This window comes from Pinus tabuliformis, chromosome 7 (genome assembly GCF_031772625.1).
Source record: "Pinus tabuliformis cultivar Carrire ecotype Pingquan chromosome 7, CPIR1, whole genome shotgun sequence".
NCBI classification, from domain to species: domain Eukaryota; kingdom Viridiplantae; phylum Streptophyta; class Pinopsida; order Pinales; family Pinaceae; genus Pinus; species Pinus tabuliformis.
Window position 1 is genome coordinate 979,820,817 of NC_142293.1, and position 72,089 is coordinate 979,892,905.

General features: G+C 38.3%; 1 protein-coding gene across 1 annotated transcript; it reads left to right on the forward strand.

Annotated features, from left to right (window-relative positions):
- The first annotated feature begins 2,003 nt into the window (after window positions 1-2,003).
- LOC149250889 (RNA-binding (RRM/RBD/RNP motifs) family protein) lies at window positions 2,004-56,038 on the forward strand. The gene is made up of 9 exons (XM_089459264.1): window positions 2,004-2,256; window positions 2,590-2,658; window positions 2,834-2,984; window positions 3,252-3,307; window positions 45,007-45,054; window positions 45,162-45,259; window positions 55,035-55,104; window positions 55,310-55,420; window positions 55,523-56,038. Exons 2-9 carry the CDS (start codon window positions 2,602-2,604, stop codon window positions 55,577-55,579), a joined length of 648 nt encoding a protein of 215 aa, XP_089315390.1. The 5' UTR covers window positions 2,004-2,256; window positions 2,590-2,601; the 3' UTR covers window positions 55,580-56,038.
- The last annotated feature ends 16,051 nt before the right edge of the window (window positions 56,039-72,089 follow it).

A 72,089-nucleotide genomic window follows, 5' to 3' on the forward strand; every position in this document is an offset into this window, starting at 1 on the left:
GTTCCACATCCCGAAGTGCCAAAATGTTGACAACTGTGAAGTGTACTCATCATGAAACACATACTAAAACATCCTTAAAGAATGGAAGAAAAATTGCCCCAAGTCAATTTTGGAGAAGGTTGACTAAAACCCTAAATTTCAGGACCAATGCTTTTTGCTCCATTGCTTGCCTATGTTGATAACATGTTGTAGTTCTTTGATCTAGCACTGCCAGCGCAAGTTTTGATATGAAATCCTGCGCTGAACCTTTTCTGACAGGTTTTCCAAAAAGGAGGAGAAGCTTCACATGCTATATACTTCGAGAACAATGAGTTGGATGTTTTTGGGTAGAGATATGGTCGAGCTCTCCCATTTGGAGCTCTTGATCCTACCTTTAAGGGCCTTCCCCTTGAGATGTGGACCTTCCTCCCTCTTTTGTGGATCCTTAACTCCCTCTCCCTTCCTATAAATCAAATCCCCTCCATCCCCAAATGGTTGGTCATTGATTGCCTGCATTCCTATGCTGAGATTATGCCCAAATGCTGCCCATCTAACTTGGAGAAGGAGTGCTTGAAGAGTCTTGGCTTGGACTTGGAATTCCACCAAAAGGAGGTCTCCAACATCAAGGCAATGGTTGTATGCTTCCCCTTTTGATTTAGTAATATATAGATTAAGGTCATCATCAAAGGATTGAGCGCTTAACATCAAAGCGAGATAGGTTTCTATTTCTCTGTATTTTTCAACATAAGCTAGGAAACTCTGCATTAGTTTGTTCAGTTTGTTGCTAGACCCACTCATTGGGCTAGAGAGATCGCTTTTGTCCGCAAAAGGGATTTATCTTCACAACACATTTGGATAATACATTAGCTTTCAAGCATCAAGATATGAGTTACTTTGCACCCAACAAACAATTGTATAAGTAACATGAGTAATTAATTGTTCTCAGATGTAGTATTAGGTTTTTTTCTTCTTATGCAAACAAGCATGCTTATCTTATTGAGCATTGAAGCGTTTTATGTTTTTTCGCTTGAACATATTGAACAATTTGACATTTCTTTCTTGAAGGTGTCGATATTAGTAAAATAACTCCCATATGCATTGAAAATTTAAACATTGAGATAACAATTACTTTCCATCCAACAAACAATTATATAAGTAACATGAATAATTAATTGTTTTCAGATGTAGTATTATGTTATTTTCTTATGCATGCTTATTTTATTGAGTATTGAAACATTTTATGTTTTTCGCTTCAACATATTGAACAATTTTATATTTATTTTTTGAAGGTGTTGATATTAGTAAAAGAGCTCCCATATGCATCAATAGTTCAACATTGAATTATATTATTTAAGAACGTCATAGCATTTTCTAACTAGTATGTATTTTGGTCTCTAGACAAGTAAAAAAATTGGTTTGTGATTCCAACATATTTTTTTTGGGAAGAACATTACAGAAAACCTCTTTTTTGTACAAGAAAAACTATAGATAATAGTAACAACGATCTTGAGACTCTAGAGAAACAAGTTAACATAGAATTAACTTTAAAGATAATGGAATATAAAAATCTAAAGTCTTTATTGTTTTTTACTTTAATTTTGGAATATAAAAAACTAATGCCTTTATTGTTTTTTACTTTAATTTATCTATATTTAAACTAAATTGTACCAACCAATTACAATGTAATATTATTTAAACACATCTTTATTATAATATTTTATTTTATTTACTACCATCAACTAAACATAAAAGAACAAAAATAAATACACCAAAAAATAAAGATAATAAATAATAATTACACCAAAAATTATTACATTATTTTACTTAAATACAATGGTCTAACTATTTCATTATTTTTTACTTCTATCTACCTCTGCCATCTCTAATTCTAAAATTGTATTAAAAGAGGTAATTTCATTATTCCAATTTAAAATTTTTTAATGCACAAAGTACCATCACAATCACATCATAGCTATGATTTCACTACGACCATATTGATGATCAATATAATACAGGTATTATATAAAAATGCTTTCCATCTAAAAGCTCGTTACCCTAGTGATCCCAGGGTTTAAGCTTAAGCGCCAGTGTGGGAAGGTATTGCATACCCCAGAAGGCAAAAGCTGGGGATTTCAGAGTCGTGTGTACCCTGTTAGGCGTAGTTGAAGCAGGAGCTAAAATCCTAAATTGGAAGGGACGAGATTTACCGAGGGAATAAGGTTCCTTCCTTTCTGGTTCGCCCTTCGCCCTTGGCGTATTTTCTGACTTATCGCACACGTAAGTTTTAACATTCTCTGGATGCATCTCCTTCTCAAAACACAAACATGTTCTTTCTTATTTTAGCGCTCTGCTTTTTACATTTTTACTACGAGAGCTTTCTTCTTTTAGAGGTAGCTTATCCTTGGCCCTTGTCTTCACATATCCTCTCAAATAATTGATATTATGTTTCCATTATTGTTTTGTCATTGCTATGATTCATGGGATTGTGATATGTTGGGTAGGTCAAAATCTTTTTATTCAGTCGTTCTTATCTGTTGGACATTTCATGGTATTTTACTATGAAATTAATCTGTTCGATATCTCATTGTCTTTTACATCGCCATGTTTCAGTTAGAGCGCAAAATGGGTAATAGGGCAAAGAAGAAGGCCGAGGAGACAGTTGGTATGGATGATTTTTGGGTATACTCAATTGCCTTGAACCTATTTATAAAAAGTTGCAATGTTGACGTTAATGGAAATCTTTGCTAATTGACTCCAACTTTATTTTTGGGGAAGTGATCCAGTTTGATTTAATATGCGTAACAAAAGTTTGTTTTTTGCTCTCTTAATGTTCTTTTGTACTTTATTTCTCCAGCCTCTGGAGGGAAACAATGTAAACCAAGTTCAGACTGTTCCTATAAAGAAACAAGCGCAGGAAAAATATCCAATAGCCAGTGAGAAAAAGAAACCTACTGTTCTGTATATTGGGCACATACCACACGGATTTTTCGAGGACCAAATGAGAGGTAAGCATTGTTTTATTTTAAGTTTTTTTTTTGGTAATTGTAAATGTTAATATTAATTTGGAAAACAAATCGCATATATATTATATAATCTGAGGTGGAATTTCAAATGGCAAATATTTCATACAGTACCATGCAACTTATTGCTTATCGTGTAGTTTTCCAAATTTATTTCTCTCAGTTTTTCTTTGGGACAACACTAGTTGTTTTCATTTTCTTAACTAAAGGATTCTTTATTCATTGACACATTGTCATCATTTTGTTCATAAGGTTTTTTTAGCCAGTTTGGGGCAATCAAACGACTTCGAATCGCCCGGAACAGAAAGGTTAGACATGAAATTTTTATTTCAAGGATTTCAATTTAAACATATTTTTTATGCATTAACATATTATGCAAGACTTCTGAAGATAATCTTTTAAAGGCTTAATTTATGCAACTGTCTAAATTGTAAATCATAATCTGTCGGATTTATCATTGTTCATTATGATTAATTTAATCTGTTATGTGTTGTAGTATACTTCACAATGAATGAAAGGCTAATTTATTATGTTTAAGATGTCTATAGGTTATCATCGTTGTTGCCCAGGTCTCTAATTACGTATTTCTTATGAAAAATCTGCTGGGTCATCACAGTTGTGCAGTGTGCCTTGCTTGAATACTACAGAGGAGTTTGTTTGTTGCACGTAGCATGATTTTAGGTTTTGCCAGTAGCAGAGAAGGGGGAAATTGAAAGTTTGGGGCATAGATTACTAGGATTAGATTTTATTCAAATATATCTTTAGACATATCCCTAGGTATTTTGACCTTTTAAATAAGTTTATATTTTATAGGAACAAGTGGCAAGTTTTGCCACTTTCCTTAAAAATTTTGTGTTATGTTCTTCAATTTTTTTCCTGGTAAAAAGTCATAACCTTTCATTAGATATAATACCGTACATTCTGCAGATGCATTTCTCATAATTTTCACAAAAATAAAACTTATATTCCCTTGGGTATGGCAAGCATCCCTTCCTTTACCTTCAAGTCTTTATCCTCTTTCTAGTCTATAACAGTTCCAATGACAAAAAAGCCAGTGGTGTAACATTCCAGCACAGTATAAACCATGCAAAGGCTGATAAGTGATAACCAATACATGTAAAAGTTATTCCTGCAAAACTGGGTATGAACCAACAGTATCATTGAAAAAGAGATCCCTCTGAATTGTCTTCAGGTCTGAAAGGGCTGTGGTATGATCTGAATAACATTGACAAGCCTGGCAAGCGCGTACCTTCCTTGAAGACAAAGGACTTTTCCAGCCAAACTGTGTGTGAGTGCTGAAAACTTGGAATATTCCTTTAAGAGCCTTGGCAAGCTGGTGCCTTACTGTTTCCTGAAAAACATTCCTTCAGGTTTCAACTATGAAGCCCTTATACACTATCTAGCATATAACACACTAATGACAAAAAACTGGCAGCCATTGGCCTAATGTGCAATCTCAGTACTAATCTGTCCGAAGGCTGAAATCCAATATATAAAAGACTATTTATTTATTTATATATATTTCTTTTTTCAATGATTTTAATTTAACTAACAAATCTTTGGATTATAATAAATTATAATTTAATTTCAATTTTAAATCAATTATTTCTCTCTCTATAGTTTTAGTCAAAATTATCATTTATGCAACGTTCCTTTAATCTCACTATCTCTAACGGCTAATTCTTCCCCCATTCTCTATATATTCTGGTCAAGTACTCTTCCTATCATTAGTTAAGCTTCCTGCCCTGAAGATGGGTGAAGTGTTCACCCGAAACATTGGGCTCTTCAAACAATACACACAGGATTCTAGAAGTTCTCAACAACAAAACTGAATCTTCTCAATTGTTTTCATGTTAATTTTTTTGAAACTCTGAAAACAAGGCAACTGAAAACTGAAACCAAATTTACTTTCACCAAGATACAGAGTTTCTTAACAATCTATAAGCAGCAGAAAAACACCAGAGATAAAAACACATGCACACAAAATTGACACGCTTGTTTTACCCAGGAAACCCAAAAGGGAAAACCTGCTTTCTTTGTTGTGGTATTTTATTGATTGTTCTTGAGCAATTGGATCTATTACAATTCATGCTGCTACTGCAGCCAGCAATCTGTCTTTGAGAACACAATTATTCTCCTGCTGAATAGCCTTGACTTTCCCTGAGAATCCCTGATCCCTGCTCCACAATCATTGTGCAATGGAGCTCCTATTTCTTCGCACACTTGCTCCTATTTCCTAGTGCACAATTGGGCTCCTATTTTCTAGCACAAATCTCCTATTTCCTTGTGCATTTGTGGCCTCCTTTTTTTTAGCGCACAAGCTCCTCAATTTTGTGCACTCCACACACAAAGAATTGATCTCTGAAGGTTGTTTAATCTTGTGCCTTCGTCCTTCTCTTTATAGATAGAATTCAAGCATGCAAGAAGGCCTAGTTCAGTTTAGAAGTTCGAGTTGTGATTGCGAGTTATTTGAGAGTTCATCTCGTTGTTAAATTTCCATGAAACTTTGCAACTACTTAGCTGAATAACTGAATACTGAAACCTAGTTAACTTTCACCAAGATATTGAGTTTCTTAACAATTCATAAGCAATGGAATAAAAACACAAAGATAAAAACACATCACACAAATTGACACACTATTTTTTCTTAGGAAACCCAACAGAGAAAATCTGCTTGCTTGATGTGGTATTTTATTAATTGCATTGGAGCAATTGAATCTATTACAAAGCAATTTGTCTCTCTTGAGGAAGCATTCTGCTTCTCTCACAAATTCAACTGAATAGTTGATCTTGGCCTGCCTTGATCACTACTTGATCTTGACCCTCTAGCTCACAACCAATCCTCTGCTGCCTCCTTGACTTGCTTTGCAAATTCACTGATTTCTTGCCCGATCTTGCTCCTCCTTCCTTGCGCACTTGGCAGCCCTATTCCTTGCACAGATTCCCTATTTTCTAGCGCATTTCAGGTCCTATTTTTTAGCGCACTTGTGCTCTATTTCTTTGCGCACTTTCTGCCTCCTATTCTTGAGGACCCAACTCCTATTCTCCACGCACAACCAACCTCCTAGATTCTAGCGCACGTGTGCTCCCTGTTTCTTAGGACACAATCTCTATGCTCTCCACAATCAAGGCTCCTCTCACAAACTCATGAGCTATCTTGTCACACAAATTCCCTATTTTCTAGCGCATTTCAGGTCCTATTTTTTAGCGCCCTTGTGCTCTATTTCTTTGCGCACTTTCTGCCTCCTATTCTTGAGGACCCAACTCCTATTCTCCACGCACAACCAACCTCCTAGATTCTAGCGCACATGTGCTCCCTGTTCTTAGGACACAATCTCTATGCTCTCCACAATCAAGGCTCCTCTCACAAACTCATGAGCTATCTTGTCACACAAATCTTTGTGCACAAAACTTATGATTTCCTGTGCCTTCATCCTCCTCTTTATAGGTCCAATTCGAGCATGCAAGGAGACCTAGTTCAAATTTAGAGATTGACGAGTTAACTGAGAGTTCGTCTTGTCCTTTCTCCAATCAACATTGATGCTCTTAACTTGTTCTCTCTCTCCAATCAACACTGGAGACTAACTCGCTCTAACTGATTCTGTAATTGCCACCTCGTTCTGTAGTCAAACTGATGAAGACTCCACTTAACTGAAACTCCAATTCTATGCATGCTATCTTGATGATCATTCCAGTAAAATGGAAATAAACTCATCCTAACTGTAGTCTATCTCATGAGCTTGCACTCATACTAAGAGAAAGATAAATCGAGGTATTCACTGGCTAAGGCACAAGCCAGAAGACCTTTACTCGCTGCATTTTCAACACTCGTTTTCTCTCCAATCAACATTGGAGTCTTAACTCGTTCTCTCTTCAATTAACACTAAAGACTTAACTCATTCTAATTGAATTGGTAACTGCCACCTCGTCCTATAGTGTTAATTTTAGATAACAATGGTATGTTCTATGCTTATGAGCAATTTATTTCAATTTTCCTTATTAGCTCAATATCAATTTCCAGATTAGCAATAACATTAACATGATAGTAAATGCAGATAGAACATAAATAAAAAGTAGAAGACAATCCAAGCGAAGAGGACACAATATTTGGCAGATGCCAGGGAAAAACCCCAATGTGGGGAAACCCTTTGATCAAGTCTTCTTATTATTCTTCAAAAGTTCAGCGGAGAGAGAGAGTACAATATACAAAGTTTAGTACAGTCAAATCTGTCCAGTCAAACTGCAATCAACAAGATGCCCTAACTAGAAAGTCAATGCTGGTCAACTTAGCAGAAATCTTCCTCCAAATCAACTCAGTCAAACCTAGTCAACTCGGCCTCTAAAGATAGACCAAATCAGCGCAAAATAATCCCGAAAAATCTTGTCAAACTTGGTCATTGCACAATCAACTTCTGCGGTCAACAACTCTGCAGTCAATGTTGGTCAAATAGCTGCAAACAACTCGATTTGTGTGCCAAGAGCTGCGGCCTAAGAAAAACGAATTTCCTACTTGAAAAACGCAATCAAAAGATGAAGTTTGACCCTTGGTCAACACTGGTCAATGTCTCTGTAGTAGCCCAAAAACAGATCTGAAATTTCGGCCTGCAATTTTAGTCAAACCAAGTCAACGCATAGAGAAGAAGGTTGCTCTTGCTTGTTGTACGAACCAATGAGGAGAGTAGAGAGAAAGATGAGTGATTGATGTGTGTCCAAATGAGGAAAATGAATCCTCTATATATACACAACGTTGAGGGTAAAGAGATGTGACTTTTGGGCTTCTGAGCCTACATTAGTTTGCTGGTTGACCTTGACAATTTGTCCATAAACGAAATAAATACATAATTCCATTTGTACGTGTCAGAATGAGAGGATCTTTAGATCAATCCCACACCTCTCGAAAAGAGGAATCCAATAAAAATATTAGCTGCATCATATGAGCTGTCCAAGGTGGAGTTTGGTCCTATTTGTCAAATTTAACACTCCCTCTCAACTAGGAAGAACTCCACCTGCCAAATCCTCTATCAATTTGTACCATCTCTGACATCCATGTTATACTCTGCTTTGCTGAACCATGAAGAAATAATGATCGAGAATGTGTCATACCATTCTCAACTGACCTGAAGTCAGTCTCCAATAATCAAGAGTGTATCATACCACTCCCCACTGACCCAAAGTCAGTCTCCATTGATCCTAGATCAATATCAAACATCCTAGCATAGGGAGTATGGTAGTACACGATGCGTCCATTGGTAGGACTATGGTCCCTATCCTTATTTCCCAACTCATTGGCCAAATGAGAGGTACTTCCCATGAGTCCCAGATTGCATGGGTAGGATGTATCGACAGGTGAACGCGAACCACTCATCCTGCTCATATGCCATAGGAGAAGGTGAACCACTCATCCTATGCATATCTCAACCATGATGGGGTATCACAGGGGAAGGTGAACCACTGACCTGTACACAACGCACCATTAGGTGAAGGTGAACCACTCACCTTATGGCCGCTCATCGCTCTAAGAAGTACCCCAAGCCCCTCGGAGCTCCCAGAGCTCACTCTCCAAATCAAACGAGACCCTCATAAGAGGGCCTCTCCACGAATCCAAGTCGTTCACGATGGTTAAGAATTTGACCTTCCCAGGGGCTTCGTAAGAATATTTGCGACCTGTTCATCAATCCCAATGTGACGAAGCCTTATTGTTCCCCGTTGTAACATATCCCGGATAAAGTGGTAACTGATATCAATATGCTTGAAGCGGTCATGAAACACGAGATTCTTAGAAAGACGAATCCCACTTTGGTTGTCGCAATAGATCACGGTGGTATATAACACATGTCCAAACAACTCACTAAAGAGCTTCCTCAACCAAACAACGTCACAGGAGGCCATACTAGCAGTAATATATTTAACCTTGGCGGTGCTCAAAGCAACCGACTTCTGCTTCCTGCTCATCTAGGATATTGAAGCAAAACCTAGAGAGAAGCAACATCCCGATGTGATTTTACGATCCACCACACTGCCAGCCCAGTCAACATCAGAATAACCATGGAGCCTCACATTCCCGATAGTGTATCTCAATCCATAGGTGATTATGCCCCAAAGATATCTCAAGAGATTCTTGGCAGCAATCCAATGTATGTGATGAGGCTCGACCATAAATTGACTCAATGTATTCACTGCAAAGCATATGTCTGGACGAGAGTTCACTAAGAACATCAGGGCCCCCATGAGTTGACGATACTCAGAAGGATTTCCCAAATCTGGCCCAGTAGCACTTCCGCATAACTTTTTGAAGTGGAGTTCCATCGGAGTAGTCACGGACTTGCAGTCCACCATCCCAAATCTTTCAAGTAGCTTCACAATGTATTTTCCTTAAGAAAGGAAAATCTCACCTGGATTTTTCCAGACCTCCAACCCTAGGAAATAACGCATTAGTCCTAGGTCCTTCATTTCAAACTCAGAAGCCAACTCCCTCTTACATTGATGAATAAGAGGGTCTGCACCTGTCAGAAAGAGATCGTCCACATAAAGTACCAAGATGAGAGGTCTGTCATTCTCAACCTTAAAGTAAATGTTCAGATCAACTTCACTTCTTGTAAAACCTAGATTCATCAGATAGCTGTCGATCCTTTCATACCAAGCTCGGGTAGCTTGCTTCAACCCATAGAGGGCTTTCTTCAACCTACATATATGTGTCTGATGATCTTGAACTTTGAACTCCTTAGGTTGTTCTACATAGACTTCCTCTTTAATTGAACCATGCAAGAAGGCAGTTTTGACATCCATCTAGTGTAGGTTCCATCCTTGCGAGGCAACAAGGGCTATAATCAAACGAATGGTGGTATATTGGGCAATTGGTGCAAATATCTCATCGTAGTCCACACCTTCCTTTTGAGAGAAGCCTTGAGCAACAAACTTGGCCTTGAACTTTTCAACACTTCCATCAACTCCATGCTTGATCTTGTAGAGCCATTTCGAGGTGACAACGTGTTAGCACTCAACAATTTTTTGAGGGTGCAGATGAAAATCACCAAGGTAACCACAAACCTACTTTGGAAGCTGGGATCTCGCCTGCCAGCTTCAGAGAGGGCTCTTTTTGTCAAATTTAACTTTGTTTGGTTGAATATTAGGCTAGTTATTAAGTTTAGGGTTTGTTTGTATTTGAATGGTTGGTTGTTAACTTAGACTTCCATTGGGCTATGGAGTCTATTACATAAAATACAGATTGACTATAGTATTTACAAATAGATCTCACAAGGCAAGGTAGCCAAACTGACTGGATTCTTTAAAGTCTGTGAAATGGAGAAGAAGAACAGATTAAGGTTCACTTTAAAATATAGAGCATTGTTACCTGAATTCTATATTCAAAGATCAGAAGAAAACATAGAAATTATTCGTAGCTGGGTGCAGAGTGTAGATTTAAACAAATTCTGCCCTTTATTTATCTATTGAATAATTCAGATTTAGAAAACAAATATGTGCTTTAGACATAGAAGTATAAACACATAAGATAGATAGATGTACTTCACCACCAATTTGACACATGAGTCCTGTGAAAGAGCTTCTGTATTACTTGGAAAATCTGCTGATGCTTTAGAGAGAAATACAATAGAGTTTCTTCGTACAAAAACCAACCTCTATTACTTCAACAATTGAAGTATTTATAACTAATTTACAAAAAGTATCTTATCAGGATGACGAGGATGTATCTACAAAATAATAGGACTTAATTAAGCTAACTTATTACAATGAAATTAGGGAAATTGAACTTTCTGAAGTGGTGGTACTGAAATGAGGGAACAACTAGCTGTTTGGTGCTGAAATACTGTATGTGCTGTAACGCTGAGTCGTGCCACGAAAATTACCTTTTACTCAAGTAATTCACAGAGTTTATCCCAACGCTGTTCGCTTGGGATATTCATCTTCATTAACTTCTTGTACACTTCGTCAACTTCAGTATACCTAGCAAATGTCGGCCGGGTGATGAACAAGTTCGGAATTGCATACTGAATATCAAGATCATATGATAATGCTTCCAGGAACACCTTTCCTGTCATGCTGAGTCTTCCGGCTGTAACTTTTGAGCTATCTCTTGCCTTGTTCATAATCTGCTCACTATAATTTGGCCACGTGTTGAGCTTGTCGTTAATCACTAACAAGTTTGGAAGTCCTTTCTTGTAGAGAGGCTCTAGCTTGGCAAAGAATCTCTGTATACCTGTGTTCATGTTTTGACCCTTCTCTTCAAGCCATCTCATTAGATTCGTTTTAGTCAGCACCTTTCTAACTTCCAAAATTGTTTCAGTCTTGTCTTCAATTTCTAACTCTTCGAATTCTTGACTGTTCTTGGAATTTAGAAATTTTATAAGCTTAATGGCTTCATTTGGTTTATCTCCTAGTTGCTTTTTGTCTTGCTCAATGCCTTCATTTGGCCGTTCAATAAGCTCCATTTGGCCGTTCAATAAGCTCCCGTTGTTCAAATATGATTTGGATTGAAGGCCAAATTTCCCCCATGTCTGCATTAATCCTTTTCCAGATATTTTCCTTCACCTATGCCAATGTACAATCTTTTTCCATTTTATGCAATCTTTGAGACAATGTCTGGGACTTTTGTGTTTCTGTCAAGTAAGCATTTTCAAACCTTGTACTATGCTCCTGTAACGCCTTTATCTCCAACTTTAGTTTCTTTAGCTCTTCTTCCTGTATTGACATATTTTCCATAGATTGAGCTAACTTCACTGAGTCATCCACAACTGATGTGGGAAGCACTGTTGAAGATGATGTTCCTGCTGTAGTGGTTGCTGTAGGGACACTTGTTTGCAGTAGAGATGCAATAGGAACAGCATCGAGAGGAACAACTGTAAGTTGTGAATTCTGTTCCTTTTCCTTTATTAGCTTGTCCATTTCTTCTTCCATTGCTTTGATCTGGGCACCTTGTTCCACTAAAAGCCTCAACATTTCTTTCTTTTGTAGTTTTGTCTCTCCAAGTTCCTTGGCGTGGGGGTCTTCTGTTGCTAGCAGCTTCAATTGTTTCTTTAATGTTGCTATGTCAACATTCTTCTTTCTGATTGTTTCCTCCGTAGATTTTGAATTGATTGGATCGAGGCCTGCTTTGACCACCATTTCCTCCAAGTATTTGATTTTGGTATCTTTGGCAAGTAAGGAAATTTTCTACAATTTGAGTTGAGACCGCACATTATTTAAAGTAACCCCTAGCTTAGAGGCAATAATGGCAGTCTGTGTAAAAGTGGAATACACCATCTCTCCTGCCTGCCTGTGCATATCTATTTGTTAAATTATGGTATGTTCTATGCTTATAGCAATTTACTTCTTTTCTTCTTATTAACCACAAATTAGCAATCACATATACGTTAAGTAAAGTGCAGATAGAACATTAAACGATCAATAGAAAACAAGCTAAGACAAGAGACACAAGATGCGGCGGCTAGCCAGGGACAAACCCCAATGCGGGGAACCCTTTGATCAAATCTTTTGTTATCTTCAATAGTTTAGCAGAGAGAAATAGTACAAAATCAGAATTCTGTAATTTTATATTAGTAGCAACAAACCCTAGATCAACAAAGTCAAACTTGGTCAAACGAGTTGAAGTTGACTTCCAATATGCTTGGTCAATTTCCAATTAACTAGCCCTCGAATAGCCTGAAGAAATAGCCCTTGAACAGCCCCAAAAACACAATTAAACTGCTGTTGACTGAAGTCAACTTGCTGCCTAAAACTAGGGCAGTCAACGCTGGTCAAACCAGAGGCTAGATTGCCTCGATTTCCGCGCCAAAATCTGCAGCCTGCCTAGGAGAGGCAGCGACACCAAAAATGCACCCTCCATGAGTCAACGCTTGGTCAACGCAGGTCAAAGGTGCCTTGTGCTGCCTCAATTAAACTCGGTCAATGCAGTCAACAATTTCTGCGTCCTCTTTCTTGCGTCCTCTTTCAACTTGCGTCTTCTTGCTTCCCACGTGTCAGAGATCCTCTTCCTTGTGTATACCCAATCATGCAAGGAGAGAGAGAAGAATGTGAGAGATGAGATGAGTGGAAATGAATCAACCTCACTTGTATTTATATGATTTGTGACACACATTTAGTTGCTGGCCGACCTTGACAATTTGTCAATTAATTACAAATAAATTCATATCTCCATAAATACTTGTCGGAATCAGATGATCTTTGGATCAATCCTACACCTCTCAACAAGAGGAATCTAGGAAAAATATTAGCTGCCATAAATGAGGTGACCCACATGGAGTTTGGCCCTAGTTGCCAATTTTAACACTCCCTCTCAACTAGGGAGAACTCCATTTGCAATCCGTCTGACCATCGCTACTATCCCAGCCATCAATTGCACTGCCCTGCACTACTTGGTCCTGTTCTGCTTTGCTCGAACTATGAAGAAGAAGAAATGATCGAGGATGTATCATACCATCCTCCATTGACCCGAAGTCAGTGTTAGAGTGTGTCATACCACTCTCACTGATCCCAGATCAGAATCATTGATCCCAAGTCAATGGAGGTCATCCTAACATAGGGAGTACGGTAGATACAACGATGCATCCATCGATAGTACTACTAATGGTCCCTAACCCATTTCCCTACTCATTGATCAGATGAGAGGTATTTCCCATGAGTCCTAGTCTGCATGGGTAGGATGCCTCAACATGAGAACTAATCTTCCTGTCCACAGGAGAACGAATCATCCTATCCAACAGTCTCCACAGGAGAACTAATCATCCTGGCCCACAGGAGAACTAATAATCTTGTTCCACAGTCGCCACGGAGAACTAATCATTCTGTTCCACAGTCGCCACGGAGAACTAATCATCCTGTTCCACAGTCGCCACGGAGAACTAATCATTCTGGCCCACAGGAGAACTATTCATCCTGTCCTACAGTCACCACGGGGTGTCACATGGGAAGATTGAACCTTTCACCCTGTACATAGTGCACCACCAGGGGATGGTGAGTCGCCCTGTGGTTGCATGTCGCTCCAACAAGTACCCTAGGCCCCCTGGAGCTCCTTGAGCTCAATACATCATACTCGACCCTCATAAGAGGGTCTCTAAACAACACCAAGTCGTTCTCGGAAAGTCAAGAATTTGACCTTTCCTAGGGGCTTTGTCAAAATGTCGGCGACTTGTTCATTTGTACCGATATGTTGGAGCCTTATTGCTCCTCGCTGCACCATATCCCGAATATAGTGGTACCTGATATCGATATGCTTGGAGCGATCATGAAATACAGGATTCTCTGATAAACGAAACCCGCTCTGGTTGTCACACAGGATCACGGTGGTATCTAATGTAAACCCAAACAACTCACTGGAGAGCTTCCGCAACCAGACCGCCTCACAAGAGGCCATACTAGTAGCGATATACTCTGCCTTAGCGGTGCTCAAAGCCACCGACTTCTGCTTCCTACTCATCCAGGATATCGAGGTAGATCCCAATGAGAAACAACACTCGGAAGTGCTCTTTCAGTCCATCACATTGCCTGCCCAAGCAACATCGGTATATCCATGTAGTCTCACATTTTCGGTAGTGTATCTCAACCCATGAGTGATTGTGCCACGAAGATATCTCAACAGATTCTTGGCACCAATCCAATGTGAGTGGTGAGGCTCAACCATATGTTGACTGCAAAACATATATCCGGACGGGAGTTCACCAAGAACATCAATGCTCCGATGAGTTGACGATACTCGGTAGCATTTCGTAAAATAGGTCCGGCAGCACTACCGCTTAACTTCTTGAAGTCAAGCTCCATCGGGGTAGTCACAGATTTGTAGTCCATCATATCGAATCTCTCCAATATCTTCACCACATGTTTTCCTTGAAATAGGAAATTCTCCCCTGGCTTTTGCCAGACTTCGAGTCCTAGGAAATAGTGCATCAGTCCTAGGTCCTTCATTTCAAACTCAGAAGCTAACTCCCTCTTACATTTGTGAATGAGAGGGTCTGCCCCTGTTAGAAAGAGGTCGTCAACGTACAACACCAGTATGAGAGGATTGTCATCCTCAACCTTAAAGTAAAGGTTAGGGTCGGCTTCACTCGTAGTGAATCCCAACGTCATCATGTAGTTATCGATCCTCTCATACCACGCTCGGGGTGCTTGCTTCAGCCCATAGAGGGCCTTCTTCAACCTACACACATGAGATTCTTGATCATGAATCTCAAATCCTTCGGGTTGCTCCACATCGACCTCCTCTTTGATTGAACCATGCAAGAATGCGGTCTTGACATCCATCTGATGTAGGTTCCATCCTTACGAAGCAGCAAGGGCTATGATCGAGCGGATGGTGGTATATCGGGGAATAGGTGCAAATATATCATCATAGTCTAGATTCTATACCTTCCTTCTGAGAAAAGCCACGAGCGACAAAACAAGCCTTATACTTTTCCGCACTTCCATCAACTGCATGCTTTATCTTGTAAAGACATTTCGAAGTGACAATTGCTTTGTCCTGGGGTCTGGGGACCACATCCCAGACATCGTTTTCATGATGGACTCATATTCATTAGTCATAGCATCCTTCCATACTTGATGCTTGACAGCTTCTGTGAATGATGAAGGCTCATTTTGGATGATCGTGCTCATGATGGTCAAGTATCCCTGATACCTGGTCGGCTTCTTACTTTCGCGGAAGGTTCCCCTGGGTGCAACGTGCTCTTCAACATCATCAAGTGTCCCCCTAAGCCATGAAGGCCTATTCCTAGAAGAGGAAGGCTCTTGCGGAGGGGGATCAATAGGATCCATAGGTTCTTCCACATCGGGCATTGTCTCATCTTCCTTTTCCTTTGGTTCCCCGGTGTCAGCTTCTTTAGATCCCCTTTGAGTAGGAAGATTGTCAAATTGGCTAAGAGCCATATCTTCGTCAAAGGTGACATCATGGCTAATCTCGATTTCCCTTTGACCAACCACATAGATTGAATAGCCCTTAGTATTTTCGCTATAGCCCACGAAGATTCCTTTCTTTCCAGATGCACCCAATTTATTCCTTTTCTCCTTCGGCACATGAAAATATACAGGACTTCCAAAAATTCTAAAATGAGATACGTTAGGTTTCTTACTAGTGAACATCTCTTCGGGAGTCTTGGAATCCAATGCTTGATGAGGGCATCAGTTTTGCACATATACGACGATATTTGTAGCTTTGGCCCATAGAAACTTCGGAAGTCTTTGATCGTGAAGCATAGCACGAACAACTTCCACAATTGTATGATTCTTCCTTTCCGCCACACCATTCTGCTCAGGAGTATATGGTGTTGTAGTCTCCCTCTTAATGCCAACCTCTTTGCAAAAGTCATGGAACTCATTGGATTCATACTTAGTCCCATTATCAGTCCTTAAGATCTTGATCTTCTTTTCGGTTTGATTCTCGATCAAGGCTTTGAAGTGACGAAACCAAGTGAACACTTCATCCTTCTTTTTCAAGAAGTATATCCAAGTCTCGCGAGAATAATCATCTGTAGAAGTGAGGTAATATAAATATCCTCCCAAGGAGTTCACAGTCATCATACCAGATATGTCTGAGTGAACCAACTGCAATATATCAGAGGTCTTGCTTTGGCTTGTGGGGAATGGTCCCCTTTTGAGCTTCCCTTCGGCACATCCAGGACATACGCCTTCTTGCTCTACTCGGAACTTGGGCATCCCTGTCACTATTTGTCTTGCATTGGGTAGAGCTTTATAATGAAGGTGAGAAAACCTTTGATGCCATAGTTCACATTGAAGTGATGTGTCACAAGACATGACACCCAACGGACTTCCTCCGACCTGATATAATGAATCGACTTGAAACCCAAGAGTGAAAGCTTCCTTAAAATTCTTTTTTCATACACGTACCTTGCCATCGATGAAGGTTACCTTGTAGCCTTTGTCTTCCATTGCTGAAACGGACACCAGGTTCTTTTTGAGATTAGGTACATATAGGACTTCTTGCAAATGAATTGTATTACCTTGATTCAATGGAAGAGTGACATTCCCTACGCCTTTCACGGGATATTTTGCGTTGTCCCCAAGAACAATTTCCAGGTTGGTCTCCTTTTCTATCAGATTGGAGAGAGCTTCTTTGTAACCAGTGAAGTGCCTTGAGGCACCACTATCAATAAGCCAATTTCCCAACGAGTCCGGGGAGCAGTAGTAGAGAGGGTTACGGGTAGACAATATTCATCTTGCTTATTGTTAACAACATTAGATTCATACCTGGAGTTTCTTGCCTTCTTGAAGGGTTGTCCTCTTCCTTGATTTCTGACATTTCTTTTACCTCTGCCATTGAACCTGCCATTCCTTTGATTGCCTTGAGAGTGATTTTGGTCATTGTCATGGTGTGAGTCCCTTTTATTAGGGCACTCCCTCGCAAAGTGGCCCATTTTGTTGCAATTGTAACATCGTCCTTTTCTTCCACCCTTTGGTCCAACCTTTCCTTTGGATCTAGTCCCAGAATTGTTTCTTCTTTTAGCATGAGAAGAAAACGCAGAGGGATGGCCTTTAAGTGCGGGGATTTCTTGCTCTTCCATCCTGGTCTCTTCTTGAATACATTATTGTTGAGAAGAGTAGTCTTGAATATATACCATTCAGGTGGCAGTCCTCCAAGAGTTGTGATAATCATTTCCCTGTTAGGAACTACTTCCCCAGTAGATAGGAGATCATTTTTGAACTCGGTGATCCTTATGAAATATGCTTGCATACTCTCATCTTTGCCCTTCTTAATTTCCTTAAGCTTATTTATGAGGAACAAAACTTGATTTGCATCATTAACTTTAAATAAACTCACCAATCTATCGTAGATTTCCTTGGAGGTTGTCAGCTCAGAAACATAGGCCACCAGATGCTTGTCGATAGAGTCCCGGATGATCTTCCTTGCTTTGACTTCTCCCTTGGTCCACTTGCTTTTGGCAGCAACGGATGCATTTGATGGAGGCACAACAATATTGCCTCTCACATGGTCCAACACTTCCTAATCTTCTAAAGTCAGGTCGAGAGACATCTTCCATCTGTGATAGTCAGACTTCTCACGGAGCTTGTCTTCCGCAGGGAAGAGTGCTGAGGACCCCATGAAGTTTTTAGGATAGCCTTGCCAACCTTCTCTTCGGTGATTACTCTTGATCTTGCTCTTGCTTGGGCTTTGTCTTCACCTCAGCTCTGATACCATGTTAAATTATGGTATTTTCTATGCTTAGAGCAGTTTACTTCTTTTCTTCTTATTAGCCATAGATTAGCAATCACATATACATTAAGTAAAGTGCAGATAGAACATTAAATGATCAACATAAAACAAGCCAAGACAAGAGACACAAGATGTGGCGGCTAGCCAGGGACAAACTCCAATGCAGGGAAACCCTTTGATCAAATCTTCTTTTATCTTCAATAGTTCAGCATAGAGAAATAGTACAAAATCAGAATTTTGTAATTTTATATCAGTAGCAACAACCCCTAGATCAACAATATTGCCTCTCTTGGTCAAATGAGTTGAAATTGACCTCCAATATGCTTGGTCCATTTCCGGTCAACTAGCCCTCTAACAGCCTGAAGAAACAACCCGTGAACAACCCCAAAAACATAGTCAAACTGCTGTTGACTGAAGTCAACCTGCTGCCCAAAACTAGGTCAGTCAACGCTGGTCAAACCAGAGGTCAGATTGCCTTGGTTTCCGCGTCAAAATTTGTGGCATGCTTAGGAGAGGTAGCCATACCAAAATCGCACCCTTGATGATTCAACGCTTGGTCAACGCAGGTCAAAGATGCCTTCTGTTGCCTCAGTCAAACTCGGTCAACGCAGTCAACAATTTCTGCGTCCTCTTTCAGTGTGCGTCTTCTTGCTTCCCACTTGTGAGAGATCCTCTTCCTTGTGTATACCTAATCATGCAAGGAGAGAGAGAAGAATGTGAGAGATGAAATGAGTTGAAATGAATCAACCTCACTTGTATTTATATGATTTGTGCCACACATTTAGGTGCTAGCCGACCTTGACAATTTGTCAATTAATTACAAATAAATTCATATCTCTATAAATACTTGTCGGAATCGGATGATCTTTAGATCAATCCTACACCTCTCGAGAAGAGGAATCTAGGAAAAATATCAGCGGCCATAAATGAGGTGACCCACATGGAGTTTGGCCCTAGTTGCCAATTTTAACACTATTTGGTCCAAAGGATGAACACCCTTTGCTTCAAATTCAAAAGTGGTTTGTTTGAAATCTGCTGCTGACTTTGGTTGAGGGACCTGGGCTTGCAAGAATGCCATATGCATCCTTCCCTTCTCTGTATCATATGTTGAGATGAGTCTGTGCTGAATGTATGAGGATTTCTTTTTGAATTGAGCTAATATGTTATCATGAATGGCCTCATTCTGCTGCTTAATCTCCTTGTATCTCTGAAAAATGTCCAACTTTCTCTGCTTTGTGGATGTTTTTGGTGTCTGAGGGATAGTAGCTGGAATCTCTTTAGTAACTGATGAAGATGATGGAGATTCTGTAGTACCACTGTCCAGCTTGAAAGTCTTCAAACCTGAGAGTACAATAGTGCCTTGTGTGTCCTCCAGTGATGGAAATTCTATTTTAGAACCTGAGCCTACTTTAAGCTTCTTAGTATATATTTTAAATTCTTTAGCTGAGACTTCGGTGACTGGAGAATCATCTTCTCTTGCTCTCTTATCTGTTTTCTCTTTGGGTATGGGAGTCTCTGAAGCTGTCCTGGAAAGTACCTGCTCCTTGGCCTCCTGCAATGTATTTTCCACCCAAGTGTGCTAGTTCATATACCAGGCCTCTAAATGTGCATATATGGTGTAGCTTTTTGTTCCACTCTCAACTTGGAAATTACCCCAAAGGGGTCATAAGACCAAGTGAAATTGAGAGGAAAGTTCATTTGTTTCAACAGGAGGTTTGCTTCCTCTCCTGCTGCTCTACTGTTGCAGATGAAGGGTCCTACTTGTGTCTTGATCCTTAACTGAGATTTCTTCTTGGCTGCCACGAAATGTATGTTATCAGAATGAATGATTTGCCTGATGTATTCTAAAGGCAAATATTCTCTTTGGCAAATACTTGTGCAGTTTGTATGGTGGCAGCTCTGAACCATACACTCTAATCTCTGTGAATGATTGGTAAAGGTACTGATCCCTTGTTTTGACCTGTTCACTGAGTTGCAGAACCTTCTGAATGTCTTCATTGATCCTTGGAACCTGCTGGCCACTTAACAAACAAGTGGCTGGATACACAAATTGGTCTATGAACTTTGAGAAACTGAATTCCTGTGATTGTTTTCTGGTTAAAGAAGTCCAGAAAACAATTGACTGTGGCTCTCCTTGTTGATCAAGTTTCTGCATTGAGAATGGAAACTTATCTATTTGGAAAAACATAAACATATACATAAGAATTGATGAATATCTGAACATTCCTTCAGTTAAAAACTGAAGGAATTGTTCATGAATTACATGTGATAAGAACTTACCATAGTCAAAGGTGAATGATGGTTCTTCTTCTGAAGAAAGGGTGGACATAAAGCCTAGAATAGGCTCATCTACCGACTCATTTGAATAGTAACTAAGAATGGAAGACAAAACACAAATAATCTGTCTTGTCCTTTGAGGGAACATAGAAGAGGGATATGGGGGGTTTTTCTTGGGGAGTTGAGAGTTTTTGGGGAGGAAGATTTCAAAGATGGCAACTCTCTGGGGGAAAGTTAATTTCTGGTAAATTTATTTGAGAGCTTCAAGGGAGAAAGGTGAGAGGGAATCACAGTGGGGAACCTGCAATATTTGATTAATGTTGTCAGCTGTGATGGTGAAGAGAATTTCACCATTTGGGGAGATAATTGCCCTCTTGCTTGCAAGGTAAGAGGCTTGGCATCTTAGAAAGAACTCTGGAAAATGATAGGATTGGGGAACAACAAACAGAGGGAGTCTAGATTGCTAGAGGTGTATCTCATCGGATTGGTCAAGGAAATTATCTCGAAACTAGCAGCGTAATTCGAACAAGTCGAATTCACACTGTGTTTCGACGATTTTGTAATCTCGGTTTGCAAGTGGGGTATGGTCTAAGTCGATAGGGGGGGTAAGCATTGGATTGATTACGGGGGCAGTTTTAGGTGCCATGGTGGTTACAGAATGGAGAATTGAAGAATGTAACAACAAGAAACCGCTGTGTCCAATAATGGCAGGAATTCAGAGTGGCAGACCTCTGTAAATTTATGAATGATAGGCAATAGAAATGCCACGGCAAGATTAGAGCACAGAGGGGCGGGAGCACTATTGAATGAGTGAGGAAAGAAAAGTGTAATCGCAGTGATGAATTTCATATTTATTTGCTGTGAACTGGCCTTAACCATTGGATTAATGATCTTTTAAGGGCATTAACTCCTGTAATGGCGTAGGAAAACGAATAGGGGATTTATGGACGTTACAACGGTCTCAGATGTGGCAACTTAAGGGTTGGTGGATGAGTGGAGCGGGACCGTCGGCGGGAGTGACGGGGTAGGGTGAGGTGGCGCGATGGAAGTGGCAGCTGTGACGGGACGTGGAGGCAACCATTGGCAGGAAGGCGAGCTGAAGCGGGATAGCAAAACAACTTTTGGAGGGGGGTGCGGTGATATTCGGTTTGTGGAGGGGGGGGGGGAGGGTCCGAAATCACCTGGTGGCGACATGTAGGTGGGCGGTAAACCGCTATTTGGACCCCCCCCGGTCGTTAAACATTGTCGCTTTGGGGGGGGGTCCGAAACCTATCATGGGCTGTCGGATCTATGCGGTGAATGATCAGGGATGGGGGAGTAAGGGGAGGTTTAACATAGGAGGGCCCCGCCATATCTTTTTGGGCGCATGAAACATAACCCAAGGTCCAAAACTTTGGATAAGGGAATACTTCAGACTTATTACATAAAAATCTTCATTTTCCTATTCTAAGGCTATCTGAAAGCAGATGTGGGTGCATTTGAGTATGAAAACCCCTTCAATTTTATTGTAAGAGATAAAGACTATTTATTTCAAACACCAGACTAATCTAATCAACCAAATTAATCTAGATTAACTAGTTGGATTAACATTATTCACCTATTCTAACTACCTAATCTTAACCAAGATTAAATTGTTTGGTTAAGTTATTCATTCTAACCTAATTAACATAAATTGAAAACAACTTGAGCATGATTAAACTGTATGTCTCAGGCCAAAGGGATTGTGGCATTTTAAACAAGCAGCACACAATTTCGCAAATTTATTTATTACAAAGCTAGAAGGCTAGTAGTGTCACTTAAGCTAGCATCACTTTCATGTTTATTCATTTTTTTGTGGGGTTCATTTATCATTTTTGTTGTTGTTGTTGTTGTATTTATACCCTCTTTTCACTTTTTATTTTCATTTTTCCATCCTTTTTTTGGAAATCATTTGCATAAAGCTATATTATTTACAATCTAAAATACTAAAAACAAATACTCAATGATCATTGATCCTATAAATTATAGGACCCTAACACAACGGATTTGTCCTTGGGTCTAGGGACCACATCCCAAACATCATTTTTCATAATCGACTCATACTCTTCGTTCATAGCATCCTTCCAAACTTGGTGCTTTACAACTTCTTCGAATGTGCAAGGCTCAGTTTGAACAATGTTGCTCATGGCAGTTAAGTACCCTTGGTACCTATTCGGCTTCTTACTTTCACGAAATGTCCCCCTTGGTGCAACATGTTTCTCAACATCTTCGAGAGTTTCCCTAAGCCATGAGAGTCTCCTCTTTGAGGAGGAGGGCTCATGAGGAGGTGGATCAATGGGATCCATTGGTCCTTCAACACCGGGCATTGACTCATCCTGCTGTTCTCCTTGCCTCCCTGCTTTCCTGTATCTGCGTTTTTGTCCTTCCTTGGAATAGGAAGGTTACTAATCTTCCCAAGGGCAACATCTTCATCAAAGGTGACATAATGACTTATCTCCACTTCTCTTTGACTAGGCACATAGATCCTATATGCCTTAGAAGTTTCACTGTAGCCCACAAATGTTCCTTTCTTCCCATATGCATCCAATTTGCTTCTATTTTATTTCGGCACATGAAAATATATGGGGCTACCAAAAAGTTCTAAAATGAGAAACATTAGGTTTCTTACCGGTGAAAACTTCTTCGAGAGTTTTGGAGTCCAACGCTTGATGGGGGCATCTATTTTGAACGTATACAACAGTGTTGGCAGCTTCAACCTATAAGAACTTTGGAAGGCTTTGATCATGAAGCATGGCACAAGTGGCTTCTATAATAGAACGGTTCTTCCTTTTAGCAACACCATTTTGCTTAGGAGTATATGCGGTAGTAGTCTTCCTCTTAATGCCAGCTTCTCTACAATAGTCATTGAACTCATTTGATTCATATTTGGTTCCATTATCGGTCCTCAATATTTTGACCTTCTTCCCTGTTTGATTTTCGACCAAGGCTTTGAAAGAACGGAACCATGAGAATACTTCGTCCTTCTTCTTCAAGAAATATATCCAAGTTTTGCGAGAAGAATCATCCACAAAGATAACATAAAATACATATCCGCCCAAGGATGTCACAGACATCATACCATATAGATTAAAATGAATCAATTGCAAAATGTCGGTAGTCTTGCTATCACTTGAGGGGAATGGTCCCTTTATATGTTTTCCTTCGGCACATCCTTGACAAACACCTTCATGTTCTGCTTCAAATTCGGGCATACCTGTCACCATCTTCCTCACATCGGTAGAGCCTTATAACGTAGATGAGAAAACCTTCGGTGCCATAATTTGGATTGAAGAGATGTGTCGCAAGACATAGCTCCCAACGAGTTTCCTCCAACTTGATATAAGCTATCAACCCTGAATCCAAGAGTAAATGCTTTTTTGAAATTTCTATTCCAAACATGTACCTTTCCATCGATGAATGCCACCTTGAATCCTTTGTCTTCCATTGTCGAGATAGATACCAGGTTCTTCTTTAGATCGGATACAGATAGTACTTCTTGTAGATGAATGGTGTTACCTTGATTCAATTGAAGAGTAACATTTTCAACTCCCTTCACGGGATAGGTGGCATTGTCTCCAAGAATGATTTCCAAATTTGTATCCTTTTCTATCGATTTGAAAGAGCTTCCTTATACCCAGTGAAGTGCCTTGAGGCACCACTATCAATCAACCAATTTCCCAAGGTATCCAGAGGAGAGGCAGTAGAGAGGGCAGATATAAGATAAAATTCTTTTTGCTTGTTATCTACAACATTAGATTCATCATACCTGGAGTTTCTTGATCTTTTGGGAGGTCGACCATTTCCATGTTGAGTAGCAGGAGCATTCCTTTTTTGTTTGTTGTTGAATATGCCATTCCTTTGATTGTTGTTGCCCCTAAAATTGTTGTGGTTGTGGTTGTCATCATCATGAGGTGTATCCCTTCTATTAGGACACTCCCTAGCATAGTGGCCAAACCTGTTACAAATGAAGCATCTTCCCTTCCTTCCATTTTTGAATCTCGGTCTTCCTTGACATTGCTTCTTTGAACCTGCATTGTTCTTCTTTTTAGCATGAGCGGAGAATGCAGTAGGGTCACTCCTATTAGAAGGCATGTCTCTCTCCATCTTTCTTGTTTCTTCTTGAGTGCATCTAGTCAACAATTCATCAAAACTTCGAATCTTGTTATTGTTGAGGATAGTAGTGTTGAACACATGCCACTCACGAGGGAGACCTCCAAGGGCAATGAGAGTGAGCTCCCTATCCGCAATAACTTATCCAATTGAAAGAAGATCATTTTTTATCTTGGTAATCCACATGAAGTAGGATTGGATATCTTCACCTCTTTTCTTCTTTATGTCCTTCAACTTGTTTTTGAGGAAGAGAACTCGGTTTGTATTGCTAACTTTGAACATGCCAACCAACCTGTCATACGTTTCCTTAGATGTGTTCAAATCAGAGATGTATGCAAGATGTATGCAACCAAATGCTTGTTAATAAAATCCTTGGTGATCTTCTTTGCTTTGACTTCACCTTTCTTGTACTTTGTCTCAGTGGCAGGCAGTGCATTTGAAGGAGGTTCAATAATCTTTCTTTGCACATAGTCCATGACATCTTGTTCTTCCAAAGTCAAATCAAGAGACATCTTCCATGCATAATAATCAGATTTATCATTGAGCTTGTCATCAGGATTGAAGTAAGATGCGGAGGCCATTGAATCTTGTCCTTATCCAACAAATCTCAGTGATTGCTTTTCTTAGTGATTGCTATTTTCACTCTTGCTTGGGCTTTGTCTTCACCACAGCTCCGATACCATGTTCATTTTAGATAACAATGGTATGTTCTATGCTTAAGAGCAATTTACTTCAATTTTCCTTATTAGCTCAATATCAATTTCCAGATTAGCAATCACATTAACATGATAGTAAATGCAGAGGGAACACAAATAAAAAGCAGAAGACAAGCCAAGACAAGAGGACACAATATTTGGCGGATGCCAGGGAAAAAACCCAATGTGGTGAAACCCTTTGATCAAGTCTTCTTATTATTCTTCAAAAGTTCAACAGAGAGAGAGAGTACAATATACAAAATTCAATACAGTGAAATTTGTCCAGTCAAACTGCGGTCAATAGGATGCCCTAACTAGAAAATCAACCCTATCAACTTAGAAGAAATCTTCCTCCAAATCAACTCGGTCAAACCCAATCAACTCGCCTCCAAAGATAGACCAAATCAGCCCAAAACAACCCCGAAAATTCTGGTCAAACTTGGTCAATGCACAGTAAATTTCTACGGTCAACGACTCTGTAGTCGACAATGGTCAAACAGCGACAAACACCTTGATTTGTGTGCTAGGAGCTGCGGCCTAAGAGAAATGAATTTCCTGCTTGAAAAACTCAGTCAAAAGATGAAGTTTGACCCTCGGTCAACATTGGTCAATGTCCCTCTAATAGCCCAAAAACAGATCTGAAATTTCGGTCTGCAATTTTAGTCAAACCAGGTCAACGCATAAAGGAGAAGGTTGCTTCTGCTTGCTGTACGAACCAATGAGGAGAGGAGAGAGAAAGATGAGTGATTGATGTGTGTCCAAATGAGGAAGATGATTCCTCTATATATACACAACGTTGAGGGTGAAGGGAAGTGACTTTTGGGCTTCTGAGCCTACATTAGTTCGCTGGTCGACTTTAACAATTTGTCCATAAACGAAATAAATTCATAATTCCATTTATACATGTCAGAATGAGATGATTTTTAGATCAATCCTACACCTCTCGAAAAGAGGAATCCAATAAAAATATCAGCTGCATCATATGAGCTATCCAAGGTGGAGTTTGGCCATAGTTTCCAAATTTTAACATATAGTCAAATTGAATAAGACTCCAACGAATTGAAGCTCCAACACTACGCATGCAACCTTGATTACCATTCCAGTAAACTGGAGATCAACTCATTGTAATTGAAGTCTATCTCATGAACTCACATCCATGCTAGAGAAAGACAAATATGTGGTCTTCACTGGCTAAGGCACAAGCCAAAAGACCTTCCATCGCTACATTTTCAACACTCCCTCTTAGCTAGGAAGGGATTCTGTACAACTCTGAACTATTCTTTGAAATAAAGGCACTGCCTCTTGCCAATGCCTTGGTCAAGATATCTGCTGTTTTCTCCTATGTTGGAATGTACGAGGTTCACAGTCCCTTTTTGCACACATTCCCTGATATGATAATACCCGATCTTGATATGCTTGGAGCGATCATAAATCTTTGGATTCTCAGAGAGCTTGATGCAACTCAGATTGTCATAGTGTATCACAGTGGGTTCCATCTCTTGCCTGAAAAGTCCGACAAGCAACTTCCTCATCCAGATAGCTTCACATGTTGCCAAACTGGCAGCCATGTACTCGACTTCTGCTGAACTGAGTGCAACTGATCTCTGTTTCTTGCTGAAACAGGAAACAACTGCTGACCTAATGTTGAAGACGCAACCTGAAGTACTCTTTTGATATGTGGAGCTCCCTGCCCAATCTGCGTTCGTGAAGCCTCAAGCCTCATTCCATACAGCTTGTCTGTACCATAATCGATAATTTGTCGTGCCTTTGAGATACCTCAAAACAAGCTTCGCAGCAACCCAGTGAACACTAGTAGGATCCACCATGAACTGGCTCAACTGGTTCATTGCAAAACAAATGTCAGGTTGTGTGTTGACTAAGTACATCAACAACCCGATGAGCTGCTTGTATAATGTAGCATCTACTCGCTCTACTCTACTAGTGCCCACCTTCCTCTAGTTTGTGACTAGAGGCATGGTCATGGGCTTGCAATCCTGCATGTGAAACTCTTGAGGATCTCTGTAGTGTACATCCCTTGCCCCAAGAATATTTCCCCATCACCTTGCCATACCTCCAACCTGAGGAAATAGTGCATTAGCCCAATATTCTTCATCTCAAACTCTCTTGGAAGGTTGGGTCCCTATAATACTAGTGATTACCCCATTACTATTGTAGTTGTACCCCTTATTAATATTGTTGTGCCCCTATTGCCCCCACAGTGTTATTACTGTGCCCTTGTGTGTTGACTAAGTACATCAACGACCCGATGAGCTGTTTGTATAATGTAGCATCTACTCGCTCTACTCTACCTAGTGCCCACCTTCCTCTAGTTTGTGACTAGAGGCGTGGTCATGGGCTTGCAATCCTGCATATGAAACCTCTTGAGGATCTCTGTAGTGTACATCCCTTGCCCCAAGAATATTTCCCCATCACCTTGCCATACATCCAACTTGAGGAAATAGTGCATTAGCCCAATATTCCTCATCTCAAACTCTCTTTGAAGGTTGGGTCCCTATAATACTAGTGATTACCCCATTACTATTGTAGTTGTACCCCTTATTAATATTGTTGTGCCCCTATTGCCCCCATAGTGTTATTACATTCCAAACAGGTGACCTGGGGAAAATCGTCATAACTTTCTTTCTGAGCATCGGATTGAAATTTCGTAAAAAGGTACAGAAAGAGGACGGACTGTAGTTTCTTGTATATATATTTTCAGAGCCAAAGGTTGAAACAGTGACTCCTGGCATGTCGTACAAGTTTGCTCTACTGAACTAGTCTATAAGCAGGTCACTGTGGGAGATTTTGCATAACTCTTCCTTGGAGAATCCAATTTGGATCAGACTGGTGGCAGTGGAAAGAGGACGCTGAAGGCTACTACAGGTCGTAATTTCAGAACTGAATGATCGAAATTACAGAGATACATCAGATTCAATATCAACTTTCTACAAAGTGAAAAAAGGTGTGTAGTTTTTTTTTAATTTTTTGCGTAAGCTTGGTTTGAAGGAATTTAAAGGGCATAGTAAAGCATTATTATCGGTAACTGATGCCCTGAGGAAAGAAAATGCAAACACCTAGTAAGGAACCTGAAAGCTCTAGCATGACTCATGAAGAAGAGGAAGAAATGCTACATGATATATAAAATTACAAGAACAAGTGCAACAAATGTCACGCTCACAAAAGCTAACAGAAGCTAAGATAAATGGCGTGGAATCTAAGATAAAGGGCATGGAAGCTAAGATGGATGATTCGAAGACAGATTTGAAGAGAGACATGGCAGATTTGACAAATTTTCTACAAGAAATACTTACTAATGGTGAAAAGGTTGTAAAGGAAACTCATGATGTGAACAAAAGAAATGTTAATCATGATTCCATAGACTTTAATGTTGGATCGAAGACCCACCATATTCCAAAAATCGATATGAGGAAGTTTGATGGCAAGGATCCTGCAACATGGATATTACAGATGGAGCAATTTTTCGATCTCAATAATGTGAAAAACACACAAAAGGTACGTATGGCAACTTTATATTTGGAACCAAATCAGTTTGTATGGTATCAATGGCTTTGCTCTCGTAAACAATTTATCACTTGGGCAATTTTTACGGAAGAATTGATAGTACATTATGAGGATACAAAAAGCAACACTTTTTTTAGCCAATTGATAAGTCTCAAACAAAAGGGTTCAATAATTGAGCACATTGAGGAGTTCCAAAAATTGAACATAAGGGTAAAAGATATTCCAGAGGAGCATAGGATTGATGTGTTCATAGGGTCTTTAAAGGATAATATCCAACATGATGTTCGCCTTTGGGAACCTGATTCATTAGAGAAGGCATTCAGGTTAGCAAGAAAAATGGAAAGCAAAATTATGGCAACCAAGAAGCATACCACTCACAACTATAAAGACGGAAGTGTTGATGCCCCTAGTCTTTCACAACCTATAAGATTGACACCACAACAATTGGAAGAAAAAAGAATAAAAGGGCTTTGTTACAGTTGTGATAGCAAAAACACACTAAAGGTCATAAGTGTGCTGAGAAGAAATTATTCTACATAGATTGTGAAGAGGAAGAAGAAAAGGAGCAAGAAAGGTCAAAAGAAGAGGATATACTCCAGGAACAAAGCCTAGATGAAGAACAAATGAATCCGACCATATCTTGTAATGCATTGGCAGGAATTACCACTCCTCAAACCATCAAGATAGAAGGACAAATCAAGAAGAAAAAGGTAATAGTGTTGATTGATTCAGGAAGCACCCACAATTTTATTCATTGTAAGGTAGCAAAAGAATTGAATTGCTTCCTATATCCAGCACCAGAGTGTCAAGTGATGATTGCAAATGGAGGAACAATAAATTGCTCTGGAAAGTACCATAATAACAAGCTATCCATGGGAGAATATGTATTGACTAGCCCAATGCTTTCCATTCCAATGGGAGGTGCTGATGTTGTACTAGGAGTCCAATGGCTACAATCCTTGGGTACAATAGCTTTTAATTTTCAAGAACTTTTCATCAAATTTTCCATGGAAGGAAAGGAAGTTGAATTAAGGGGTATTACAGGGAAACCAGGAAAGATAATCAGCTCTAATAGTATGACAAAGCTTCTAAAAAAGGAACAAAGAGGTGTAATTGCACAATTATGTTCACTAGATGTTTCCACATCGGAACCATCTATTTCTCCAGATCTCCAAAAAGTCTTGGACAATCATTCCAAGGTATTTGAGACTCCCAAAGGTCTCCCACCTATGCGTGATCGTGATCATGCTATTCATCTGATTCCAGGAAGTGTTCCTCCAAACATCAGGCCGTATAGATATCCCTATGTCCAAAAGAGTGAAATTGAACGTATGGTTGCAGAAATGTTAGAGCCTGGTATAATTCAACCGAGTCAAAGTTTTTTCTCTGCTCCAGTGGTATTGGTGCACAAGAAGGATGGATCATGGCGCATGTGTCCGGATTATAGGGAGCTCAATAAGCTCACTATTAAAGATAAGTTTCCCATTCCTATCATTGATGAATTACTGGATGAATTGCATGGATCAATTTACTTCACCAAGCTGGATCTTCGTTCAGGATATCATCAAATCAGAATGAAGACTGAAGACATTCCGAAAACAGCATTTAGAACTCATGAGGGTCATTATGAATTTTTGGTCATGCCTTTTGGCCTTAGCAATGCACCTTCAACATTTCAAGGTTTGATGAATTCAATTTCAAACCATTCCTTAGAAAATTTGTGTTAGTATTTTTTGATGATATACTAATCTACAACAAGTCTTGGAAGGATCATGTTGAACATGTTGACAGGGTGTTACAACTATTGGAGGAGAAACAATTATATGCGAAAAGATCCAAATGTTTCTTTGGAGTCCAGGAGGTGGAATATCTGGGTCATATTGTATCTCATGAAGGAGTTAAGGTAGACCCTAGCAAAATTAAAGCCATTAAGGAATGGAAAATCCCCACATCCATAAAGCATCTGCGAGGATTTGTCGGGTTGACAGGGTATTATCGCAAGTTTGTCAAGAATTATGGAAGAATAGCAGCACCTCTAGCAACATTATTAAAGAAAGATGTATTTTCATGGACTCCAGAAGCAACAAAGGCCTTTAAACATCTTAAAGAGGCAATGTGCCAAGCACCGGTCTTAGCTACACCGGACTTCACAAAAACCTTTATTGTGGAATGTGATGCTTCAGGAAATGGAATTGGTGCTGTTCTAATGCAAGATGAAAGACCCATTGTTTTTGAAAGTCGTCCAATCAAGGGAAAGTTTTTACACAAAGCTATTTATGAGAAGGAAATGTTGGCAATATTCCATGCACTTAAGAAATGGCGACCCTACCTAATGGGAAGACACTTCAAGGTAAAAATGGATCATGATAGCCTTAAATACTTTTTAGAACAAAGATTATCCTCTGAAGAGCAACAAAAGTGGGTCACAAAGATGTTGGGTTATGACTTTGAAATCATCTACAAAAAGGGAAGCAAAATGTGGTGGCAGATGCACTCTCAAGAAAGGATGAGGATGTGGAAGCATTGTTGTGCGCCATTTCTATTATCCAACCAGATTGGATAAATGAAGCAAGGGAGGAATGGAAGAATGACGAAGAAGTGTGGGCACTTATTCGAAAGTTACAACAAGATTCCAGTACGTCTGATACATTTAGCTGGCAAAATGATTCGTTATGGTACAAAGATCGCTTATACCTCTGTAAGAATTCCCAGCTAAAACAAAAGATTCTTATGGAAATGCACACTTCTCCCTTAGGAGGGCACTGAGGATTTTTAAAAACTTACCACAGGGTTAAGAAGGATTTTTTTGGGATGGCCTTAAATCAGATATTCAAAAGTTTGTGGTGGAATGTTTGGTTTGCCAACAAAATAAAGTTGAAACAATTAAGACACCGGGTCTATTACAACCTTTATCCATTTCAAGCCAACGTTGGGAGGAGGTTTCAATGGATTTTATCACAGGTTTACCCAAGTCTGAGGGAAAGAGTGTCATCATGGTGGTAGTTGACAGACTTACCAAGTATGCACACTTTTGTGCATTATCACATCCATTTAAAGCTAGTACAGTTTCCACTGCATTTATGGAAACAATTCAAAAGCTACATGGAAACCCAAAGATTATTGTAAGTGGCAGAGATCCCATTTTCACTGGAAATTTTTGGACATAATTATTTTCTTGTCTTGGTACTCAGTTAGCTCATAGCTCATCTTATCATCCTCAATCTGATGGGCAAACTGAGATAGTAAACAAATGTTTGGAAGGATATCTTCGTTGCTTTGTATATGATAAACAGACACAATGGGTCAAATGGTTGCCTCTAGCTGAATGGTGGTATAACACTTCCTTCCATACAACAACAAAAATGACCCCATTTATGGCACTTTATGGGTATCTGTTATGAAACCAGCGCAAGAAAAGATAGAAAAGATAGATCAACGCCTTAGAATTCAGCCTCTTCGAGGGGGCAACCTCCTTTAAATTACATAAATGAACAATTCTTGGATGATACAAATGAAAAGACCTCCTTTCTATATATAGGAGTCTAAGGGGTCATAACATAATCAGAGCCGACAAAACAATAATAATGTAAGGGCACAATAATAACAATAGTGGGCTTCTATGGGGCACAATAGTAACAATATGGGCACTACATGGGTACATCAATATAATAAGTGGATTATACTAATAACAATAAGGGGTTACACTAGTAGTATAGGGGCCTAACATGCCCCTCTCCTTCAAAAAGCGTTGTCCTCAACGCTTGAGTAGTTCTTGATGCTTTTGTATAAAATTATTGTCCTTCCATGTGGAATATTCAACGAGTAAGTTCTTCCACTTGATGAGATACTCTGAAATTGATCGATTTCGTAGCTGTCGGGTTCTTGTTTTTGTGACTGCTCCAGGTTCCAATATGATTTTTCCTTCCTCTTCAATTTCTGGCAATATTGTTTGAATTGGGATCTTTTGCAACTTTTGAATAAGTGGCCATACTTCTTCGTCTTTCTTCCATTCATCCCTTGCTTCGTTTATCCAATCTGGTTGGATAATATAAATAGCACAAAACAATGCTTCCACATCCTCATCCTTGAAGAGTCTTCCCATTCGGTAAGGTCGCCATTTTTTAAGTGCATGTAGTATTGCCAACATTTGCTTCTAATAAATAGCTTGCTTGAGATGTAGCAGTAAAAATACCCAATCACCTACATCAAGACATTTTTCACTACGATGTTGATCTACCTGTTGTTTCGTTTGATTTTGCACTGAAGTGGCGTTATCCTTTAAAAGTTGGAGAACTTGTTGTTGATGCTCGATGTGATTTTTCACTGCTTGAACCTTTTTCTTCTTGATATGTCCTTCTATCTCTAGAGTTTGAGGAGTGGTAATTTCTTCCAATCCTTTACAAGATATGGTCGGATTCATTTCTTGATGCTCGATGTGATCTTTCACTTCTTGAACATTTTTCTTCTTTATGTCCTTCTATCTTGATAGTTTGAGGAGTGGTAATTTCGAACAATGAATTACAAGATATGGTTGGATTCATTTCTTCTTTCTCAATGTGATCTTTCACTTCTTGCACCTTTTTCTTCTTGATATGTCCTTCTATCTTGAGAGTTTGAGGAGTGGTAATTCTTGCCAATGCTTTACAAGATATGGTCTGATTCATTTTTTCTTTCTCTGGGGTGGGGTCCTGGCGTATATCTTCTTCTTTTGATGTTTCTTGATCCTTTTCTTCCTCCTCTTCATATTCTATGTAAAATAATTTCTTCTCAACACACTTATGACCTTTAGTGCATTTTCTATCACAATTGTAACAAAGCCCTTTTTCTCTTTTTTCTTCCAATTGTTGTGGTGTAACCCTTGTAGGTTGTGGAAGGCTAGGAGAAACAACACTTCCATCTTTATAGTTGTGAGGGGTACGCTTTCTGGTTTCCATAATTTTGCTTTCCACTATGTCACAAATCCCTTTTACTCTTTCCAATTTTTGTGGTGTTGCTCTTTGTATCCTCATAATGTGCTATCATTTCCTTCGTGAAAATTGACCACGTAACAAGTTGTTTACGAGAACAAAGTCCTTTGTACCATAAAAATTGATCTGGTTCTAAATATGAAGATGCAATACATACCTTTTGTAACAGTTGTACACCATGTAGATCAAAATATTGCTCCATCTGAAGTATCCAATTTATCGGATCCTTGCCATCAAACTTCCTCATCTTGCTTTTTCTTGATTTTAGGAGCTCGACCTTGAAACGACTATAACTCTGTACTTTTGGATCTTTAAGTTCTAAAATTGTGACCTATAGTAGCCCTCTATGTCCTCTTTCCAATGCAACTAGTTTGATCCAAATTGGATTCTCTAAGAAAGAGTTATGCACAATCTCCCAAGATGACCTGATTATAGACCTTTCCAGTATAGCGAAATTGTATGAAGTGCCACGTGTCACTATTTCGACCTTTGGATCTGAAAAATGCATAAAAGAAACTAAAGTCCGTCCTCTTTCTGTTGTGTCTTACCAAATTTCAATCCGATCCCCAGAGAGAAAGTTATGACGATTTGCCCCAGGTCACCTGTTTGGAATGTAATTCAGGAGTCTGCAAAAATACCAACTTCCTCAGATCATATCTCCACAAATATAGTGCGAAAAGCTCTGAAATTTGGACCCAAGGTTCAGCACAACTTTTCTCAAATGGGTTTTTTTTGCAACTTCTGAAACGTCGTAGAAAAAAAGTTATAGCGAAAATGCTATGATGACCTGTTTGGAGCAGCGAAAACCTAGAATCCAAAGCTCTGATACCAAATGTTATGAAACCAGCTCAAGAAAAGATAGAAAAGATAGATCAATGCCTTATAATTCAGCCTCTTCGAGGGGGGCAACCTCCTTTAAATTACATAAATGAACAATTCTTGGATGATACAAATGAAAAGACCTCCTTTCTATATATAGGAGTCTAAGGGGTCATAACATAATCAGAGCCGACATAACAATAATAATGTAAGGACACAATAATAACAATAGTGGGCTTCTATGGGGCACAATAGTAACAATATGGGCACTACATGGGTACATCAATATAATAAGTGGGTTATACTAATAACAATAAGGGGTTACACTAGTAGTATAGGGGCCTAACAGTATCAACCACCATCCATCACATCATATTTAAGAGAAAATTCTAAGGTTCAGGCAGTGGAACATCACATCGAGCATCAACAACAAGTCCTCCAACTCTTAAAGGATAACCTCGTGTTGGCACAGAATAGAATGAAACAACAGGCAGATCAACATCGCAGCAAAAGAAGTTTTGATGTAGGTGATTGGGTATTCCTACGGCTACAACCATATAAGCAAATGTCCCTCAAGCAAGCTAAGAAGGATAATAAATTATCACCAAAGTATTATGGTCCGTACAAGGTGTTGCAAAAGATTGGTACTATGGCATACAAATTGGAGCTTCCTGCAGCTTCTCAATTGCACCTAGTTTTCCATGTTTCATGTTTAAAGAAGGTTATAGGCGACAAGCTCCCAGTTCAAACAATATTGCCAGAACTTGACGAGGAAGGAAAAATTATATTGGAACCGGAAGCAGTCACAGAAACAAGAACTCGACAGCTACGAAATCTATCAATTTCGGAGTATCTTATCAAGTGGAAGAACTTATCCGCTGAGGATTCCACATGGGAGGATGAGAATTTTATACAGAAGTATCCAGAACTACTCAAGCGTTGAGGACAACACAATTTTGAAGGAAAGGGGCATGTTGGGTCCCTATAATACTAGTGATTACCCCATTACTATTGTAGTTGTACCCCTTATTAATATTTTTGTGCCCCTATTGCCCCCATAGTGTTATTACTGTGCCCCATAAAATCCCTCTATTGTTATTTTTGTGGCTTTATATTATTATTGTTAGGTCGGCTGGGTTATATTGTGACTTCCTAGACTCCTATATATAGAAAGGAGGTTTTGTCATTTGAATCATCCAAGAATTGCTCATCTATGTAATGTAAAGGAGGTTGCCCCCTCGAAGAGGCTGAATTCTAAGGCGTGGATCTCTCTTTTTTATCTTTTTGTGAGCTGGTTTGATAACAGTTTGCTTTACAATCTTGGATCAAGTTGTCTGCTCCAGTGAATATAAGTTTGTCAACATAGAGCACTAGAATGAGCGGAAGCCCTCCAAGTTCCAACAGTGATGTAGTACAGGTTGGCATCTACCTCACTCTTAGTGAAGCCCAATCCCTGAAGGTATTTGTCAATGCAAGTGTACCATGCTTTCAGAGCCTGCTTGAGCTCGTAAAGAGCTCCCTTCAACAAGAAAACATGAGTGTCTTTACTAAAGGTCTCAAGCCCTCCGGTTGTTGCATATCAATCTCTTCGCAACCACCTTGTTGAAGAATGCTGTCTTCATGCCCATATGGTGGATCTTCCACCCCATCTGAGTTGCAAGTGCCAAAATTGTACTAATGGACGAATAACAGGCTACTAGGGCAAACATCTCATAATAGTCAATGCCCTCAACCTGCGAGAAGCCCTTGGCCACAAACGTAGCCTTTTACTTCTCCACACTCCCATCTGCTCCATTCTTCACCTTGTATACCCAGTTTGAGCCTACTACTGATTTGCCTTTTGTTCATGGCGCAATCTCCTAGACATCGTTCTTCATGGCACACTGCCAAACCTGTTGGGAGGATGCTTCCTCATAACAAGAAATAGGCTATATTTGAGTCCTATTATGTGTGGGTAACTAAGTTGCAGGAAACGTTGGAGAAGGGTTCGTTTCTGGCTGGAAACGAAACGGAAACGAGGAAATTCGTACCGTACGGCCTAAAAACTCGTTTCCGGTCGTACTGGCCTGTTTCTCGAGGAGGAAATGTGGCCAGTATTGTCGGAAATGCTTTTCCAGGCCGTACGGTGGAGTTTCCTCTTCTAACTTGACTTTTTCTTGTATTTTTTTTAATTTTTTCGCTTTTGATTTTTAATTGGGCGACTAAAATATCTTCTGGATGCTTCTAGATGCCTCTCAAGTTATAAAAAAGAGGATTTTTTGAGTGGGGTAGCCTAATGTTCAAGCCTATGGCCCTAGTATTGATATGCAGTTTATGGTAATGTTAAATTTTTCATTTTCATCCTTTTACTTAAATTTTTAACATTACCATGAAATGATTCAGGATGTTTGTGAGTGGTTTTGCCCTCATTGGATTTCATATGGAGAAAGTAGAATTTTAGATCTCACTCAAAATCCAACAGACTTATATGTTTTTCAGGATTTCAGGATTGGCGGGATTGCAATGTTTCCATTGGATTTGTCATGTACTAGGGTATGGAACTTGTATTTAATCAAGAGAACCAAGCCCTCTATGCAGGGGAGACTCCCAATAATCAAGAGCATGTAGGGTACTAGGGTATGGAACTTGTATTTAATCAAGAGCACTAAGGTCGTTCGACTATGTAGGAGGAGACTCCCAATCAGACACGAGACAAGAAATTAGAAATTTGTCGTGGCTGATTTTGGATATTGCTATTTTCATTATGTGATCATTCATGAGTAAATGTGATGTAAATTTAGAGACTTATAGTTTATGCATTGATAATTGACAATTTAATCATAATGTGATAAATTAGAATGTATCATATATGCTTTATGATTGCACATATTTCTTAAATGTCCTAATATATATATATATATATTGCGTTTCCCCATTTCCAAAATTTGGGGGGGTGGGTTCACATTTCGTACTCGTGCCCGTTTCGGAAACTCGTACCCGTTTCCCCGTTTCGTGCAACTTAGGTGGGTAACTAACTCAGAAATAGGCCACAACTCAAGATTTGATGCTACACAAGGGACTGAGGGTTTGAAGTCACCTAGAACAGGGGGCCGAGAGGTCTTGTAAGGGTGCAACCTTGTCCTAAAGGATAGCGAGGGGCAAGAGCTTGAAGTCTGAGGTGGACTGCAACAGAAAGGAGCTGTTCTAGACTAGTTTTGGCAATGGAATTCTTCCAAGTAGGTGACAAACCTATGGTGACTATGCCGTAGTCCTGTAGAGGCTGTTTAGAGGGCTAAACAAGCCTAGAACAGGGTGCAGGAGCAGTCATTTAGGGTAGCATGTTACCAGATTTCGTGAGAAAAAAGGTCGTAGTGTTTTGTGGTTGTTTTGGTCACAGATGGTGGGTTGTTGTGGGCTACAAAAGTGCCCCAAACAGTGACCAGACTTCAGTCCATGAACAACAGTATAAAGGTATGTCATTTCTCCTTTGTTGCCTTGTGTTGGGTCAAGTGTTGACCAGTTTGGATGATAGATCTTGGTAGCTTGTAGTAGCCAAACGAGGAGGGGCGGACTTGGAGGTTAGATGCCCTAACCAGTGGCAGTTCTACAGTGATTGTTCGTTGGTGTATTGGACACTTGTTGGACAAGGAGCACAAATCTTGGAGGACTGTTGTAGGAGTTTTGGAGGAGACTACAACAATATGCTTGCATCCCTTGGCAAGAGATCAACAACAACATGTTGCAAATGTTCTCTTAATGGTGTCCTAGGAGAGGATTGATTGATGGAGTCTGTTAGCAGCCAAGAGGAAGGGTTTCCTAGATGTTGGATGCCCTAACGAGGTGCATATGCTACATCAAGTATTGGTCATTCATGCACTGTTGGAGGGCAGCGTGAGAGTGGACCAAGTGTGGACGTGGATTGGGCATTTATGGTATATTGGAGGACAACATGATAATATCCAAGTTGGAGCCTGGTGTACACCATCTTCATGGACTTAGGTGGTTGCTAGAGTGGCAGTTGTTGAGCTCAAGGAGGAGCAATTGAGCAACCCTAGACTTGTGTGTGGAGAAGGAATTCTACTGCAGATGATGGACAGTGCTCCTAGCTCGTGTTCGTTGTGGGAGATGGACATTTTGTAGTGATAGGTGGCAACCCTCCCTGCCCATGTTGGTCTTCATTGGAGCAGCACAGGAAGACCATAGTGGGCTGAAGTCCTTGAGTAATTGAGGAGCAACAGTGGGTTGAGAGTTGTTCACAAACGGAGTTTGTGAAAAACTCAACAGGAGTCTTGATGTGTTGAGCCCTTGATGGAGTAAGGCACAACTAGTGAGCAGATTGGATAACCGAGGTCCAGTGGCCAGATGGACTTGGATCTTTGATAGAGGTAGTGTTGTAGATTGGGAGTCGAAGGATCGGGCAGGTACAACGTACGATTGAGAGTTGTGAAGTTGACTACATCAGCTAGATGGTCAATGTATCTTATTGAGGGTAGATTGGTTGTCAATGGACTGACACCAAGCCCCAATTTTGTATCTTTGTATCAGTGGATGTATGAGGGCCATTATCCCTGGTACGAGAGCCCTAGATTGTTGTATTATATGTTGATTAATATAACGAAGTTGGGTTGAAAATTGTAAAAAGTTGTCTATATTTTGTGCACGTGTGATTTACTGTGGTTTATATTCCACTGTGCAAAGTAGTTTTGTTCTGATTCTTGGTCTGGTAGCATCAAAGATTTAAGATTCTATACTAGACACCAAGATTGTGGAAAAACAACATTTTCTCTCACACGTGCGAAGGAATTAGGGTTTTTGCAGTTGTTGCAGGGTTGAAGATTGTAGGCCGAGATTGCAGACTTGGAAGGAGGACCGAAATCTTGTTTTGACCTAGTTTGAATCTTGTTGACTTTGGAGACTTTGACTAGTTTCAAAAAGGATCTCTTGGAAATCTTACTCTTGAAAGTAAGCTAGGGTTCTGCAGTCTAGAAGTCGAAATTATAGATCTGAAGCAGAAGACCGAAATTTCTGAAGTGAAGCAGATTTGATGATATTTGACCTTGGTTGACTTGGTCAAACTTTGACTTGTTTGGGATTGATTCTTGGAGGGCTGACTTTGTGCTTGGAGGAGGACTTGGTCTAGGGTTTTGGGTCTTGGTTTTCTCATTTGAAGCAAATTCTATAAGAAGAGAAATATTCTTTTTGGATTTTCCCCTTCGGGGGACATTGCCCTAGCATGGAGCCCACTTCTTGTGTCTATTGCCTTTATTGTTTTATGCTCTTGATTATTGTTTGATGATAAGAATGTAATAAAGAATAAGAAGAATTGAACTAAAGATTACAAGCAATTATTAAGGATAAGGAGAAGCCTAAATTCAACAATTACTTCCTTGCACGGAAAGGCCACTGCGACTAAGGTTCATCATTTTGAACGGACACGCTTGCAGGTTTCGAAGTTGAAGTCAGATCTGACGTTTTTTAAGAGATGCAGAGATTCCTTTATCAGCCGTTGGAGGATCTGCTCTCTCTATTTAACATGCAGCCATGATCTGTTTCTTCAACTTGTCCTGACGATGAACCACACTAGTTGGTTCGAAACGCGTCGACAAATGAATTATGATGTGATTTTCGCTGAAAACTCTTCTCAATAAATAAGGAGAAAAGTTTAAATAAATTCCCTACTACATTCTAAAACAAGAGGAGCCTTGGTTGTGAGAGTGCAGAGCTTGTGTCCTAAGAAACAGCAGATCACAAGTGTGCAAGGATTTAGGAGACTGATTGTGCGTAGATTTGAGGAAGCTTGAGTCCTAAGAAATAGGAGCCACAAGTGCGCTATGAAATATAAGACTGTGGAGATTTGCGCAAGAGAATAGGAGCTACAAGTGTGCTAGGAAATAGGGAGTTGTGCGCTAGGAAATAGGAGCTCCTCTTGGGCAAGGAAATAGGGGCTCTAGTGCACAAGGAAGTAGGAGTTAGGATCAGGCAAGAGGCAGGGCAAGTCAAGGCTATTCAGCAGGGGAACAGTTGCATGCTAGAGGGCCGAGATCAAGCAGTGATCAAGGCATGCTGAGATCAATTGTATCGACTGAGATTAGTGAGAAGAAGCAAAACGCTTTCTCAAAGAGACAGATTGCTCTGTAATATATCCGAGTGCTCAAGAACAATAAATAAAATATCACATAAAAGAGGCAGGTTTTCCCTGATCGGTTTTCTTGAGAAAACAAGTGTGTCAATTTGTGCATGTGTTTTTATCTCTGTGTTTTTTATTCCGCTGCTTATGAATTATTAAGAAATCCTATATATTGGTGGCAGTAAACTAGTTTCAGTTTTCAGTTATTCGTTTCGGTTTAAGTAGTTGCAGAGTTTCATGGAAATTTAATGCTAATTGCCCAAGAACAATAATCCACTAGGTTTGCAATGCTGATATTTAGTAAACCAATACTCCAAACATTATCCAATTATACTGTGCTATGTTATTCACCCTAGTGTTACTATATTAATCCACTATCTAATGTGCTGTTCTGATCTTACAACAATAGGAGGCCGAGTTGCCCTGGAGCTAATCGACAGACTTGGAAACACAATTCACTGGCCTTAGGAAGGCCTTACGGGTTGGCTGCAGAAACCCTTCAGGAGACCCTGTCCAATATCTTGCGAGATGACTCAGACTGGGTTGGCCACAGTGCCCAAACAGTACCACAGGACATCCTTGCAATGAGCTCTGTTTAGGATCCCTCACCACATTTCAGCCACAGTTTTGTTGTTCAAACTGTCTGGAGATGGGGCCACTGTTGCCCTCAAGAGTTTGCTTGATCGGATAGACCAAAATGGTGACTTCACTGCTCCAATGTTCCTAGTTGCCTTAGCATCCAACTTAGTTGCCTTAGGGAAAAGTTGAAAACCCTACCGTAGCTTAGGTCTCCAAATGTCTCTCTAATAGCCAGATGATTTCGCTGTTGATAAAGCCGAATGGATTGCCCTAAATGAATGATGATTTCCATTGCTCCTTGATAGAGTTTGTTAACCAAACGATGTAACTACAAAAAGGTTCTTCTTGGTCTAGAACTAGCCTGAGTTGCTTTAGATAATTCATTGTAGTAGAAAAGAGAGAAAAGTGTGACTAGCTAGGGTGGGATCACCTCCACGAAACTAGATGCGATTAGCTAGGGTGGGATCACCTCCATTGAAAATAATCAAGAGGAAGGGGTTTTAAAACCCTCAAAGCCTTAGACTCAAAGAAAACAGAGACAATTCAATCCAATTTGATAATGGCAAATGATTCCAACCCTTCCTTATTTATAGATTTCCTCTTGGGGGTTTCTCCTCCCTAATCCATTGAGGGGGGTTCATGTGCAACCCCCAATTTGGGCTTTTTGCCCTAGCTACCTCAAACTTTACCAAATGTTGCCCCAAAACATTGGATAATGGGTTTTCCCCCTTTATCAAGACTATAGACTACAAAGTCGGATAGGCTATTCTGTCCTCCCTTGATGATTAATCCATAGGGAATATCACATTTTTCTAAGCCAAAGAAATATGGGACTTCTTGCCCCTCATTGAAATAGCACTGTCCTTTCCCCCATTTCTACCCAATCCCCATAGTACACCACCAAAGTCATCCGAACCAGACATTTTTCTAGACCTTGGGGTGTATTTGAAGGAGGTAGACATTGCACTATCCTTTCATCTTGCATTAGAAAGAGAGGATGGCAGTACCCCATGAGTCTCCTTTCCCAAGGGCATATCCAAAGTAGCTCCCACCTCCTTCAGCAAGGGTGATCTTTCCCCTCCATGCTCTCCTCAGACCTTGGATTTTCATCTTTATCTACTGGCGCCTTCCCACTATTCAAAACCAAAGGAGCCCTAATCCCCTCTAAGGAAGGGTACTCTAAAATACTTAATATTGCGAGATTATTAACTAAATCAATATATTTAGGAAGGCCATGTAACTTATGAACTAGTACTGGATCCTGGTAAGCTGGAGCTTCTATATGTATTCTTTCGTTCCAATGGAATCCCACCCTCTTATTCACTGTTCCAATGCTAGCGAAGTGTTGGAGATCATTTCAGGATCCACATCCTCACCAGCAACTTTTCCACAACTTTCTCTTTTTTTCCCATCAATTATAGACTGTGTTACCTTAATTTCTTCTCTCTTTTCCTTCCAAACGGTGCCATTTCACATCTGAACCTCTGCTTCCAAAGATTCACTTGCCCCCTTCCCTTCCTCCACTTTCTTCCTATTCTTATTTTTGCGATGGAATTTCAGTGGACATACCTCTGCCAAATTCCCTTGCAGTTGGCATCTTGAGCAATGGAACAACGAACTGATGTAGTACAAAGACTGTACATAAACCTTATTCTTCATTGGAATCTGTCATCTTTGATCTCTGCTAAATCATCCCTGACCCCTGATTCCACCACTATCTAAGCTACAAAGTGAGACTTCACTGTCGAGAAATGGGAGTCAAACTATAATGTCCAAGAGTTTTCCCAATGGCTTTTAAGACATCCTCTAACCACAATTCCAAGGCTAAACTCAGTAGTTTGACCTAAATGGGATATCTTGTGACTCACTTTAATCTAGGGTCGAAGAGAGGAGATCATCTCTTTAGAATAAGAGAGGTCGAGCCCCAATACCACTTTGCCTCAATAATCAACTGAGCTTCTTCTTTGGAATGAATGTGAAGTGCCCAAAAACTGTGCACTAGGTAACTGAAGCTTGGCATATATACTAGCATTTGTGACTAAATTCTTGCAATCCATAGGGCCAAGGTATTCTTAGATGTGAACCTCCCATAAAAGTGACCAATTAAGGTTTTGTGAGTCATGTCTATCACCGGCGTCATTGTGATACCCTCCCTCAATACCAACATTGCCTCTACCTTCGACTTCTTAATGCACTTACAACCCTTCCTCCGTACAGTTATCTGAGGTTTCAGTGCTTTATCCCACTCTTCCTTTTCTCCACCTCTTTAGAGGCTGCCAACAGTGTTGGAAGACCTTTCTTCTTCATCAAAATATTGCTTTGACCACCAGGCGACTGACTGTCACCTCAATTTCCGTTCAGTTCAACTCCCCATATTGCACCTTCGTGAAAGAAAACTCCAGAAATTTGATGTAGCTTCCCTTGCTAGAAGGGTACATTCTTCTAACCGGCAACACAGAGAGATGCTAGACTTATTCTGTTCTCCTGCCATATTAGCTACTGGTCCTGGTGATTTATTTAAGGCTAGACCTGTCTAAGTGACAGAGCCTTCATTGCCTACTCCATTTGACATATCTCCAACCTCTCCCAAAGTAAACTTAATCTTTGCCTTAGAGCTAACCAATGACCTCTCCCCTACCTAATTTCAATACCTCTACCTAGAATCCTCAAGCTCATAGATAATACCTTGAGACATCCCTTTACAAACACTGGCAGCACTTCCAGTGGCTTTGGGGAATAGTCTATCTCCTCTTCAGCTATCCCTAAACACTGTAAAACCCTGAACTAGCATCAAAGCTCCTTCTATCACTGCATTCTCAGCCAACCTATTCTTCATTTTTGCTTTCAATGTCTATGGAGAACAAGCTATGTATCTTGGTTATTGTAGAGAAAAGCTTTTGTTTCACTTTATCTTTAAGTGCCCTCTTTCAAACTATTCTGTATTTTTGAAGAATACGATATGCCATATTTTCAAAGAATCTCTTACATCGGCATCAAATTATTGATATTGAATATTTCTATAATGATTGTGGAAATGTCAAAGTGATGTCTAGTGCCACTCATAGGGTGTTTGGATTCTCAAGAGCTTTCTTAATTGTTTAACACACCCTTTTATTCTTAGCATGATTTTAATCTTGAATATATGCATTTTAGAAGGATGCAAGCAATCAAGTATTCAATTAACCTGTAAGAAGATTTAATCTGAAGAATTTTGTTGATTAGCATGCTTTATTTATGTAATTTCAGACAGGGATTTTCTACGGTATGAAGTTAGAGTCATAATCATGGTTTATTAGGAAACTATGATTTCCTATAAGAGCGGTTTCGCTATGGAATGATTGGAATATTGCATGCCAAGTCCCTGATTGTTTGTTGTCCTTATCAATCAATCCGTTGCAAAATTGATACTTACTTTTTTTCCTAGCATGATTTTAATCTTGAATAGATACAATTTACAAGGACACAAGCAATCAATTATTCTGTTAACCTGTAAGAAGATTTAATTTGAAGAAGTTTGTTGAATAGCTTGCTTTATTTATGTAATTTCGAACAGGGATTTTCTACAGGTGGTAAGTTAGAATCATAATAACGGTTTATTAGGAAACTATGGTTTCCTATAAGAGCGGTTTCTCTATTGGATTATTGGAATCTTGCATGCCAAGTCCCTGATTGTTTGTTGTTCTTATCAATCAGTCCATTGCAAAATTGATACTAACTTTGTTTCATGTACATGTCATAGACTGGGAAGTCAAAGCACTATGGCTTCATTGAGTTTGAGTCCCCTGCTGTAAGTGATTCAACTTGCTTAAGCCATACGCTTCACAGTCTGGATCAAGATGTACTTTGCATATCTGTCTGTTTCCTGATATGTAATTGTGACGCCCTGTTCTGCAGGTTGCTGAAATTGTTGCTGATTGCATGCACAACTACCTTTTATTTGAACACATACTACAAGTTCAGCTTGTTCCACCTGAAAAGATTCACACACAGCTGTAAGACTATCTTAAAGACTATGCAAGCAGTTTAAACTTACACCTTGAAAATTATTGGGGGCCTTCTTCTCCTCTCTCCCTAATATGCTGGTCAAAGCTTGGAGTTTTACTTGCATTGTCGTCATTAGTTCTGTCTTAGTTATAGTACTCTTATTTATGCATACTTTGATATATGATTCAAATGCAGCATCGGATTCTGACTGGTTAACTACTTATGTTTTTGTCTATCCCTAATAGCAAAAAATCTATCTATGGTGTTCATGCTTCAAACTAATTATCTATTGACCTATTAGTAAGTATTTGATGATGCTATCCTTTTTTTTTGTTACCTTGGAATAAAATTGTAATTTTATTCAGAAAAGGATTAAAATTACATGGATTGGATGCTATGGAATTCATAAAAACCTCCCAGGATGAAAACAATTACATAAGAGTGTCTATATGGTATAAACATCAAAGGATCATCAAAACTTATCCAGCATACATTTTATAAAATATATATAAAACACCTTGTCTCAAGACTTGTAGGCCTCCCACTGCACTTCTGTCAAAAAACTGAAAAGTCCCCTTATACATAGTTCATCAAAAAAGTTCACAGAAAAGCATTATAAACTGGAGTAGGACCAATATATCTTTTTATAAAAAAAATACATATTGAAATTCATTGCAAAGACCATTTTGTTCCTTCATTTCGGTACTTCAAAAGGATATATAAAACATCAAGTCTCAAGACCTGTAGGCCTCTTACTACACCACTGTAGAAAAAACTGAAAAGTCCCCTTATACATAGCTCATCAAAAAAGTTCATAGAAAAACATTATAAACTGAAGTAGTACCAATATATCTTTTTATAAAAAAGATGATTGTGAAAATTCATTGCGAAGACTACTCTGCTTCTCCAGAATGATACAAACTCCTCGGGCTAAAAGTAGTCCCTCCTTTGATAAACTGTCTGCCACCTGGTTCCTTTTTCTGAATATATGGTTATATGAAATAGACATGAAACCTGCTTGGATACCGCAAACCTCTTTAAAAGGTGGCTGTATAGTGTAACTAAGTTTTTAGCAAAATTGGTGGTTTGGTCTTATTACCCAATTAGCAATATGAGCATGGAAGCTAAATAGTTGATATGCTTCAATTCAGATTTCATTTCTTTTCTTTTCAATATAAAATTTAATTTTTAAATATATATTTATTAAACTAATAGAGTTAGGGTTCCAATTCCCTGATTCCTAATTTCTGGACAAGCTTTGCACTCGCATTGGGCTCTTTTTGCCAATTCTGATCGCATCCATGGTTCATGTAACCTTGGTGCCAGGTGAAGTATGCCTCAACTGGCAGATGAACTGGAGCATGCAAGCATGCATCCTCTCTTTGAGATCTGCACCCTCTACCTAGAATTGGAAACTCATCATGCATGAGAGCCCCAACTGTGTAGGGTTTTGCACCCTTCTACTAACAAAACATAACATGTATGCTAAGGTTAACAAAAACATATTTTAAAAATAAACAAATTCTATCTTATATTGGATGTGCTAAATCTGGAAGAATATCTAAAATGGAACAATATGCTAAGGTTTATTCTACGTTTGATTCATCACTATCTGAATCACTAGTTGCTTCACATTTATACAGATTCTTGGTCTCTTTTCCCTTAGCACATCTGTGTTGCGGGCCCCATTTTTTGCCACAATGTCTTCACTTACCTTCCTTCATTCTTTGCATTTCCAAATTAGTTTTGTCTCCTTCACGAAGATGTGGTGGAACATATTTTGTGTTATCTGTGTTCATGGCTTGGGAAAATCTTCGTCTTGAATATACTCTTTCAACCTTCGACCACTACATTTTTTCGTGTTTCTTTTCAGCAGCTTTTGCCTTCTGTCTTGCTACCTCTATATAAGTGATGTCATGAAGCTCGAGCTCAACCTGGAGATGGGGTTTAAGTCCCGTGGTGTACGACTGAATGAGACACGTTTATGATAATCCAAGTACTCGCGTAGCTAAGGTTTCCCATTCTCGAGTGTATTCGTCCACATCTCCTTTTTGTTGCAATATGGTGAGCGTTGAGAAGAATTCTTTTTCCTTGACACCTTGGAACCTTTTAAAGATCGTATTTTTGAATTTCCTCCAACTCATAACAAGTGTCGTCTTTTTCCACCACATATACCAATTATATGCATCACCTTCCATTTGCATGGAAGCATGCTTGATCTTTTCGTCATCATTGTCAATACCGTAAATCTCGAAATATTCTTCTTCTTTATTGAACCAAGCAACGCTGCATTTTTCGTTACCATCAAATTTGGATAGCTCAAGTTTTGCTCTTCGTTGAGATGTAGCTATCGACGAAGCGAAGACGGGGTATTGATTTGAAAATGACATGTTGGTGTATGGATTCCAGCGCTGCCTATTTTGAAAATCCGTGTTACTATTTTCTTGATTAGGTGTGGAAGATGTCTTTGGATACTCGGGTTTCTCACGTGAGTCTCTCGAGTTTGACGAATATGAAAAATTGAGATGTTGAGTAGCTTCATTATTTTGGGGTATTTGATCGGGTGTAATCTTCATCCTGTCACAAATACATGTCAACATCACCATTGCTTGATCCACCTTACATGAAAGGTCAACTTGATCCTTTTTAAATTCATTCTTGTTTTGCTCGAGCTGAGTCTCTGTTCTCTTTGTTGTGTCTTGGAGTGCTTCGATTTTTTTGCCATGTCCGATCACCTTAGCTTCAAGATCTATCAAATTTTTATTGAAATTGGCCATCGACATTGATTAAGGCATCGATCGGGTCTGAGGTGGAGTATATTTTTCCAGCGTAACTCTTTTTCTTAACTTGATCCTAGTTTATTATTATTATTATTTTTTGTTAAATGATAATAATTTATTTATTTTATATTTCATAATAATAATAATAATAATAAGCTGATTAAATATATGTATATATATAATCAAATATTAATTATATTATATAGTTATTAAATATTAATTAGTTATATACATAACAATTAATATTACAAACTATATAAATATAATTGTATGTATAAGTATACCCACGAGGGAATATATAGGCATTCGAATAAGTTTGATGCTGATTGAAGTGATGCGATTGTTGAGGTTAAAACATTGTTCGGTGATGCGTGAGCTTGACGGAATGCTTAAGCTCGACATGACTGTGTACGACGACAAGCACAAAAAGTCGATGGTGGCAGTCGGTAGAGATGGTGAGGAGCGATAGAAAGGGTTGGACAGACGGAAAACGGCAAATGCAGGGGAAGATGGAACAGTGGAGGAGGACGCAGTGGTGACATGGTTATAACAATGGACGATATTGTATGCAACATACGTCTTTGTGTAGCAATTTTGCCAGAAGACCAAACTTGCTCTGATACCAGATGGAGCGGATCAACTCAGCATTATACAACAATTATATTTTTATTAATAAACTTCAATGATGATTTACAGTGTGGGAGGCCTTGGCTTAAATACAACCCTGGGCGCCTCTTGGTGAATGGGCATGATCTTTGATCATGCTCTTTGCCTAATTAACTAATAGTTATAGATTAACTTTTACATAACAATGGGCAGTGTTGTTTTTTCTAGGTCAATTAGGCCTAGTAAATTTTTTCAACAATAGTAACTACTTCTAATGATAATCCACTTTAATAGAGCATTCCCTTTGACGTTTAGATCACAGTAATCATTAAGCAGTTACACTTGAAAAATTACAACCATAAACAGTAGATGAGCAGTAGAACATAAAGATAATGAACAACAATACTTTTACCCTGGGAAAACCCCTCTCCTAGGGGAAAAACCTAAGTTACCAGGATTCGGATACGGATACGGATCCGGATCCGGATCCGCTAGTTTTTTGAAAATCTAAGATCCAGATACGGCAAGGATACGTCACGTATATATATATATATATATATATATATATATATATATATATATATTTAAACTTTTAAAAAACACCTTAAAGCTAAAAAATCAAATACTCCACGAAACCATCAAACATTTTTAGAACATTGAATGATAAAATCATAAATATGAAGATTAAAACATTGAAATGGTGCATCGTCCTCATACAAAGACTAAAGTAACAAAAAGGTCCAAGGATCATGATTCATAATATCATGAATGATAATAGTAAATACATTTACATATCCTCAAATGGATCTATATCTTCTGCATATTGCAACTCTACATCATGAATAGATGATGGGGGTCCTGGAATGTAGGAAGTTGCATCAGTAGGTTGGACTGGTGGTGGAACAATATCCTCAAGTAGGTTGAGGTGAGTCATGGCATTCAGTGTCAGGTTCAAGTCAGAGATCTCAGGCTCCACATCCCACATCCTGCTCGGACCTTTTTTATACTCTGGTTCAACATGTGATAGAAGACGAAGGTTGGAATGAACATAAACAAGGTCCTCAGCCTTTGCGCTCCCAACCTGTTTCGCTTCACTGAATGGATGAAGCCATATGTACTCCAATTCCTCTCAGCTGATGAGGAACTAGCAACCTGTGATAACAACCTAGTGGCTAGAGTAGACAGATGAATGCTATCCCCACCATGGAAGCCCCACCAAGTAATAGGATCAAGATGTCCTCGATCATTCATAGCTACTGGATCTGAAAAGCTACCAATAGACTGTACAAACCCTCCAAATTCTTGGCGGACTTCCATTGCAACTCCCATATCTCTATAAATTTTCTTCAAGGTTGTCTTGTATCCTTGTACCACTTCATAATCTTTGTTTGGTGCTGCTCTACCGGGTAAAGACAAAATTTTAGAATGATAGTATTTAGGGTGCAATGCATATGCCAGAAGGTGTAATGGCGTGGTCATTTTGTTCCACCTTTCTGTAACTATGTCCTTCACTAAATAATAGATTGTTTCATGAGGGTCATTTTCACTTGCCCTGATAATTTCCCTTATCCTCTCCAACATACTATCAATGTTTTCATAAACTTCCCCCAAGCAAGGTGTATCTGTATCAAATGCCCTGATCAAGGTCAAGATTGGTTCAGTGAACCGTAGAAGATATTGAACCTTGTCCCACCATGCATCATCAAGAATGATGGACTTGATTTTTTGCCCTCTATCAGAAGTGGAAGTCCTCCATGATTCCCAAAGAGGGTCAATGACCATTGCTTGTAGTGCTTGTCTCACCTCCACAAGTCTCTTTATGACAAGAGTGTGGGAGGCAAAACGAGTTTCAACAACCTATAAGTTTCAAAAGGCCAAATCTCAAATGATAAACCATATATAAATTTGTAATTAAAAATAAGAATTTCATTATTTCTAATACAAATAGTAATGATCAAAAAAATTACCTTCAGTAGCTCCAACTTTGCAAAACCCCGATAAATGGCTTGGGACATTGAATGATTTGTTATGAACATTTGGATTTCCTTTGATGCTACATATATTTCATTAATCCATTCAATCTCACCAATCTTGGCAAGCATAAGGTTCAATGAATGGACTGCACATGGAGTCCAAAAGATGTGATCATATCGACCCTCCACAATCAAACCTGCAGCTTTACAAACCTGTGCGTTGTCCGTAATGACTTGGACAACATTATGTGGCCCCACACTTTCTATTGCATCAATAAGAATTGTGGATATGAAAGATGCATCTTTCTCTATTCCACTGCAATCAACAACCTTCAAAAACATTGCCCCTTGGGGGCATACTGCAACAACATTAATTAATGGGCGGTTTCTTTGGTCTCTCCATCCATCAGAAATGATGGACACCCTTGTTTCTGCCCATGTATCCCGGATTGCCTGTAGCTGTCTATCCACGGATTGCCTTTCTGATGCCAACAAGGTAGTGCGGACCTTTTCATATCCAGGGCTTTTGTACCCTTTCGGCGCTTCATTAACTGCCTTAATCATTTGTTGCCAGTAAGGGGAACGCACCAAATTGAATGCTAGCCCATTTGCATAGATGCAACGAGCTACGTGTTCATCAGCGATGTCTCTACCTTGATTATTGAAACATGCTTCAAGAGGGCCTAGAGTGGCCCTTTTATTAGATGTAGCAGCAGGCCTAGATGGCAATGGAGGCCTAGTTGTAGAACTTTGCACAGGGTGTTTTCCCTTAGCAAGTTTCCTATCAGCAGCTTCTTGCAAAGATGCATAGAATTTCATTTTTCCAGGACTCAAACCTTGGCCAGGTTTGCCATTTGCATCTTTTGGCCCAGTGCATACTTGCACCCCTGTGTTAGTTTGACTGGTGAGATGGGCCTTCACTCTAGTATATGAGCCATTTTTTATATCTTGGCATTCATTGCACTTCCATTTAAATGAACCACGTCCGGGATTTTTTCCAATAATCTCCACATACTGCCATAGAGGAGATTTTGGATCTGTTTTGATGATTTCCCCTTCACTATGCTCATGATGTGAATCTTGTGATGGTTCCATTATGATAATAATATAGACTCTATTGGTTACTTGCAAGTTGCCACTGCATTTAAAAGTCAAGTTATAATATATTAATATTATGATTATCCATAAACAATAAAAAATTAAATTGTAAAATTAAATACATTAAAAAAAGTAAATTTAAATTTTAAATACATTTTAAAAATTTGAATAACATATATTAAATATTAATATAACTATTAACTGTTATTATAATTTATTATGTTATATAAGTTATAAGTTATAACATATATAATTATATTATATAACATATATATATATATATATATATATATATATATAAATATTAAATAATATATATAACTGTATAAATATAATTATTTATATTATAATATAATTATTTATTTACATGTTTATATATATAATTATAAATTATAATTATTTAATATATCATGTTAAATAATATATATAACTGTATAATATATATAACTGTTTAATATATATAAATATTAAATAATATATATAACTGTTTAAATAATATATATAAATGTTTAATATATAAATAAATATATATATATATATATATATATATATAATATATAAATATTTATAAACCGATATATATATATAAGCCGGATCCCATCCACTTCTGGGTTTATCGAAACGACGAAACCATAATGCAGTTTTTAACTTTCTGGGTTTATCGAAACCATAATGCAGGATTTATCGAAACCATAACGTATATAACCATATAACATATATAACTATTATAACATATATAACATGTATTATATATAACTGTTATTAAACATTAATATAATAATATATTAATATTACATTACAATGTTACATTAACATATATTAAACCGAACCGTAAACGTTTACCTGGTTAACGCGGAAGCCTGAAACCCTCGGCGTGACCGACTGTGCCCACAATGTGTGCTGCGTGCACGGGAACCAGCAGCAGTGAATGGTGCTGCGTGCAGTGGGGCCGGCGGTAAGCCCGCAACGCAAAAGTCCTGTGCAGGAGGGGCCGGCGGTGAGCACTGAGCCCGGAACGAATGGCGACAAAACAAAAGGGTCAAAGCAGACAGAGCAACGCAGAGTCCGACAAAACTAAAAGTAATGTTTTAATATATCGGGACCACAAAATATCTAACCTTAAAACCTAGAAAATATCTGCGTTTTAACTTTTTCGGCCACCTATCACCGCTTCCGGCAGCCACCGTCCGGATCCGTATCCAAAATCCGCTTGCCGTTTCCAAAACCCGCGTTTTTAAAAATATACGTATTTTAAGCGTATTTGGGAGTATCCGTATCCGGATCCGGTTCAGATCCGTGGATCCGGCAATACTCCACTTGCCTGAGCCGGATCCGGTAACATAGGGAAAAACCCAGCAACCTTTCCTTTGAGAGAGAGAGAGAGTAATCCAATATCCAATGTTTGACAAATGAACCAGTCAAAGGTCAACCCTTTGACAATTCAACAAATCAGTTCAACACTTCCAAAAATATAGCTGAGATAGACTAGTCAAACTTCTAGTCAAAACTGGTCAAACCTCAAAATCTGGTCAATGCCTTGTTGCAGTCAAAGTTGCAGGTCCGAACTGTAGCTTTGGTCAACAGGGTGAAACAGTCTTGTGGTCAGATCTGCCTTAGACCTGCGGTCAATGCAGGTCAAATACCATAAATTTCCTCATTCTCCGTGCCTACAAATGCGGCCCAGCTTGCAGAATCCAAATCTACAAAAATCACATTCAAAGGAGAAGTTAAAGGTTCTGGTCAACGCTGCTCTGTGCAATGGAAAAGTCAATCGCAGGAAAACACAGAAATTACAGTCAAACAGATCCGCACATGTGAAGAGGAGAGAGAAAACTCACTGTCCAAGAAGAGATGTCGAACTGCCCAATCATGTGAGGAGAGAGAAGATGATGTGTGTTGTGATATGCCAAAATGATCTCAACTCGTCCTATATTTATAGTGGTTTGCGTGGGGTGAAAAGTCATGTCTCTTCATCACTAGGCCAACTTGAAGATGTTGTGCTTGCTAGAAAAAATACTGACTGAACCTGCCATATTTCAACAGGCAGCAGCAGAGGACAGAGGCCACCTCTTTTTTTGGCTTCTAGAGGACAACAGAGTCCATTTGTAGCCCCAGGGACAGGGCCTTCTACCTCTAAAGGAAAAGGCAAAGCCCTTCCCTATTCCCGTAAAAGGGGCAGAGGATCTCAGTGACTGATTACTTTATGACATGTAGATGACTCATAATATACATTTATTATATTTTTTGTTGATACTTTGACTCTTGAGAGTTGAGACAGAGTTAGGACTCAAAATTCAGGACTTGATTCACTATTTTGATATGTGATGTAGCACTAGATTTCATATACATATTATATATTAGCTTTCTTTTCATGTTTACGTGGAAATGTGTTTATTTGATGTTGTGGATACTTTAGATACTAAAATATTTAAGAAAAAATGAATATTTTTGTAGTTATTTAATTTTGCCGACTTTTTGCTGTTTTTTTCAAAAACTTCCCGACTTTAATGACTTTTTTAATTTCTGGACCCTTGCCGATTTAATCTTGATTTCGACTTTTTCCACATTGGCTTGTAGTACTTCTTGTGCTAAATCTGAAGGAAAGACACTGAAAATGCAGGAAAACCCCATCTTGGAGGATTTCTTGTCATTTTTTTTCATTAAAAAAACTGTAATCTTATTTTCCTTTTTATTTATTGGCAACGTGTTTTTTTAAGATTGTAGGGGCCATGTGGGTTCCACAAGGCTCCAATACGGTGTTAGGGGGGATGGAAACATCCAAGGAACAGCCTCGAAAATTTTGCAAGTTAGGAAATGGTCAAAAAAGAGTTTGGAAAGGTTCCCAGGAATTTCTGAACTGTTTATGAGGTGTGTTTCTGTTTCTGTAACTTTTGCAGTACCAGAATGTTGAGGGGAGTAGCAGCAGTATTTAACAGATGCTGTAGCCATATCCGTCCCATTACATGTATTCTTTTCAAGGTTATTTAGGTTAAACAGCTAAAAAAGAGGACAAGCTGGAAATTGGTATTCACTGGCAGGAAGTCAACCTTTCCAAAAATGAGTAACATTAATTAGACATTTTTAGGCATATGGCATTTATTGTACCAGATGTGGTTCTACGTTTTTTTAAGCAGATGGTTTTTGTGTGTGTTTTTTTCTTACTGCATTATGGCCGGAGTTATAAAATTTATCTGAACAGTGGTTTCTCCAAGTATATAAAATGGTCATTTTGTCATGAAGCATCAATCTGAGAAGCAATTTACTTGTTTATATTTACCTCTCACTCATTTTCTAAGATTAATTGTTCATTTTCATTTTCCTTTTAGATGGAAGGGATCAAATCGCAAGTTTAAGCCAATAAAGTGGCAGAGGATTCAAATGAAACATCATAATCGGGTAAGTATTTATCCACTTGGTGTTCTTGTTAATAACACGGGAGAATTTTTATTCTCTCTTTATAGATCAAATATATTTGTTTTGTTTTGTTGTCAAGCCACATTAGTTAGAGTTATATAAGTAACACGGCAGCTGCTGGTTTCTTCAACTTTATAAAATTCTTATATACCATGTATCCATTTTTTGTGCTTGATTGCAATCTCAGGAGAGAACAGCAAAAGAGCAAGATCATCTGATGAAAGCAATACTGAAAAGGGATGCAAAACGTCGCAAGAAGATCGAAGCTGCTGGTATTGAATATGACTATCCAGACATTGTAAGTATGATATTTATAGAAAAAATCACTGTTTCCATATTAAGTGAAGATGGCGTTGAGTTCTAGAAGATATAATATGAATGAATGCTGTATCTGTTTCAGATTGATGGCCTTCCGCCTGTCCCAAAGAAGATCAAGTTCTCTGATGATGAAGAATGACGCGAACATGAGGAAAATTTCAGTTCATAGTTCATACAACCACAATTTGAGCATTGTATCTGTACAATCAGAGCATCGTATCTGTACAATTAGATTTCCTTGATAGAACTCCCTATATACCAAGTATAAATCTTACAATATTTTGGGTAGATGCACCTTTTGTGTGAGGTTAACTATCTAAAGTTTATTATTGACATTAGTAAAATCTGTCATTATCTGCTCGTTTGGGTGCTGCAAATGAGATGATGTATTTAAATTACTATGGTGTATTACTGTATCAACCAAATTGCAATAGTGATTTCTTAGGTTCTATAATATAATCCACACACAGTAACTGAGTGACGTGGAGGAAAGTGGGCTGAGTTTTATGCATGTTCTATTTATGCCATGCAGCAAATGAGGGTTCACCACTCGAATTTACAGCAGTTTTGTGAAGTGTTATATTTTACAATTTTTTTATTTTGGTTGCGTGTGATAACGGTGATTCAACGCCATGCAGTTCATGGGCTTTTTTGTTAGCTATGTGCTGTCTAGTTTTAATTGTTGTTTGCGATCACTGTTTAATGTTATATCATTATAGGAAAACATTATCAAGGCTTTCCTCCAATTCCTGCTACTAATGACAAACGGTTTGAATGGAGCCATGTAAGTGTAACGTAATAATTGTAAACCTGCAATGTTAGGATAATCCAGTTACATAATTTGTGTATATGGTGGTTTGCAAATTGTACAGGGAATATTTGAAGAAATGCCCAGATAGCATTCTTGTTTTTCAGAAGCAGAACTGTTTCCCAATTGTATCTCTTATTTTTTTTTAGGGCAATGCTGTTTCTATGTTTGTATATTCTTTATAAAAGAAAAGAAAACAAGGTGGATGATGATTTGTACCCAGAAAAAGAACAACTTTTTTTCTTGTGGAATTGTACATGGAATATATGAAGAAATGCCCAGATAGTATTCTTGTTTTTTCAGAAGCAGAGCTGTTTCCCAATTGTATCTCTTAATTTTTTAGGGCAATGCTGTTTCTATGTTTATATATTCTTTATAAAAGAAAAGTAAACAAGGTTGATGATGATTTGTACCCAGAGAAAGAACAACTTTTTTTGTTGTGGTGTGTGCTTCTTCGCCATGGCTGTTCTGTTATTTTGAATTTTCTTTTCCTATGAATATTTCCATGCTTTAGATTCTTCTCCATTCGCTGCAGGTTGCTATCTGGTTTTAACAATTGGCATCAGAGCAGTTGTTGGGACCAAGGGAATGCCTTTGTAGCCGAGAAGAGGAAACTTAGTACATGGAATCTCGAGTTGCTAAGGCCTTTTTTTCGAGGTCTTGATTGAGAAGCTAGATAGACCTGATTTCCCCGGTTAATGAGTTCAAAATGGACAATGTTGTGTTGGAGCAGTAATATGAGGTAGTCAACACAACTGACAGGCTGGGGAAGATATTTGTGGTAGAAGAAATGGTATCCAAGCATTTGGAGATTGAGAAATTCAATGGCTACAATTGCAATTTGTGGAAGTTGAAGATGGAATATTTGCTTATTCAAAGAGCATAGAAAAGGCATCATGGGTATGAAGCTTGACACTGTGAAGTAGGTGAATTGGGACAAAATGAATGATGAGGCGATTGCCTTGATTGGTCATAATTTATTTATGTATTAATGGATGTCTGGGGAACCATATCAAAGAACCTTCGGGATACCATGGTCTCATTGTATGTGTTATGTAAAAATTAATGAGTCTATTATTATTAGTCAATTAGGCAAAGGAAATGATCTTATCATGCCCATTCCCCAAGAGGCATCTGAGGCAATGTTTAGCTAGGGGCCTCCCATAACTTTAAGGCACATCATTGAAAAAGTTTGGGAGAAGAAGGAAGAAGTATTTTGTTGCTTTGTTGATTTCAGAAAAGCGTTTGACTCGGTTCTTAGGGATAAACTTTGGCAAAGAATGGAGGAACTTGGGGTTCCTAAACATTTGAGAGCCGCTGTGCATAGGCTGTATGAAGAGGTGAAAGTCAAAATTAGAACTTCATCAGGCATTTCTGAAAGTTTTAGAAGCGATATCGGGGTCAAGCAAGGTTGCCCACTATCTCCTACCCTTTTTGGTTTATATATCGACAAGCTTGAGGAGTGGTTAAATTCGCAAGGGGGTGATGGTATCTATTTGTGCAAGTTTGTTATAAGGCTTCTTTTATATGCAGATGACCTTATTCTGATTGCTAAATCGACTCTTGGTTTGCAAGAGCACTTACTATCTCTTGAGAATTTTTGTAGAAGTGTGGGGATGCAAGTCAATATCAGCAAAACGAAAGTAGTGGTCTTCTCTAAGAAAAGAAAACATAACCAACATAAGTTCTACTTTGAAGGCAACATTCTGGAAGAAGTTGCGGATTACAAATATCTCGGAATTGACTTCAACAAAAATCTAAGCTGGAATGGTTGTAGAAAGAAAAGAACTTTGTGGGGTTGGAAAGCATTTTATGCTTTTCAAAATAGGTGTAGAGAGGCAGAGTTATGGGACTGGAAGACCACTCAAACTCTTTTTGGGCTTCTAGTGATTCCAGTGATTTCTATATGGTTGTGAATTGTGGGCTAGCAGTACTTCCGACATGCAGTGGAGACAAATTGAGAAAATTCAGAAGCGTTTGATTACAAACAAATTCAATATTAAAAGTGCAGTACCTTATGATATCTTGTTAAGTGAAACAGGGACTGCTCCTATTGAAGCAATTGCTATGGTGCGAGTCATAAGGTATTTAAAAAAAATTGAGCAAATGGAAGAGGGTAGATGGCCTAAGGTTGTCTTTAACGATAGATTGTGCAAGAGCAAAAAAACTTGGATGCAACGAAATAACAAATGGTTTAGTAAATGGGATATCTGCTTGAACGCGTGCCCCATAAACAACAAAGAGATAAAAGCTTTTGTTATGGAAAAGTTTCACAAACGTACTTGGGAGAAGGAGCTAGGAAGAAAGAAAAACTACTATATTGAAGTGTTTAATCCCACTCATAATCATCAACCAAAAGCATACATAGAGGCCAATATTTCTTGGAGAGCCAAAATTCTTATTGCTCAGTTAAGGACTAATGCTCATCAACTCCGTTGTGAAACAGGGCGCTGGAAAAGGCCAAAGGAAGTGTGGGAGGAAAGGGTATGCATTTTTTGTTCTTGCGGAAAAGTGAAAACAGAAAAACATTTCATTTTAGAATGTGAGGCCTTCAAAGACAACAGGGAAAGTTATGCAGATACGCTGACAACTAGCTCTTGGGATAATCTATTTAACGAGGGGTTTGTCGAGAAGATGGGAGCATTTATTGTGAAGCTTCACAAAAAAGGGCCGAATACATCAAGCAGATGAAGAAGCAATCTGTCCCATAGGCTATCTTTAGCCTCGTGGACGTTAAAATAATTTCTTCTTCTTCTTCTTCTTCATTCAATAACTAATAATATCTATTCTTATTTCTATCAATCAATGAGTCGTATCTGGTATCAGAGTGAGTCATTCCTCAGCTCACTGTTGCACAAATCACAGTGTTCTCCAGTCGTTGACTCCATTGCTTGCTGCTTCTCCATTCCGTCGTGTTCTTGTTCTGCAGATTTTCACTGCCGACCGTATTTGTCGTTTTGCCAGTCACACATTGCTTGACCCTGTCACGTAATCCCCTCACCTGTTGTCTCCCTATCGACGTGCTCGACAACTTCACCTCATCCTGCCAACCGCATCATTCTCCCCGTCAAATGACATAACTTTCCACACCTCCTGTTTTTCCTCGGCCCACAGACTTCGTTCCATCATCGACATCCAAATCAAGCCGCCGTTTTCCTGTTTCCTTCCGGATCCCACGCCTTTCTCTTGGCTTCAAGGCAACGATTCGATTCAACCCTTGACCGAATTCTTTAGTATAACTATATATTATATATATAGTTACACTATATATTATAAAATTTTCATTATATAATTAAATTTAATTATTAAAAAACAAATTTAGTATATATATATATAAATTAATATATATATAATTAAAAAAAATTAAAAAATTAGGGTCAAGTTGAGAAAAAGGTTAACTTGGATAAATATACGCCACCACATACTCGATCAATGTCTTTGTCATACTCAATCAATGTCTTCGTCAATATCGATGATCAATTTTAGTAAAAAAATGATTGATCTTGAGAATAATGTTATCAGACATTCTAATGAAATCAATGAGCTCCAAGATATAACAAAGAGAATAGAAAGTCAACTCGAGCATAACCATAAGGAATTTAAAAAGGATCATGCAATCCTTTCAAATACGGTGAATTATATCATAATCAAGCAATGGTGATGTTGACTTGTGTTTGTGACAAGTTGAAGATTCCACCTGATCAAATACCCCAAAAGGAGCACCTACAACATTCGGAGCAAGTTCTTACTACATTAGAAGAGCATCAATTTTATTCCAAGAAGCCCAAATGCACTTCTGGTAAAGAAGAAGTAGAGTATTTCAAAGATAATATCCAAGGAAGGAGTAAAAGTAGATCTTAATAAGATCAAGGCTATAAAGGAATGGCCCAAACCAGATAATATCTCAAAGCTAAGAGGATTCCTAGGATTGACCGGGTATTATTAAAGATATATTAAAAACTATGCCCATATAACCACACCCCTAATAAACCTTTTAAAAAAGAACTCATTTCGATGGTACGATGAAGCAGAAAAGTGTTCTGAAGACTTGAAGGAAGTTCTGTCTAAAGTCCCTATATTGGCAACTCCAGAGTTCTCAAAACCATTTGTAATTGAGTGCGATGCTTTAGGTTTTGGCATAGGAGAAGTACTAGTCCATGATGGTCTCCCTATCGTGTTCGAAGGCAGAAAGCTCAATAAGCAAGAACGTCTCAAGTCTACATACAAGGAGGAAATGCTTGCTATTATACACACATGTGACAAGTAGAGACAATATCTCTTTGGAAGTAAGTTCTTAATTCAAACATATCGTAAAAGTCTTCAACATCTCCTCTACTAGAAAACACTATCTATAGAACAAAAAAAATGGATAGAAAAGATCATTGCTTTCGACATGGATATATTACACGAGGGAAAGACAACGTAGTAGTTGATGCTTTATCGAGGAAAGACAAAGAACCATCATTACTTGTAGTTTTAGTTGTTGTTCCCTAATGGCTTAATGAGATTCAAAGTGAATATGCAAAAGATCTAGAATTAAGTGCTATAATTAGTAACCTGCCTCAAAATTCAAAATTTGAATGGAAGAACAATATTCTATGGTACAAGGGAAGAATTTATCTGAATTCAAATTCCAAATTTAAAGCCAAAATTCTCAAGGAGTCACATGATTCACTATTAACCGGTCATGTAGGGTTCTTTAAAACCTATTATAATGCATGCCAATCATTCTTTTGGAAGGCAATGAGTAATGATATTCAGAAATATGTAGTAGAATGCGATAAATGCCAGAGGAATAAAAAAAAATATTATGACATATGGACCACTTGATCCTTTAAATATTCTGAATCAGAAATGGGAAGAAATATCAATGGACTTTATCGAAGGTTTAGCTATCTCTGATGGTAAGGATAAAATTCTTGTAGTAGTCGAAAAACTCACCAAGTATGGACACTTCATTGGAATGAGGAAATCAATTTTAGAAAAACAAATCGCTGAGATATTTTGCAAAATTTTCTACAAATTACATGGATTTCTTAAAGTCATTGTGAGTGATAGAGATGCCAAATTTAAGAGTATTTATTGGAAGAAATTTGCGATCATATAGGAACCTACCTCAACATGAGTTCAACCTACCACCCTCGAACAGATGGCCAAACAAAAGTTGTGAATAAATATTTAGAAGCCTACCTACGTTGTTATGCCACATACAAACACAATAAGTGGGATCGATGGTTACATCTCGTTGAATGGTGGTACAATTCTACTTACCACATGTTAGTGAAAATGACTTCATTTCAAGCTCTGTATGATTACGAACCTCCGAAATGGAAGGACTTTGCTATTATCTAAACGAAACTTCCAGCTGTTAAAAACTAGTTGGAAGAAACCCAAAAAGTCGTCCAAACTCTTAAAGAAAATCTAAATAATGCAAGAAATCGTATGAAGCAACAAGCTGATCGAAACAGAACAGAGAGAGATTTTGAAGTTGGAGAATGGGTATTTCTTAAACTTCAGCGTTACAAGTAGTTGTCCTTAAAACATAAGGGAAAAAACAAATTGGCACCAAATAAAAAAAAAATCAACCAAGTAGCATACAATTTAAGCCTTCCTGATAAAAGTCGTCTTCACAACGTTTTCCATGTATCTTGCCTTACAATGACATTTGGTGAACATCAATCGACATAAACAACACTTCTGACTTTAGATGAAAAAGGAAGGGTCATTCTAGAACCAGAAGGTATCATCTCCATCAGGGAAAAGAAGCTGCGATCACGAGTCATCAAAGAACACCTGATCAAGTGGAAGGAATTACTAGAAAAAGAAGCTTCTTGGGAGACATAATTGTTTCATCAATAACACTCGTCATTGCGTATGCTTCGAGGACAAAACAACTTTTCAAGAAGAAGGCAATGCTATGTAAAAATTAATAAGTCTATCATTATTAATTAATTAGAGCAAGGGCATGATCAAAGATCATGCCCATTCGCTAAGAGGCACTTGTGGCAGTATTTAAGCGAGGGGCCTCCCACAATTGTATCTATCATTCAATAATTAATAATATCTATTCTTATTTCTGTCAATCAATGAGTCGTATGCTCCAGTATGAGACTAAATCCTTCACGAATTTGATATTCACGTAGACAAAGATGTATGGTTGAAAGATGAAGGATGGTGATATGGGTAAAGATCACGTGAATGCCATCAATGCCTTAATTAGCTTAAGACCACATTGATAAAGGAGAATGAGCAATGCATAGCTATGCTCTATTGTCTTCCAGATTCTTGTGAGATCATGATAGCTGCCTCACCAGAGCTACAAAGAGGATATGGATGAGATCGCGAGGTAGTGGCTATTTTTGAAACAACATTGATTCAAAAGCATTAGTGACTGGGGGTTTCTCCAAGGAAAATGATAAGAGATTTAGAGGAACTAGTGAATGTTAGATGTGACAATGGTTAATATGTTAGAGGTGTCATCAAGGCGGGCATAAGAAGCGCAAATACAACGCTGATTGTCTACAGGAGAAATAAGGAAATAAGGATGGTTTAGTTGCATGGTGATTGATTTGGGAGCTTCCTCCCAAACCAACATAAATGAATTTCTATTAATAGAGAAGGTACATGTAGAGATTCCATATTCCCAATATGGCACATGCGATCAAGTTGAATAGTGGATAGAGGGGTTGGATGCATAAATTCTCAAGGAGGTGAAAAGGAGTGTGAAGAAGTTCTATCTTTAGGGGCAAATAAAAACGTGCCCTCTAAAAATGACCAATGTGACCAAGTGCAAAATTTGAGGATCCTTTGTGTGCAAAATAGACTTTGATGGGTATGTCTATGAGCCAATTGATTTTTGTTACTTTATCTTCCATGGTTGATGAGCTAAGAAATGCCAAAGGGGCTCTTAATGTTGATGAGGCTGTTCATTGGAATCAAGCAATGAAGGAAGAAATGAAGGCCTTGGAATAAAAGCGAACTATGCATTCACAAGTGTTGTGTGAAGGAAATTGGTTGGGGTGTGAATAAGTGCTTAAGAAGTTTAAGGCATATTGTTTCATGGCACTGTATAAGGTTATTTGGTAGTATAAGGATACTCTCCAGGTAAGGGTTGTTGATTATGAGGAGACCTATCCAATGTTCAAGATGGCCTCTTTTAGGTAGATGTTGGAATTACCAACAACTTATGATTTGGAAGTGGAACAAATGGATGAGAAGGCAATGTTTCTACATGGTAAGCTCAAGGAAGAAACCTTCATGAAACAACTAGAGGGATTTCTAGTACAAGGGAAGAGAAGACGCGATGTGTCAGTTGAAAGGATTTTTAATATGGCTTGAAGTAGTGCCCAAGACCATAGTATCTATGGTTTCATAAATTTGTTGTAGGACAAAGGCTCATAAGGAGTGAGGTAGACCATTGTGTTAACTTCAAGCAAGAAGGTATTAACTTCAATTTTCTGGGCTTATATGTTGTCGATATTATTTTGATTTGTGATTGTAAGTAGTTAGTAAAAGGTGTCCAAGTCCCACTTGTCAATTGAGTTAGACATGAAGGACTTAGGTAAGCTGCATTATCATTTGGGAAGTGGGGTGAAGAGTGACCACCAAAAGATGGTGGTGTATATCAATGAGAGAAAGTATGTGGAAAACATATTTGAGTTCCATGGGATAGATAATTGTAAATCCTCTTTCACTTCATCTCAAGTGAGAGTGTGCTTGCTCTAAGAGCACATGTGAGGAAGGTGAGATGGTAAAAATGCCATATGCTAATGCAGTTGGTAGCCTTACGCGTGTATTGGTGTGCACAATACTAGAAATTGCACACATAATTGGAGTTACAAGTAGGTATATGGAAAATCCAAGGAGAGATCATTGGACCACTGTCAAAAGGATATTTAGGAACTTGTGGGGCACTAACGACAAAGCTATTTGTTATTAGGGAGATGGAAGGAGGAAAATTTAGATGAATGGGCTTGTTGATGTTCACTCAGGATGGGACATTGGTAATGCAAAGTCCATTAATGCATATATAATATTGACATTGTTTGAATAAATTATGAATTGGAGTAAGAGGCAACAAGTGGTCACCTGTTCCTAATACTTGTAGATTTATGCTCTTCCAAGGACGATGTTGTTTGGTTGCAAGCATTATCTAGAGTTATTGGACTTGAACATGGACACTATATATTATATATATAGTTACACTATATATTATAAAATTTTCATTATATAATTAAATTTAATTATTAAAAAACAAATTTAGTATATATATATAAATTAATATATATATAATTAAAAAAAAATAAAAAATTAGGGTCAAGTTGAGAAAAAGGTTAACTTGGATAAATATACGCCACCACATACTCGATCAATGTCTTTGTCATAGTCAATCAATGTCTTCGTCAATATCGATGATCAATTTTAGTAAAAAAATGATTGATCTTGAGAATAATGTTATCAGACATTCTAATGAAATCAATGAGCTCCAAGATATAACAAAGAGAATAAAAAGACAACTCGAGCATAACCATAAGGAATTTAAAAAGGATCATGCAATCCTTTCAAATACGGTGAATTATATCATAATCAAGCAATGGTGATGTTGACCTGTGTTTGTGACAAGTTGAAGATTCCACCTGATCAAATACCCCAGAAGGAGCACCTACAACATTCAGAGCAAGTTCTTACTACATTAGAAGAGCATCAATTTTATTCCAAGAAGCCCAAATGCACTTCTGGTAAAGAAGAAGTAGAGTATTTCAAAGATAATATCCAAGGAAGGAGTAAAAGTAGATCTTAATAAGATCAAGGCTATAAAGGAATGGCCCAAACCAGATAATATCTCAAAGCTAAGAGGATTCCTAGGATTGACCGGGTATTATTAAAGATATATTAAAAACTATGCCCATATAACCACACCCCTAATAAACCTTTTAAAAAAGAACTCATTTCGATGGTACGATGAAGCAGAAAAGTGTTCTGAAGACTTGAAGGAAGTTATGTCTAAAGTCCCTATATTGGCAACTCCAGAGTTCTCAAAACCATTTGTAATTGAGTGCGATGCTTTAGGTTTTGGCATAGGAGAAGTACTAGTCCATGATGGTCTCCCTATCGTGTTCGAAGGCAGAAAGCTCAATAAGCAAGAACGTCTCAAGTCTACATACAAGGAGGAAATGCTTGCTATTATACACACATGTGACAAGTAGAGACAATATCTCTTTGGAAGTAAGTTCTTAATTCAAACATAGTAAAAGTCTTCAACATCTCCTCTACTAGAAAACACTATCTATAGAACAAAAAAAATGGATAGAAAAGATCATTGCTTTCGACATGGATATATTACACGAGGGAAAGACAACGTAGTAGTTGATGCTTTATCGAGGAAAGACAAAGAACCATCATTACTTGTAGTTTTAGTTGTTGTTCCCTAATGGCTTAATGAGATTCAAAGTGAATATGCAAAAGATCTAGAATTAAGTGCTATAATTAGTAACCTGCCTCAAAATTCAAAATTTGAATGGAAGAACAATATTCTATGGTACAAGGGAAGAATTTATCTGAATTCAAATTCCAAATTTAAAGCCAAAATTCTCAAGGAGTCACATGATTCACTATTAACCGGACATGTAGGGTTCTTTAAAACCTATTATAATGCATGCCAATCATTCTTTTGGAAGGGAATGAGTAATGATATTCAGAAATATGTAGTAGAATGCGATAAATGCCAGAGGAATAAAAAAAAAATATTATGACACATGGACCACTTGATCCTTTAAATATTCTGAATCAGAAATGGGAAGAAATATCAATGGACTTTATCGAAGGTTTAGCTATCTCTGATGGTAAGGATAAAATTCTTGTAGTAGTCGAAAAACTCACCAAGTATGCACACTTTATTGGAATGAGGAAATCAATTTTAGAAAAACAAATCGCTGAGATATTTTGCAAAATTTTCTACATATTACATGGATTTCTTAAAGTCATTGTGAGTGATAGAGATGCCAAATTTAAGAGTATTTATTGGAAGAAATTTGCGATCATATAGGAACCTACCTCAACATGAGTTCAACCTACCACCCTCGAACAGATGGCCAAACAAAAGTTGTGAATAAATATTTAGAAGCCTACCTACGTTGTTATGCCACATACAAACACAATAAGTGGGATCGATGGTTACATCTCGTTGAATGGTGGTACAATTCTACTTACCACATGTTAGTGAAAATGACTTCATTTCAAGCTCTGTATGATTACGAACCTCCGAAATGGAAGGACTTTGCTATTATCTAAACGAAACTTCCAGCTGTTAAAAACTAGTTGGAAGAAACCCAAAAAGTCGTCCAAACTCTTAAAGAAAATCTAAATAATGCAAGAAATCGTATGAAGCAACAAGCTGATCGAAACAGAACAGAGAGAGATTTTGAAGTTGGAGAATGGGTATTTCTTAAACTTCAGCGTTACAAGTAGTTGTCCTTAAAACATAAGGGAAAAAACAAATTGGCACCAAATAAAAAAAAAATCAACCAAGTAGCATACAATTTAAGCCTTCCTGATAAAAGTCGTCTTCACAACGTTTTCCATGTATCTTGCCTTACAATGACATTTGGTGAACATCAATCGACACAAACAACACTTCTGACTTTAGATGAAAAAGGAAGGGTCATTCTAGAACCAGAAGGTATCATCTCCATCAGGGAAAAGAAGCCGCGATCACGAGTCATCAAAGAACACCTGATCAAGTGGAAGGAATTACTAGAAAAATAAGCTTCTTGGGAGACATAATTGTTTCATCAACAACACTCATCATTGCGTATGCTTCGAGGACAAAACAACTTTTCAAGAGGAAGGCAATGCTATGTAAAAATTAATAAGTCTATCATTATTAATTAATTAGACCAAGGGCATGATCAAAGATCATGCCCATTCGCTAAGAGGCACTTGTGGCAGTATTTAAGCGAGGGGCCTCCCACAATTGTATCTATCATTCAATAATTAATAATATCTATTCTTATTTCTGTCAATCAATGAGTCGTATGCTCCAGTATGAGACTAAATCCTTCACGAATTTGATATTCACGTAGACAAAGATGTATGGTTGAAAGATGAAGGATGGTGATATGGGTAAAGATCACGTGAATGCCATCAATGCCTTAATTAGCTTAAGACCACATTGATAAAGGAGAATGAGCAATGCATAGCTATGCTCTATTGTCTTCCAGATTCTTGTGAGATCATGATAGCTGCCTCACCAGAGCTACAAATAGGATATGGATGAGATTGCGAGGTAGTGGCTATTTTTGAAACAACATTGATTCAAAAGCATTAGTGACTGGGGGTTTCTCCAAGGAAAATGATAAGAGATTTAGAGGAACTAGTGAATGTTAGATGTGACAATGGTTAATATGTTAGAGGTGTCATCAAGGCGGGCATAAGAAGCGCAAATACAACGCTGATTGTCTACAGGAGAAATAAGGAAATAAGGATGGTTTGGTTGCATGGTGATTGATTTGGGAGCTTCCTCCCAAACCAACATAAATGAATTTCTATTAATAGAGAAGGTACATGTAGAGATTCCATATTCCCAATATGGCACATGCGATCAAGTTGAATAGTGGATAGAGGGGTTGGATGCATAAATTCTTAAGGAGGTGAAAAGGAGTGTGAAGAAGTTCTATCTTTAGGGGCAAATAAAAACGTGCCCTCTAAAAATGACCAATGTGACCAAGCGCAAAATTTGAGGATCCTTTGTGTGCAAAATAGACTTTGATGGGTATGTCTATGAGCCAATTGATTTTTGTTACTTTATCTTCCATGGTTGATGAGCTAAGAAATTCCAAAGGGGCTCTTAATGTTGATGAGGCTGTTCATTGGAATCAAGCAATGAAGGAAGAAATGAAGGCCTTGGAATAAAAGCGAACTATGCATTCACAAGTGTTGTGTGAAGGAAATTGGTTGGGGTGTGAATAAGTGCTTAAGAAGTTTAAGGCATATTGTTTCATGGCACTGTATAAGGTTATTTGGTAGTATAAGTATACTCTCCAGGTAAGGGTTGTTGATTATGAGGAGACCTATCCAATGTTCAAGATGGCCTCTTTTAGGTAGATGTTGGAATTACCAACAACTTATGATTTGGAAGTGGAACAAATGGATGAGAAGGAAATGTTTCTACATGGTAAGCTCAAGGAAGAAACCTTCATGAAACAACTAGAGGGATTTCTAGTACAAGGGAAGAGAAGACGCGGTGTGTCAGTTGAAAGGATTTTTAATATGGCTTGAAGTAGTGCCCAAGACCATAGTATCTATGGTTTCATAAATTTGTTGTAGGACAAAGGCTCATAAGGAGTGAGGTAGACCATTGTGTTAACTTCAAGCAAGAAGGTATTAACTTCAATTTTCTGGGCTTATATGTTGTCGATATTATTTTGATTTGTGATTGTAAGTAGTTAGTAAAAGGTGTCCAAGTCCCACTTGTCAATTGAGTTAGACATGAAGGACTTAGGTAAGCTGCATTATCATTTGGGAAGTGGGGTGAAGAGTGACCACCAAAAGATGGTGGTGTATATCAATGAGAGAAAGTATGTGGAAAACATATTTGAGTTCCATGGGATAGATAATTGTAAATCCTCTTTCACTTCATCTCAAGTGAGAGTGTGCTTGCTCTAAGAGCACATGTGAGGAAGGTGAGATGGTAAAAATGCCATATGCTAATGCAGTTGGTAGCCTTACGCGTGTATTGGTGTGCACAATACTAGAAATTGCACACATAATTGGAGTTACAAGTAGGTATATGGAAAATCCAAGGAGAGATCATTGGACCACTGTCAAAAGGATATTTAGGAACTTGTGGGGCACTAACGACAAAGCTATTTGTTATTAGGGAGATGGAAGGAGGAAAATTTAGATGAATGGGCTTGTTGATGTTCACTCAGGATGGGACATTGGTAATGCAAAGTCCATTAATGCATATATAATATTGACATTGTTTGAATAAATTATGAATTGGAGTAAGAGGCAACAAGTGGTCACCTGTTCCTAATACTTGTAGATTTATGCTCTTCCAAGGACGATGTTGTTTGGTTGCAAGCATTATCTAGAGTTATTGGACTTGAACATGGACCTATGCATATTTGTTGTACAATTAGAGTGAAATTAAATTGATTTTTTTTCTCAAGTTTCACCATAACCAAAGCATATTACAATGAAATTCCACTACAGAAGAGAGGTAGTAGAGTCCATCGATGTAACTCTAGCTAATGTTAAGGCACCAATGACAAACCTATTTGTCATTGGGGAGATGGAAGCAAGAAAATTTTAATGAATGGGTTTGTTGATGTTCACTTGGGAGGGGATATTGGTAATGCAAAGTCCATTAGTGCATATCTAATATTGACATTGTTTGAAGAAATTATGAATTGGGGTAAGAGGCAATAGGTGGTCCCTGTTCCTAGTACATGCAGATTTGTACTCTTCCAAGGATGACATTGTTTGGTTGCAACTATTATCTAGAGTTTTTGGACTTGAACATGGGTCTATGCCTATTTGATGTAGAATTAGAGTGCAATTGTATTGGAAAAAAGTTCTCAAGTTTCATCCATGACCAAAGTATATTACAGTGAAATTCCACCACATAAGCGAGGTGGTAGAGTCGATTGATGTAATTACACTTGAGGTTAAGGCTTGGGGTCATGTGTCTCATTTTTAACAAAGATATTGGATGAAAGGAAATTTATTTTTTCAAGGTAAGGTGGGGAGCCAACCTTGGTCAATGTCACTCCCAAGAGGGATATTGTTAGGATATTTCTAGTTGCACTCTCCAACTAGCAATTTCCATCTATATATGGAATGTGTTAAACAATTTTTAGATGAATATTATTATGTTGTAGAATTTTTTTTTAAACATGGGAATTGGTGACTCATTTGGAGTGATCTAGGTTAGACTTGGGATCAATCCTACATGTTGCATTCTTCTCAATTCACCACATGTTAATTTCGAGTCTCAAGGGTTGATAGGGAAAAAGTGAGAACAAAATTCAAATGAAAATATTCCTAAATCATGGATGCCAAACTTTTACATACAACTTGACTAATAAGGCTTAGATATAGGGTAAATTGTGTCCAAGGAGGCAACCATAACATCATCAATAGAGTCAAGACACCATAAAACATGCTATGATGATGAAGCTTTTAAACGCTATTGCAAGAGAATTAGATCTAACCTCTCGGAATTCCTGTCGTTTACATAAAAGGTGAATTACTTTGATAAAATATACAACTAATACATTGGAACTATAGAGAAAATATGAATTTGTGGGAGCATGTATATTTTTTTAATACCCATTTAAAAACACTTCTTCTGAGAGGAAAATAAATAATTGACAACCAAGTTTCAAATTGTTGTACCTTGTCCATTCTTGATTCAATAAACTACCCTTTTACAAGGAGCCCTTTAATCAATACATTGAATTCTTTTATGATAAATGGGTGGTTATACATATAGTTAAAGCACTTGCAAATAGTCCCACATAATGGATGGAGATATCAATACATTGAGTGACTCTTTTGATCGATCTTCCCATCACTGTACCTTAAGGTCAATCATCTCTCCTTTAACACTATGCTTTGTTTCATCATTCTCATCCTCGTCTTTAACTTGTACCAACAATTATCCTCTTTCGTGAAATTTTGCTATTTTTTCTCTGTGCATATTTGTAATGTCAATTAAGAAGATATTTTGTTATATTTTAGATTACATTTCCCCCTTGTTTCCTTCATCTATTTCTCATGTCAACCAAAAATTCATTTTGCTACATTTTAAACTAGTTTGTTGCCTTTGTTTCCTTCCCTTGTGACATTGTCTCTTGTTGAGTGCATATTTAACTCTTTTACAATGTTTGTCATTCATTGTGATTGAGGCAATCCTTTACTCCACTTGACTTGTCAAGTCTTTGTTGTTTGTATTCTTTGGCCATTGCACAAATCATAGAGGTTCAAATTCCAACAACAAACACTATCCTAGAGGTTTTGGAAACTAAAAGAATATATTTGAAAACTTGAATATTATAAATATATTTGTTTTTAATTGAAGCTTTGCATATTAATGTTGAGATGAAGAGTTTGCTTCCTATTGTTGGATAGATATAATCCTAATTCTTTTCCTTTTTAGCTACATATTTTTATTACCATTGAGACCATTGTGTTTATTAAAGGAAAGCCAACCAAGGAAAAGCCCTTTCCATTCAAACCGACATTTTGGGTTAGGTTTGTAAACAATACAAATGCCAATTGACTTCATGGGAAAGTAAACCTTGATAGGATTTTAGAACATCTTAATAGCTACTAAGGTCTTATTAAGTTCAATGCGGAAGTTGTTGATTATAGGGAACCTTCTTTCTTATATGTCTTGACGACTAGGAACCTTAATGGTTTCTTCTTTCATCAAGTATATAGAAAGAAAGACCCACACATAAAATTATTTACATGTTGATTCCTATGTCACCCATCACAAAAGTTTGGAGTTATTAATATTGTGTCACCCAGTCTTTGAGAATGCATTATGATGAACATTTGGCGCATGAGTGATATAGAATGAGAGAAAATTAGTAGAATGTAACTTGTATTCTAGAATTTAAGCATATTCCCTACACAAAGTAGTATACTTTTATAGGTTTGTTGGATAGAACATGAGGTAACAATGCACTTTGACCACATCTCCCTCTTTTATTTAATTATATTTTTACATTTTTTTTTTGTGGTCAAGTAAAGATTTGTATTGTTTGATAGCAAAGATTACATTCTAAACATAGGAATTCCATGTTGCCCCGCAACTAGGGAATGGACCAAA

Bases quoted from the DNA above. Each gene is read 5' to 3' on its own strand.
- LOC149250889 (XM_089459264.1), top strand. From the start codon at position 2,602: ATGGGTAATAGGGCAAAGAAGAAGGCCGAGGAGACAGTTGGTATGGAT. The intron at 2,659-2,833 runs GTATACTCAATT...TTATTTCTCCAG, and splicing joins TTGGTATGGATGATTTTTGG to CCTCTGGAGGGAAACAATGT. The intron at 45,055-45,161 runs GTAAGTGATTCA...CCTGTTCTGCAG, and splicing joins TTGAGTTTGAGTCCCCTGCT to GTTGCTGAAATTGTTGCTGA.